Source organism: Erythranthe guttata, chromosome 5 (genome assembly GCF_056151865.1).
Source record: "Erythranthe guttata isolate IM_541 chromosome 5, IM_541, whole genome shotgun sequence".
NCBI classification, from domain to species: Eukaryota; Viridiplantae; Streptophyta; class Magnoliopsida; order Lamiales; family Phrymaceae; genus Erythranthe; species Erythranthe guttata.
Window position 1 is genome coordinate 10372517 of NC_142537.1, and position 71833 is coordinate 10444349.

Genomic DNA, 71833 nt, shown 5'->3' on the forward strand with positions numbered 1-71833 from the left:
AAACCGGGCGTTCGAGTAATATTTTTTTTAAATCAATTATATTAATTTAATTAATTTCAAATATGTTTTATGTTTGTAGGATGTCTAATTGAATGAAAAAATTGGGAATGGAAAAAGGGAAGGGGCCCCTGATTCGTCCTCCTGCAGATCCAGTGAAGGAGAGTACTGCGGAACGGGACGGCAGAACGCACAACCGTAATGTTACCAATTCTTAACGTCGTGGGGAACGGAGTGGTGCTTTTGTACAACCACGTATGACAATGGAGGAGGAGGAGGAGACAAAGGCAGAGCCCGAGCAGGAGATGGATACATATATACGGATCCGCACGAGGACGAGTACGATCCAAGACTACGTTTTCAGTAGAAGTATCAGTTCCCGGTGCCTGATTTGCCATCCGATGATGATGACGGGGACGGTTTGACTCCGCCTCCGCCTCCGGCTTATACAATGGCTGGTACTTCCGGTGGTTCTACTCCTGCCCCAAACCCAAGGTCTCGGCCCGGTCCGAAAAAAACTCTTCCTACTCGACCGTGGAAGTTGATTGGTGAGACACCCGGTGGACCAAAATACCCTCATTTGATTCCGAGTTTTGGAGCCCATATTGCCTACGACATATGGGAGGGAAAGGTAATACTTATTAATTTTAATAAATTTTGTTTAAAATGTTTATACTTGATTTTCCTATTCTTAAATATGAATATATCTTCAACAGGGCCGACATATGCTGAAGTTGTGGTCTCATGCGAAGTCTACTTGGCCGGGCCCCGATGACTATTATAGTGTTTCACTACTGGAGAGTACGAGGTTGTATCACTTGCGTTATTGTTCGCTCCCTGAGCACAATAAACCCATTGATAGAGGCTTTTATCGAGAGGTGGCAGCTAGACACCAACAGCTTTCATATGCCGTTTGGAGAGATGACAATTACTCTGCACGATGTGCATTATATCATGCATTTGCGAGTTAGTGGACAGTGCCCTAACGTTTGGATGGATAAGGCAGATGCGATTTATGCAGGTGCGAGAGCGTTCGGTGTCGAGCCCCGAAACATGGAGAAGTGCTATGGTGGCGGATCCTGGTAAGATGATTTGGATAGGATGTATGGCGACAATTCTTCATTTGCTTCCGAGTTTCGGATACGAGCATATATTGCGTACTTGCTCGGAAAGCTGTTGTTTGTCGATAAGAGTGGATCGAAGGTGAAAGCAGATTTTTTCCCACTTTTAGAGCAGATCGATATGATTTCCGACTATTCCTGGGGTTCGGATACATTGGCCTATCTGTATCGACAATTGCGCATGGCTACGCGAGCTGAGGCGGCGCAGATGGGTGGTTGTCTGACACTGTTAGAGGTATTTTTTTATTTGTAGTAACCCCTCAATTTTTTTTTTTATTAATATCACCAAACTATTATGTTTAATATGCCGTATCATTATTTTTGTAGTGTTGGATATATGAGTATTTTTCGTGTTTCCGGCCTCCGATGGTTAACGCACATGTAAATGGAGAGCCCTGGTGTAAGAGGTGGCATGTGATACATCATATCCCTAAGGACGAGGATATACTTGTTGATTATCGTCGACGTCTTGATTCTATGCGTGCGTCAGATGTAAGTATCAAGTTTAAATAAATTAAGATTTCTATATTTACTATGTTTATTAATACATTTCTATTATTAATACATACGCACAGGTGAATTGGACGCCATTTGGAGTGAATGTGTCACGTGAAGTTGAAAAGACGGTTTATCACGGGACTATTCGACGGATGGATACGATCGAGCCTTACATGCCCGATAGAGTTTTGCATCAGTTCGGATTTCGGCAGATTAAACCGGCGGACCCTATTCGTCCGCTAAAAGGTGCTAAGAGGGAGAGAAAATTAGCATCGTACAAAATTAGCTACGAGCCTGGCGATCAGATGTGGAATATCCCCCACATGCACATGCTTAGTGAAGATTATTACGGTCATTGGGCGCGTCCGGCTTGGGAGTCGTCACCGGAGTATTTGCCGTGGTATCTCGACCACACCCACGTCCGTATACATCCTAGTACCGAGCCGGTTGAGAGAGCAGAGCCATCTGCAGTTTCGTTTGTGTACGACATCACACGAGTGTTGCATCCCTACTTCTACGATAACTTACCTCCGCCGACTATTCCAGGATATCGACAGATTCCCGATGACGTTTCAGGACGATCCAGGACATGTGCGCCCCATTCGCCGAGTATCTACAGTTGGATCGTCCTAATGCTTCTGACGAACATGACGCAGGATACTCGCATATGCGACATTCTCAGCGCAGGCGTCGGACGAGAGATACGTATGTGTTTTTTTTTTTTTATTTTTTATTTTATTATTCGAACTTCTTTGGTGTTGATGTTTTCGGGTAATTTGGACATGTTGATGTTTTTTGTTTTGATTTGGACTTGTTGATGTTTTGTGTTTTTGATTTGGACTTGTTGATGTTTTGTGTTTTTGATTTGGACTTGTTGATGTTTTGTGTTTTTGGTTTGGACTTGATGTTTTGTGTTTTTGATTTGATTTTGTGTTTTAATTTGAACTTGTTCATGGTTTTTGTTTTTCGTTTAATAATAATAATAACAACAACAACAACAACAACAACAACAACAACAACAACAACAACAACAACAACAACAACAACAACAACAACAACAAACAACAACAACAACAACAACAACAACAACAACAACAACAACAACAACAACAACAACAACAAAACTAAATCAACCACTAGTTAGAATATCCCACGCTTCACGTCGATCCCGCAACGCCTCTGGCAAATATGCAACAATATAATTGATGTATCTCGCCCACTACAGATTAAACGGAGGAAGCGGACAGTTGTCATTCAACTTCAGATACACAAAGTGGCTTCCTGCTTCAAGAAATAGTATAGTCATCTGGTACGATAACTGTGAAACACCTTCGGGAGCCCAAAGTGGCAAATAAGTCGGATTTCCCGAAATGCTAGCCGACAAGACCAACGCGTTGTAATATGTTGCTACAACCACGCCCACGTCCGTGATCGTCATCCACTTTTGCAGAGGTGCTGGGGCGTTATCCCAATAGGCGACACTCGCCAACACCCGAGACACTGAATTACGACCACCGAAATAATCATTGAAGAACAGCTCGTGTCTTCTAATACAGTTATACACATCCAATCTAACCTCCATCCAATCATCCTCATTGTTCTTGACTGCACACGCCACGCTCCGATAACCACAATTACCATCCCCTTGAACGTCTGTCCACGTCACAACCTCTGGAACGAGGCAAAAATGTAGTTCTCGCAACCAACTAGGTCCGGGCATTCGTCCCATTTCGGGTCCACTCACAGTCGATGAACGACCACGGCCACAGCTAGATCTCTCAGAAGATGAACCACGGCCTCTGTTGCCTCTTGATCGTCCTCGTCCTCGTCCTCGTCTAGAATTTTCTTCGCCCGGGTATAATGGCAACTCATGCCCTGACTCATCCCTCTGTGTGGAGTTGTTCCGCGGTCTACCTCTCGGGCGGTCTAGTACTGGTGGCTCATTAATTTCCGTTGCCCAGGATGCATTCGTTCAAAAACGACATCTTCCACGTCCGTGATCTCAATTTCTGAACGTTGACGCAACTCATCAATTAACCTGTCTAGCTTGCCAATAGCCTGTGACCTGTGATCGGGAACAGAACCAACACTTTCTTCTTGGCCAGCCCTGAATCCCGAAACCCATGTCCTCCAAAAAATGTGGACATCCTCCGCATAAAACACACCACACGTGCATTCACCTTTGCGTCAATTTCATGTTAGCATGGGAGGCCAAGACATTTCCTCATGTAACAGACGCAACTGTCTATATCTTCATCCTTCTCATCGTCCAACATCTTCAGTGCAGAATGTGTTACAATTCCACTGGACAATATTTTAAATACAGGCACATTAATCGTCTGGGCCCGAATCCTCTTTGACTTCGCAAATTCGGTCAGAATCTCGTTAAGTTGATCTTCAATCTGTGTGTGATACTGTGCCCAAAATGTGTCAAAGCCACCTGTGGACGCATCCAACCATCTCTTCAATGCTCTATGGCTGCTCTCCACCGTAATATGATTAAAGTAGGTTACGTTTCAGTAAACAACATGACAGACAGTAAGTTAAGTATATGTACTTAACCACTTATAAATAAATACCTGCTTGTCGATGTATTGCCCAGATGAAAAACTAGATCCGTCCATGCTTTTACAAATTTCTCTTTGTATATCAGCCAAGTTTCTTGGAGGTGCTCAATCAACTATGGATGATTCACGTAATCGTCCACTAAAACTCTGTAATTCCGGCCGAAATCTTCTTCACACACTGATGTTATCAAATTTTGCCACGGACCGAGTACAAAAGCAAATCCTTGACGCCTACTATTGCCGAAATACTTTGAAGCACGACGCCCCACATTCATGTTAATGTGCCAAAGACATAATAGATGAGCCACAGTCGGAAATACATTCTCTATCGCCTTTAAGAGCCCTAACTCGCGATCAGTCACGAGTGCACTAGGTAGAGTATGTGGGGGGAAAAGTCTCTTCAGCCTTTGCAACACCCATGTATAATAGTCTTCATTTTCATGACGCAAAAATGCAACTCCAACAGTAAAAACAATTCCGACAGGAGTAACACCAACAATCTCCAACAAAGGCAATTTGTACTGATTGGTTTTGTAAGTACTGTCAAGTAGTATAACGTACGGAAACGTACTTAACAATTCGACAGATAGAGGGTGAGCCCACATCAAATCAATAACTTCACGTGTGGTTTCATCAGGACGGAACCACTTGTAATAGTTATACTCCTCAAGCAACCCAATCAAATGTTGCATCACTGTACGGTCACCCCTAGCTAATCTTCTCATTTTCGCCTTTTCATTGTATATTTGTTTCGAATAAGCATCGAGACCCAAGCCATTTTGTCTCAAGTTAGCCAAAATCTTCTTGGGCGGCACATGACTTTGTGAAAGATCCCTGATAATCTTCACCTCCGCTTCATTCAATGCACTAATCCCATGCCCAGACATGTATATCGGAAAATGACTATGCTTCCCATATACTATTCTGAGCCTCCATCTATCGTCCAACTGCCGCTCTCCGACAATTTGAAAACCACAGTTTATTTTTTTGCTACCAGATCTTTTCGAGGCCGCCTCTACGTTAGTTGATTGTGTTTCTCGGGGCCCCCCGAACAGGTCACAAGTCAGACACACTTTCTTTGTTTTGGGGGCACTTTTTTTAATTAATCTCACGAAAAGACCTCTTGCAACGGACCTCGCCCAAGCCACTAACTCATCCCACGAGTCAAACAATTGAGTTGTTGTAAAATAATCGGTATGATCAACTTCAATTGTAGACGTATTGTCCTGAAAAAAACAATAAAAATTAATTTAAAAAAATAAAAATAAAAAAATTGAACCGGACGCCCAACTCGGGCGCCCATTTAAGCAGTGCACGCCCAAGTTAGGCGTGCCGTTGGCTTCCGGGCGCCCGCATTGGGCGTGGAGTAGCAAACTGCACACCCAACTTGGGCGTGCACCGCATGAATGGGCGCCCAAGTTGGGCGTTTGCACGATTTGCCCAGTTTTTTCGATCGAGAAGACGGAATTTTTACCTCGTTATATCCGCTATCACGATCTTCATCCGATGAGCTCATTTGTGTTCGTATATCACACCAACAATAATGATTTTTAAGCAAATTCCCTTCAAAATATTCTTTTTTCTAGAGATAGAGAATATTTTAATAATAAACCGCAAATAGCAATTTTACAACCGCAAAAAGCAAGTCCCTAAGGAAAACATCAAACACTATTAAATAATGGGGTTTTTGTGTATAAGTCCCCAACCAATCATCTTTATTATTCTAGGTTTAGGGGCTATATCTCTTTCACAAATAACAGTCCATCCCTTTAATATTTATTTATAAATAAATGAAACATTCATGTATTTGACAATATTACCCCCAACCCTTTATACCCAATTCTTAAGTGTAACCCCAATTTAGTCAATTTTGTAAACAAAAATTCAATTTTGGCCACAAAAATCCAATTTTGACTTTTTTTTTTCAAAAACTTTTTTTTTTCAAATTTTTTTTTTGCTGCCGGATTCCGGCGTTGACTTCTTTTAGTGTTTTTTTAAGGTTTTTTTTTTTTTTACGTCCGCCGCTAAACGTTGACCGATATGTGCTGTCACTGACAGTAAATTAACGTAATTATACTGTGAATGACAGTTAATTAACGTAATTGTACTGCCGTTGAAAATACATTTATGTAATTGTTCTGCCGTTGACAGTAAATTAACGTAATATTATTATTTTAAATTTTTTGTTATATTTTTTTATTTTGTTTGATTTGTTGACAAGTCAACATAATTATACTACTGTCGTTGACAGTAAAATAACTGTAAACACAATAATATTACTGTCAACAATCTCAATATTATTATTTTTTTGGGTTTTTTGTTTTGTTTGAGTTATTCACGGAGTAATGTAATAATATTATCGTCTATTATTATAATATTACTGTAAACACAATAATATTACTGTGGTTGACGGTAATATTACTGTTGTTATAGTAATATTGTTGTCAACCACATCAATATTATTATTTTGTTTGGATTTTTTTGTTTGTTTGAGTTATTCACGGAGCAACGCAATAATATTACTGTCTATTATTGTAATATTACTGTGGTTGACGGTAATATTACTGTTGTTATAGTAATATTATTGTCACTCGCAGTAATATTAATTCTTTTTCCTTTTTATTATGTTTACATTTATTGAACGGTCAACATAGTAATATTACTCTATTACACAATAATAATGAGTTTTGTTGTGCTAATATTACTGTGCTAGAGATTAATATAACAATATTACTTTGTTAAACTATAGATTAGTTAATTTTACTGTGTTTAACAGTAATATAGTTAATATTACTGTCAATCAAAGCAATATTGTTGTTTAGACGAAAAAAAATGTTACATAAAGAAAAAAAACAATAAATAAATAAAAAAATTGAAAAAGTCAACGCCGGAAACCGGCGAAAAAATCCGGAAGAAAAAAAAATAATAAATAAATTAATAAAATTTTGAAAAGTCAACGCCGGAATCCGGCCGCAAAAAAAACAATTTTGAAAAAAAAAAGTTTTGGGTCAAAATTGAATAATTTGTGAAATTTGGGGTCAAACTGAGGTTCAATTAAATTAAGGATGAATTAGAGCATATTAAAGTATGAGGGGCTATTTTAGTCTTTTACAAAAATATGGACCATGTGTGGACTTATTTGTAAATGAGTTTTTTGTCTGGATCTCTTTATGAAGAAGTACCCATTGATGGGCTTATTTGTAATGACCCCTTAAATAATGGGGAGGTAAAAAAATCAAAATTTCATAACAAACATCTTATAAAATAATACGCATATTATTTTATAGGGATAATTATCTTATCTTGACAACCAAACAAGGCCTTAATATACTATTCTATAATTGCACTATTTGTTTCTAAAGAAATATGTTTTCCATCACTTTCAACAAATTTTACACCAAATAATAAAATAATAATATTTCACCACTTTGTTATTTATAGAGAATAGGGGTTTGTTTGGTCTCCCATGGCATCTCACCAAATATATCACGTAGTTATATATTTAATGCATTGATAATTTTAGTATTTTCAAAATATTGATTATAAGTAATAATATTATTGAATATATAATTTTAAAATTGTGATACATTTCAAAAGAAAAATTGAAACATGAACGAAAATCAACTTAAATTATGAATTCTAGGACTACATTTCATAGGGGGTCCTTGCCAAATGTTTTAACACGGGGGATTTTACGGCAATTAGAGATTACACAAGGTTGGTTATTGCAAAAACCCGAAATTAAAGTCCAGGTAGCTCAGCTGGTTAGAGCAAGCAAACGACCAAATGAAAGTCCTTGTTGTTGGGAATCATGCACGTGTACACAGCAAAAAAAAAATTATATGGAAAACATATTTTACATATAATCACGTGCACAATTTAACAATTAATTGCGTACCTTATTGCTTCCGGCGCAAATTAAAATACATACATATACAATATATAATTTGCTCATAATCAAAACAATTAGCATGCTCGTATTAAATCAATAAACATGCGTTTAAATAATTTCACAAATCATTCAAGTAAAAACCATATAGCAAATATCAACATATAATTAATCATATTAATTAATATATCTAAGTGCAAATGGATCCGATTTAACCTCTTGAAGCGTGAGACAATCTTTCGAAGTGGAAGCAAATTGCCATGGAAACCAATCCTTTCAGTCAGGAAAAGCGGCAGTGGCGTCGGACGCGCGGGGCAGCGGCGGCGTGTGCAGTTCACGCGCTGTCTTCAGGCGACGCGTGCGGCGGCGGGGTCGCGGCAATCTGACTCATTTGTCTTGCTCCTCTCGGATTTCACCTTGTATATTGAATGCTACAGTCATATGGCACTAGACACGTAAAAATTAGAACAAACGGAAGAAAAAAAAACAAAGAAAAGAGCTACCGAATAACCGAGGCGGCGCATGGGGCCGATGACCGGAGGTGGCAGTGGCAGACCGACGATGGAGCAGCGGTCGTGCATCTGTTTGAGTGAGAGCGACTAGGGTTTTGTGTTTTTGTGTATGACCTATAAATCTTGCATTTGTAGTGTCTTGTGTACAAACCCTAACAGGCTTAAGTTGGATCGGGCCCAACAGCTTAAGCCCCTTAGTCTTTTCTCTGCTCGGTTCTCACAAACCAATGATCGGAAAATTATAACAATTATATTTTCGGAATCATTGAAACGTCCTCGTCGATATGAGTGCCCATGCTCGATTTCCAATTTCTTAAACTGGAAACCCTAATTTAGTAAACCTACTAAATCGGGAAACTTCCCAATTCAGAAAGTTCACTAAGATTATCTCCTAGTTCTTTCCTTTTCCTATTCTCATTCATAGTTCACAATTATGAATGTTGGACTCAATCGTATTGACTTCCAGTTAATCAAAGACTAAACGTTTTAATTTTTGACCGTTTATTCAATAAATTCAAGTACACAAGCAGTTTGACCCTCGATGGTTCAAGTGTAAGCTAGCCGTGGGCCCACAACCCATTGTGGTTTAAACTCATCCCTAGAGTTATAATTAAGATGAAGCTCGTTTCAACTTAACCACCCAACGAATCAAGATTGGCGTCTAGCAACTACGCATCATGATTCCCTAGATACAAATGAAGTGCCTCCAAGAACCGTGTGATATAGTTAACGTACAGTACGATCCCTTCCATTCATATGTTCTGATTGAACAAGAGACATTGGTTCATCGAGACCTCATTTATAGTTCAGTAACTGTGCGGTCGTTCTAAGTGTTGCAATCGGTTCGTGCATGACTTAGAGAATCACATTCCCTACTCATCACTTAGTCAGCTCTCGCCAGAGACTTAATGAATATAAACTAGAAGATCACACAGGACATCCAAGACTATTCTAGCGATCGAATCCCCTACTATAATGCACAAACCTCCCACTATATTTCGGACTGCACGAACACTGGCCCTTGGGGCAGTCCTCAGTGGAACTCAGGGACAGGTCACGATACAGCTGGTCTTCTAGTGAAGTCACGGTGATGTCTAGGTCATAAGGACTAATGGTGTACAACTATACCATACATATCTCTACTCGATTATTTAGAACCACTTAGAGATTTCTAGGGTGAGGGAGTTCAGTGAAATCGTCAACTTACGAGTACCCACTTATGCATGCCGATATCACAATACCGTTTACTGATGAGATGCAGTACAGATACATTAAGTGCTAGTCTCTTAATGGGCAATGCCGACATCCTCGTTGGTGGCGTAACCCGTCAACTAGGAACATGTTTAACAGTTATAATACTAAAGTAAATATCTCATGATCCTACTAGAGGCATATTTTTTTTTGGAAAAATGTTATTTGGGAAAAGAATGTGACATGTTAACATATATTGGGGTGAATATTTTGTTGATTAATGACGGATTATTGATACCAAATATTGTCTGTGACGAAATCCGTCACATATTTGAGCGACAAATTATTGACAGAAAATATTGTTTTGTGACGGAATCTGTCACAAAGTTAATGGGAATATTAAGTTGATTAGTGGCGAACTATTGACAAACAAAAATTGTTTGTGACATAATCCGCCATAGATTTTAGGGACCTTAGATATGGAATTGTGACGGAAATATTTTTGTTTGTGACAAACCATTCTGTGATAAAATATGTGACATAATTAAAATATCTGCCACACTTTCAGTTTGTGACGAGGGTTTTTCTGACAAACGTATTTTGTCATGACTTCGTCACTAAACCTTATTTGTGATAGATTTATCCAATTTTTTTGACAAAATTGGCTGTCACTGAAGCCCTGTTTTTTGGTAATGGTTTTTGTTTGCATGTGAAATGTTTCTGCATCGTAGTGTGATTGCGCGCACATTCCATGACTTATTTATACTCCATTCTTTCCATTTTATTTTCTCATTTTGGATCAATGCACGTGTATTAAGAAAACTAATAAATGTACATGAAATTTAGAGAAACCCGAATAAAATGACTAAAAAAACCTCCTATCATTAATGATTTCACTATTAATTTTCTGAAGAGTAGTAAGGGCAAAATTGAGAAAAATACAATAAATGTTTCATTGGAATTCTAAAGTGACAACTATTTTGAAAAAAAAAAAAGTTTCTCCAAAACAGTAAGTAAATGGGAAGGAGGGAGCACATATAAGGGTAAACTACAAAGACCCATAAGGTAAGGCATAATTACAAAAAAACTTCCTTATTGATAATTACGACCACACCCCTCAAATTAAGGGTGGTTCAAAATCCTTAAAGAACACAAGAATTGTATGAATTACCCTTTAATTTAAAAAATAAAATAATTAAGGAAAATTATAAAATTGACCGTCAACCCCCTTTTCACCTTTGTCTTCTCCACACTTCGGCAACAACCACCAACAACTATCGCGGAAGAAGGCGACCTGCATGATTCTCACGCCAAGTAAAGATAGGTCGCCAACTACCAGGGCCGGTCCGGCGTAATCGGGGGCCCAGGGCGAGAGTATAAATATTCAGTAGTTCGGGGGTAAAAGAGAGTAAAAGAGTAAAAAAAATTCACATTTATTTTTAAAATAAATTTATAAAAAAGAAAAAAGAATAAAAGAGTAAATTTTTTTTTTGATAAAAGTAGAAAAATAATTTTTTTAAAACCATAAAATAATTTTTACACATAAAAATACATAATACATATATTAAAAATTTAAAATTTTGGGCCCCCTATGAAATTGGGCCCTGGGCGTGGGCCCTGCTCGCCCCACCCCAGGGCCGGACCTGCCAACTACGACAAGAGTTTTGCCTTTTGAAGGCCATTCGCGTAGGGTGATCGGACCCAAGGTTCATATTAGGGAAATGAGAGTGAGGGGAAGACGGGCAACCCTCGGCCCGACCATCCAATTCGTTCAATAAACATTCAATCCGGGCTATGAGCATGTATCCGGGGGCGGACCCAAGGTATGCCTTGGGGGGGCCTCCGCCCCTGCAGAAATATTTTTTTTACCTCCTTTTTAATATCTTATATTATTTATATATTAATTTATATCATTTAGCCCCCCAAAGTTTAAATTTAGTACCATTTTAGTCCAAAAAAAAAATTCTAGCCCCCCTCCCAATACTCTCTGGGTCCGCCCTTGTATCATGAACAATCTCAATACATATGGTGGAACAAGGCTATTCCACATATCGAGGTTGGAATGAGATCGCGTGTTTTCACGTCCCACCATAGTGCCCGTTTTGTCTTGATTTTCAATTGATGAACCAAGAACTTTTTTTTTTTGAATCGCTACGCTTTCTTTTGACCTTTCTATTAGCCTAAGTTTGATAACAATTGTCCATGTGGGGAGGTCCGGGTATGGGCTGCCCACAATCGAATGATGTGGGCACTTGTGTGTGTCGAATGGGTGCATGTTGTCATATAATGTGATGATTTGGGCATATTGTTTCTTTAGCGTGTGGCGGCGCATAACATTCTCCCTACCAGATCAAATCAGTCTTTTATTTTTCCTGTTAATGATACTTCATGCCCTTTGTGTGACCGTTTGGATTCTAAAATGCTCTTTCATTTCTCAGTTCTGGTTCATTTCTAAATGATGTCTCCTTTTATAAATAAACCTCTTATTATCTGGATTATTCTTTTATTGAAAAGAAATGGAGGTTTGGAATTTCTTTTTCTTTGAGCTTGTTTGGTCTAATCATAACCTCATTCCTAATAGGTTACTCTCAAGAAGGCTAGCTCGTCTGCCCTTGCTCATAGGAATTGTCAAATCTCTCAAGGCCGGAGCTTCCCAAACTTGGACTCGACCTCCAAAAGATTGGCTGGAAATTAAATTTGTTGCTTCAAAAAGATGGCCCCGCTTCGTCAGTCTTTGTGGTGAGATTTTTTTACTAAATCAGTTATGCTCTTTCTTGCCAATGATCACATCTGTTTGGACCCTCTTGTTGCTGAAACTTGTGCAATTTTGGAAGCTTGAGAATGTTATTTTTGAAACGAATTGCCTCAATGCGATTCTTTTCATAACGGATCGTCCTTCACAATCCATTGGTCTGCAAAAAATATTATTAGGGTGATCCGAAAGTTTTGGTTCCTACGGCTAAAATGGAGGCTCAAATTATGATCAAATGCAAATTTCGCTACTCATCACCTTGCCAATTGGGCGTTTTCGTGCAAATGGAGTGCAAATGTTGATGCTAATCTCATTCACGTTTCTTGTTTTTTGTGAATGGGGTTTCCCGATTGTGTACTTTTTTTTTTTTTTTTTTTTTCGTTTGTCGATTTGTTAATGCAATGTTTAGTTTATCAAAAACAAAAAAAAAAAACACATAAATTTCACACAAACGCACACAGAAATGAACACATGTTTTTCACATAGACACAAGTACAAACGTTTTCACAAAGAGACAAATAAAAACACACACATGCACTAAAGTGTTTTGTTTTGATTTTCTTTTCTTTCTTTTTTCGGTTGGATTTTCAAGCACAAACGAAAAAGACGGATTCTTTGTAACACAGAATGATTGAGAATAATATCGCGAGTTTTAACTTCTAAAATAGTGATTTTAAGAGGATGAATCTTGGTCTTAAAAAAAATAAACAAACAAATAATTAAAAAAAAAACTACTATAGACGATCCTTGTTATATAAAGAGCATAAGAAGAACCTGTGAATTTAGTTCCAAGATGCTGAGAGTAGCAGAACACATGAACGAATCTTCAGGGGTTTCATTTGCTATTATCTATTTGCCCTCAAGTAAAGATTAAGCTGCTCGATCTCGACTTCGATATTTTAACCCTAAAAGAAACATCTTATTCAACACAAGCAAACCAAACCCGGTGCTCGCCAAAATTAGTGTCATTGCATAACAACTCTCAGTATTTCCCTCTCCAAGAACACCACTTGAGCTTCAACTGAAACCACAAAGGCGGAACCCCCAAAATACCCCTCGTCAACCTCGAATCAAACACGTCAAACTGCACGCGGCTCAACGTGTCCAGCGTAACCTGCGCAGCGACAGCTGGCAGCAGCACCGCACGTGCCTCAGCAGGCACTTTCAACTCACGGGCCTTCTTCAAATGCGCGTTCGCAACAGACGCAATCTCGAAAACAGCATTACACAAACCCTCACGAGAATCAACATGTATTCCATACTTCCCACCCTCATTCACCAAAAGCCCGTGTTTTTCCGCCACCTTTAGAGGTATGTAAGGCAAACAGGAGTTCCTATTTGCATGGTAAGGCAGCGACTTAAGCAGCAACAAAAGCCCGCTCGCTTTGCCGATGTGCGAGGCTGCATGATCCGCTACGGTGGAACTTATACCACCTGATTGAAGGGTCGAGTACAAAATGGTGGAAACTGTGTCCTCTGCATAACGCTCCAAATCCTCCACAGTTTCTTGAATATCGGTGACTTCTCTTTGTGCGTCTTTTATTCGAGCTTCGACGGATCTTTTTAGCCAGATTTTACTGACCTTGTGCTCGGATATTACTGAAGAGAGAGCTTGAGCGACTGGGTGTTCGATTAACTTGTTGGAGAAGATTTTGTCGATGGACTCTTGCCACCAAAGGAGGCGCATTAGACCGATTCTTGGATCGGAAGCAACGTCCATTGCTCTTGATGTTTCGACGTTGAATGCTCGGATTGCGAAAGCCGATTTTCGCATGTTTTGTGGGAGTTCGAGAAGGCATAGGTAGTTGTGGTAGTCATAGTTCCGTACTTGTTGGACGCAATATGAGAAAGCTGATCGTGCACCATTCGATGTTGAAACACTACTCATTTGATCGTATGCAGTATTTGTCAATCTATCTGCAAACGGTTAAAACTTACAATTTAATGGTGTAACTAACAGAATTATAAGAACCGACAAACATACTGTATCCATAAAAGGTGCCTCTTTAGAGACGGAAATATCATCCCATTGAATCAACGTATAGATGTATACATAAGTGGTATTACGAATTCCAAAACTGACACTACACAACTTCTTGTCTGAAAAATACAATTGCTTAGGCTTAGGAAATCCCGGGAAATTTTCCCCGATAGAGATACAATTATGTTATTATATTTGACCCTCTGATTGATGAACAGAACTGAAGATCAGACTTCTCGTTTGCATCGTATTTCACAACTAGAGGTGTTGGGATTCATTTTATTCAATTACACAAGATATTTAGTAGCTATTTTTATGATATAACAAGAAAAAATAAATTAATTAGCAAATATACGAGTATGGTAGAGTGATAGAAAGGTTAAATATTTGGCTGGAAGATGGAGACTTTCAGTACAGAACGGATCACATATTTATGATGTAGACAACAATAATTATTTACCCTTTGGCCTCGTTTGGTTGCCAAGATAAGATTAACCAGGATAAGATTGAATAATCTAATGAAACCCAATTTTATTGTTGGACCTTCGATGATCCAATAAAAAACATGCCTAGAAGGCAAGATAAACAATGATAACATAGTATTTGCGGGTCGACCCGGCAAGTTATTAGGGATACCAAACATCAAATAAAGTCCAATTATTTAGTTAATCATGGCTAATCTCCCCAACCAAACGAGGCCTTTATTTATTATCATCACAAGCTTCTATGTGTTCATTGCTAAAGAATGCTAGAGGATAAAATGTAATGAACACAATCAATCTCTTTTACACTGACGCTGTAAGTCTTCAGATATATATCTACCACTCGACTAAGTTCTCAACCAAAAGAAATAGTTATTACAAATAATATCATATCTCGATAAGATAGTATAAATCTTCCGATAAAATTGTCCTAAAAAACAACTGGAGCTTGGAAATGTACCCAACACACCGTAGTCTGTGAACATTTTCTAATTACCATGAACTGAAAACATGTAATCACGAGGTATAACGATCCGTAATAGCATCCCATTTAGCTAACAATCAACAAAATAACTCAATATAACGATGCATAGATTTTTCTCGCTACTCAACAGTTGTAAAAGACGACAAAGTAAGGTTTTACTAATACAAAGAAAACAACATCAAATTTATCAAATTTTGAAAGCTTGAGATTTTCTTCACAGAGCAGATGATTTAAACTAAAGGGAACACTGACACTATCTTCGTACACTTTAACTCTCTGCAAAATCGCAAAAATAGAAAGGAAAGAAATTTAATTCAATTGATAGAATCAGAAACAAGAACCACAAAACAGATTAAATTTTTCAATGCCCATTCTCTCTCTTACACCATGTGACCCGACCCAACCCAAAACAGAGATTTCCTTTTTTTTTTTCCATTTTCATTTCCTCATAATCCTTTATACAATTCAAGATAATTCTTACAGAATCAGGCTACATCAGCGGACAATTAGCAAAACCCAAAATGAAAACAAGTCAAAATCATGAACAGCAACAAGTAGTGCAAAAAGGGGTAACTATTTGATAAGAAATGAAAAAAGAGAAGGAAAAACCTGATTGAGTGTCGCGGAAGAAGAGAAATGGGCGGATAATCGAACTGAGAAATTGTAAACTAATAGTTGAAGATCGAAGTGGAAGGCCAAAGGGTTAAAAGGGTTTCTGGGTTGTGGCCTTGACAACAAGGCGGAGGAGGGGGGCCAATACGTTCATTTGTCTCGCATGCGATGTGGTACTTTAATTAAGGGATTGTGGCGTTTTTAGTACTTTTTTGTTTTTTTTTTTCTTTTTTTTTTTTTCATTTTATTGTGCTAATTTTATTAGCTCTTTAAAAAAAATACCAAATTTATAAGCTGAAGCCTAAAAAGACATTGGATGTTAATTTTCCATAATTACTCTTGTATTTCTATTAGCTAAAAAGTATTGGGAAAAAATGATGGTCATTTCTTAATTTTTTAGGACGACGGTGGGTAGATCTTTATCATTTTATACACACAATCACAATACATTGATGTGTGTGGATCAGTGGTAAAACTTTACCCAGTGTAGTTTTTGTTAGAATTTATTTCGTGCAGATATTAAATTATTTGTGTCAGATTCAGTTTTTCGTTACTGTTGCGTGAAGTGTTGCAACAGTTCGTGAAGCAGTTCGTAAAAACAGTAATAAACGAGACACAAATTTTAATGTGGTTCGGATACAACTGTACCCTACATCTACGGGGACCTGCAAATAAAATTTACTAATTTTTAGTTTTACGAATACAATAATAGGACTTAATCAAAATACAAAGACTCCCTCTTTGTTGACGCCGTTCTTGTATACTACGCTGAATTATAAATCTTCAATTTGCATCACGTCCCTTGCTCCGCACGGTTGAACTCCCTTCAACGCTGAATCCCTCAGTCGGCGGATCGATCTCCTCCCGAGATTTGTTTAAGCCCCTCTCCCGAAGAACCGATCTTCTTTTTGTATAGAAGAAGCAAACTTGTGATACTCGTTGAATCTTGGTGTCTTCACCACAAAGCCTTGAAGCCGATATATTTTCGATGAAAATCACGTATCACGATGGAGCAATAAAAACGAGAGGAAAAAAATATTTCTCTGAAATCTACTCTCGATAGAAAAACTCCGGAAGAGCAACAAAGAAAAGAGAATTATTTTTCTCTCCAAAAAGACGCACGAATAATAACACCAGAAGCTGCTTATATATTGCATCTTATGAGAAACCTGATTCACGTGAAAGACAAGAATTTCATCAGGAAAGGACTTCTCATATTACGTATAATAAAATATCTTCTTGACTTATCACCACACCAATTAATATAATATTAATAAAAACACCAAGGAAACAAATCTTCTTGATACGTCTTGCACAAGTCCAAGATTTGTTGGACTATTTCATATTAATAGGCTTCCATAATAAATAAAAAACAATTAATGACAAATTAAAGAATTCAAGTAAACAAGGAGACTTTCCTTTTGGTTTCACGGTAAATTAGGACTTGTTGCACAAGTCTTTACCCATCCTTTGTTTATTAGAATCCAAATAGATTCTAACAATCTCCCCCTTTGTCATTTATTGATTTTTGTCTTTTTCTCCCCTGAATAAAATACCTGAAAATAAAACAATCAGATGATAGACGGAAACAATAAAACCAAAGATCATCCTCAGCATTAAATGAACAGCTCATTATAATCATCTTTTTCAGCAACAAGAGTGGCATCAACTGCTGCAATAGTAAGTGCCACAGTTTCAGCAACTGTTCCCACAGTAGTGGCTTCGACAGGTGGTTCACAATGGAATCAGCTCTCCCTGCATGTGTTTCTCCCCCTGTAAATGATCCTTAGGCAGCTTCTCTTGTAAAATACTTCACTCTTCCCGTTGCTTACTTGGCTTGGTAGACTTGGAAGGCGACGTGGTATATCATCCACGTGATAAAAGACTCAGCAAATAACGTCAGCATTAGCTCCTCCTTTTATATTTTTGTGAAGAACTAAACCAATTAATGACAATAAACACAATATTAGAAAAAGTGAAATTCCTTCTATTTTGGATAAACACGTTCAGGTGTTAATATGGAGAGATAAACATCTCCATAGAATTCCACTTCGTGTTGTGGACTTAGAATCCCACGGAGATTCTACCAGTTTTCACCAAGTTTAGCATAGAAATAACCATCTTAGGACACATGGGAGCAAAGTTTAATGTCCCAAATTTCATGTAAATAATATTGATTTTTAAGTACAATTTGGCCTTCAAAATATGTTTAATCTCATTCTGCACCCTTAAAATGTAGTATTTTGGCACTTTGTATCCTTGAAATAATTTATTTTGCACCTTCAAAACACAATACACCCTGAATTGAACCTTTAAACCTTGATGAGGGCAACTTCAGTTTTTATTGGATTTTTTATCACAAAAAATATATTATATAAACCAAAAAAAGGGGGGGGGAATTCTTCAGTTGTTCTATTATCAAGTTATTTGAAAATAAATATTCTTACAAAAAATCAAATATTTTCAAATAATAAAACATCCCAATTAAATAATTTAGTGAGAAAATATAGTTTTTAAGTAACTCAATGTGTTTTTTTATACTTTATATTCTCAAAATTAGATTGGTGGGTAGAAGTAAATCACATTTTAATTTATTATTTGCACCTTGAAGAAGGAAGACTCAATAAAAAATGAAGTTATCACCATTAATTTTAAAAAATCGATTCAGTGTGCATTGTAAATGGTTTATTGTGTTTCGAAGTTGCAAAATACCATTAATATCTTTTAAGGGTGCAGAGTGTCAAAATGCTACATTTAAAGGGTATAAATTAAACTGGGACTAAGCCAACTCAAATTAGAAAATAAATGGTAGGCTATGTTTGATAAAATTAAGCACTGAAAATTGAATGTTGAATATCCATATGAACAATTAAAAGCGGTGTCTTAATACTGAATGTTGAATGCTGAATGTTTATGTTTTTTTGATAATTGTATCACTTTTATAACTAAATGATGTAATTTTACTATATCGTCCTTCAAAACTGTTCAATTCCATTTTACGAATTTGAATTCAATAATATTTAACTAAATATTTTTTTATCTTGTAAATATTAGATCATATTCTTAGTATGACATAAATATATAAACAATATAAATCTCGATTTTCACCAAAATATCTCGTTCCCAAAATATCCAGAAAGAACAATTTTGTAATCTTCTTTCACTCTTATGATTACAATTTTCTCAATTATAGAAGTTTTTTACTCATATTTGGGTTTGATGAAAATTCATTAATGAGGGCATGGGTTCTATATTTGATAAGAAAAGAAAAATAGAAAGATGAGTTAAACATGAAACAGTTAAATCTCAACAGGGATAAAATAGTTTAAAATCCCTTCAGTGTAGTGCTGAATGAATAAGTCTAATTTTTTGGACTTAATCGGTCAGCAATGAATTACTTCATTCGAAGAATTGTATCAAATATACTCTGAACAATATTGTGCTGACCGAATAAGTAAATTTTCCTATTCAGAGGCCATTAAGCACTAATCAAACATAGCCTAAGATGAGAGTCGTCATTCTATTTGTTAGTATTCTATATATATATATATATATATATATATATATATATATATATATATATATATATATATATATATATATATATATATATATATATTACTTTTAATTCAACATAATATTAATAAAATATTAAATAAGCTACGGGAAATATAACTTTATTACTTAATGTATTTCTTAAGTATATTCGTGATGCATATCATTCCAGTCGATTGTAGTGGATATTACTTTTTAATCATCATTTTGTTTCCTTGAACATCAATTTTTGTGAAATGTCTTATTTCATTTTGTATTATTTTACTTAAAAGTTTTGCATTCTTCTCCATGTTTTTGTGAGGGGTATTGAAAAGTTATTGGCTCCCACATTATTTAACATCACCGTAATTTAAATGGTAAATGGTTACCTGTGGGTATCTGGTTCTGGTATTTCGATATGATTTTTTAATCGTTTTGGTATGGTTCGAGGTTGAACTATATTAAATGATAATGGTTCTGGTATTACATTTTTTCGAATGTATCCGCTCCGCTGCCATCCCTAGGTAGATCTTTACCATTCCATACACCTAAACAAACACACATCCACATTTGTGTATGTAGATCCGGTAAAACTTCACCCAGTGTAGTCTTCAACGGGTGTAGCAAAGACATTACCGTATTAGGACATATAGGAACAAAGTTTGATGTCCCAAATTTCATATAAATAATACTGATTTTAAAGTACAATTTGGACTTTGATGCAATTCAAAATATGTTTAATCTCATTATGCACTCTTAAAATGTAGTATTTTGGCATTTTGCACCGTAGAAAAAAAATAATTTTGCACCTGAAAATACAATCAACTATTCACGATGCACCTTGGCAGTGTGCATTGTAAATAGTTTATTGTGTTTCCAATGTGTAAAATGCCATTAATATTTTTTTGAGGGTGTAAATTGCCAAAATACTACATTTCAAGGATGTAAAGTGGAATTAAGCCAACTCAAATTAGAAAAAATGTTAGATGAAAGTCGTAATTCTATTTGTTGGCTTTCAAACCAAAACTTAAATCAGTGCGATTGGAGTTTAGAAAAAAAAAAAAAAAAAAAAAAGGGCTTGATCAAAATGTAATGTTGTTGTTTTGAAATTAGAAAGCTATTGCATTTTGGTTATGATATAACCGGAATTTCGTGACATGACGAATACAAAAGTTGTAGATTTTTTTTTTTGGTTGCCTTTTCAACACAACTTGAATCCATTAAAATCGGATTTCAGATGACAACACTATGATCAAAATGGTACACTACATATATTTAATTTTTCATAAGTTAACTATTGGTTTCTCAGAGGTTCTGTCAAATTTTTGAATTTATGATATAAATCAAATTAACACACGTGACAAACGAAAAGCTTCTCGATCAATTTCATGTCTTTCTAATTCACCCAAATCGGAATTTTAATGAAGTTATGATGAAAATAGTACACACCAACTCTATCAAGTTCTCCATAAGTTCACTGTCGAATTGTGGCTATAATCTAATTCAATTGTTTTTTAAATGCAAAACATAAAAACTTGTTGATCTATTTGTTAAATTTCTAAAGCAACTTGAAACATTGAAATTTATATTTGGATGAAGTACTTATGATGAAAATGTTACACTCTCTTCAACTTTTTTCATAATTTCACTATATATTGAAAAATGTTCACTGCGAATTTCGACAATAAAAAACATTTTGATAAATTCACTATCGATTTCAAAATGTTCTGTTTACTATCAAATTTTGACATTTAAAGGGACAAAAAAGGTAACCGCGACCAGAAGTTTATGGTAAGTTTACAGTTAAACTTAAAAGAAGGGGACGGCTAAAATAAACACCCTTTATTTCTCACTTCAATACCACCAACATAAAGAATAGAAAATAAATAAATAACGACATTAATACCCTTAATAAAATTAATACCACACAAATTTTGTATGTGGTATTAATTTTTATTAAGGGTACTAATGTCATTATCTATTTATTTTTTATTTTTTATGTTGGTGGTATTGAAGTGAGAAATAAACGGTATTTGTTTTAGCCGCTCCCTTAAAAGAAACCAACAAACATGGAAGTTTCAGAAATCATTCTACAAGAACTAGTTACCTTTCATTCAAGCGCTACAAAGTAGAGTAATACGTACCAGGCTTAGGGGGAAAAAAATGTACTGTATATATAAGTCGCCAGAAATCGGCACATAACATTATTAACCAGAGAAGTAACACGACACCCCCCGGGAAGTGATTCTATGTACTTGCTATTCGAGTGCATGTATATTTTCATTATGACTACATAAGTGTATGCAATGCAATATATCATCAAGCAATGTCCAATGCAAACAATTGGTTAATTTACAACAATTCAATAAAGTATATAAAATCCACTTAATTTCAGAACGAAGGCTTTAATCTCTCCAACAACATCCCTGCTTCAACAAATCCACCAAGTGGCCCTAAAGACGAGTATTTTAACTCTTTCCATCTGTTTTAATAAGATTATATATACCATCACATTTTCCTCGAAAAAATTAAATTTGGAAGTCGAGATAAAATATTATATTGTTACCTGGGAATAAACGGAAGTGCCAAACAGTGAAGATGCAGGTGATCGATACTATTGAATGGAGGCTGGTGGAACCCAAATCTGATCAAATCGAAATTTGTGAACCTTAATTCATTTTTTCCCAATCTTAAATACGAGTTCGTAAAATATCAAATTGCTTGCAAACGTTTGGCGATTTTTGCTTGATTAATTGTGAGATTTTTGCATTCACATTTAGTACTGCATAATTGTGAGAAATTCGTAAATATTACTAATCAAGGACTTCATATCTTAATCACTTTTATTAATTTAAATTGTTTTAATTATGCATTTAAAATCATAATAAAAGAAAAATCAATTATTTATAAAAGGAAATGAAGATTGAATTGTGCGAAATATAGAAGAAGCATACCTATACTCCTTTGCCTGAGGTGCATCTCTTTGCAATAGGGTTTGACCAACATTTAACATGTGACTGACTACAAGTACAACAATGCGAAATCAAACATATGAAATAATTTATCCTAAACAAAAAAAAAAAAAAAAACGCACAAGTCCCAAAACAAGAAGCACGACCCGATTCTTGTTACCTAACGTGTAGTCTTCAGATCTCTTGTGAAGGTCGTTCACTGTTGGAATGTGCTCAATCGGAATCACCAAGTAATGCCTAATTCCCAAATAACGGTTGTTTGTAAGAAAATAGCAGTTATTGATAAACGACCAATGTCCTTAATAATGTTTCCCATAATATAAAAAAGATAAAATATTGCGTTAAAGAACTTAGTCGATGCTAACCTAAATAGCATGTTCATATCTTGAAAGACAATTCACGAAAAGAGTTTTTAATAATTTGAATTTTTTTGTAAAAATGGATCTACGTAACAAGCTTAATGGACTTGTTCCGAATTTGAAATCTTTAGTTTCGAATTCATCAATCTAAATGAAGTTCTAGTGTAGGAAATCATTTAATTGCTGTATTTTATAAAAATCCAACATCACCACCATTTTGTCTGTACTAATAATCAATCGGGAACTCGTGAAAAAGAACAAGATAAACACCTTCACAGTTCACAGTATATTCCTTCGACAGTCAATTGAATTAATCAAACACGTAACGATTTGCATAACAGATAATAAAAATGATAAAAATGAAACAAACAAAAAACAAGGGTATAAATAATTGACCTGAACGCAGATGGATTAATATCTTGAAAAGCAATAACTTTATGATCCTGCTTAACTCAATAAAGAATATTATTACTTTTCAAGAATATATACACACATGTATATTTATTTATCAATAAATACGTACAATGTAGAGAGAGAGAAAAAACCCGAGACCTGGTGAAGGAGGATGGTGGATGTTGAAGAGCGGGCGATTTGGCAGAAGATACACGACGATGCCGCCATTGCCACACTCGTACCAACTGCTTTACTTATTCCACTATTCGATGTTTTTTTTTATAAATTAAAAAAAAAAATGGCTGTACAATACTAGCAATAATCTAAGTTAGAGGGTGTTCAAAATATATCACATGATAATTTAAAAGCTTATAAATTATCAAGAAAGGTAGTTGTTAAGATAATTGCTGTGCCCGGAAATCTAACAAATTTAATAAAATATTCATCCTAAAATACTTATTGTTCGTTCATTTTCAGTAGTCTGAAGACTCGACTGAACCAATCCCATCATTATTACAAATAATTGTCTGAAAATAAGGTGCAACTGAGTTAGGTCAATTTTAACATAATATAATCGGATCGATAATCTCATCCCATAATCCAATTTAGTTGGCAATCTACAAAATAACTTAATGCAGTAGAACCTGGATAAATTAATACTCGATAAAATAATAACAATAATTTATTACGGTCCCGACTTGGTAAAAATGTACTAAATTATTAACTCGATAATTTAATATTTCGCTAAATTAATAGAATTTTGCCAGTCGCAACTGCATTAATTTGTAATGGCTTCTCATTTCCCAAAAATTGTAAAAAAAAACAATTTAAGTTTCACAACAGAAAATTAAAATTACAATAAAAATTATCAAATTTTGAATTCTTAAAAGTTTTCTTCACAAAGCAAAGCAGATGATTTAAAACAGACTATACCCAATTTTTTGAAGAAAGACCGATAATTATTTACACAAATATGATACATTAGCAAAACCCAAAGGCAATAACAAGTCAAAAATCATAATCAGCTATAACTAGTGAAATTAAAGTAAATAAATTATAAAAAAAAACATGTGGAGTTGGGAAAATGGTGGAATAAGATGAGAAACGAAAATGAGAGGGAAAAACCTGGAGAATCAAAAGAAGGAACTTTGGGCAAAGCTGCCGGTCAGCCGCCGAATGCTTCCGATGCCGGACGGGAGCGGAGTAACGGCAGTCAACGACGGCGGAGAGAAGTTCTGAGAAGGCCGCCAATTCGATCTCTATTCATCGGCGACAATTTCTTCGTTACTTATTCTCGGGTAGTTGCTTTGTAATTGATATAGTCAACTTTTTAAAATTTTTTTTTTTTAGGAAATTGATATAGTCAAGTCAACTAATGTTACTGAGTCAATGGATTTTACCGATTCATCTACTCTTTAACTCTTAAGTCATGTTAGAGCATGTACATTGGGCTAGCTAAAAATCCCTCTCCAAACAGTGGGGTCCACGTGCCACACACTCAATTTCATTCACTTTATCATCTCTTTAAAAATGGGTCCCACATTTATCACTTTCCAAATTAAAATTGCTCCAATGGGTATATTTTGTTGCTCTCCAAAATACTCTCTAAATATTAAACTATAATAAAATATTCACTATCAATATAAAAAAAATACATATTAAAATTTCAAGATTTTATATTTAATAATAAAATTGATATAATTAACTTGACTTTGAAATTAGGCTAATTTACGGAAAAGAATTTATCATTTAATCATGTTGTGATTTACGTTAGTTTATTTTTTTTTTTTAATTTTCTATAATATATAAAAACTAATTAATAATATGAAAATTTAACAACTAACATAAATTGACATAAACATTAATAACACAAATGATTACAGAAGAGTTGAATAACATTGTTGGAACATCTCTCCAACTAATAGAAGACATCGATAAAAAATTAAGTTTAATTAGTATTTAAAATTTATAATATTTCAGTTATCATTTAAATATATAAATAAATTTTAGTTCAAAAATAAAAATAAAAGAATTGATAAATGATATAAAAAAATATTGGTAAAAAATGAACAAATGATACATAAATAAAAATAAGTTGCAAATTTTAAAAAATGGACCTATACATTTTACAGAATAAACAAGAATAAAAAATGTATGGGGCCCCACCTTTTATTGCTACAGGACTCAATAACTGTGGCCAGCCATTTAAAGGCTGGCCAAATGTAGCTAGGCCTATTGAGGGCTATTGAGTGCCATTGCACCATTATTTACTCTCCAAATTTAGAGAGCCTAAAAAATCTGACACTAATGGGCTTTTAAGGAGTCCAATGTACATGCTCTTAGAGCATCTTCCATCCATCTTTATATCCTATATTTTTCAACTAATTGTGATGTTTTTAACCTCCCAACTTAAATTCCTAAATCAGTATTATACCTAAAATTATGATAATATAGTTTTAGTCTCCCATTGTCGTCAAACCACATATCACCATATTACCAAATCCTATATTTTCACCAAATTTTTTTGTTAAGAAATTTGCAACTCCCACCCTACCACTAATTTACCATTTTTTTCACCAAATCATATTTTTTAATCAAATATAGAAATTAAAATAGGATTTGGTGTAATTAACACCATTTTATAATTATCATATAAAATTATTATATTAACTAATTTAATGTAATTACCAATTTATACATATTTATAGAAAATATATTAGTGTTAATTAATGAATTAGTGTTCAAAAGATAAATACATTATTTATTATTATTATTATTATTATTAAATAAATATAAATATGTTTGGCTCTAATAAGTTATATATTTAAACAATAAATATGTTTATTATCAAAAACCAACAAAAACCAACAAAAACATAACATTATAACGTAACATAATAAATTACAAGACAAATTATATAAATGAAATACATATAAACTACTTAGCACGTTTTTTTTTTCTATTCTAGCCAAAATAAAATTTTATTGATTCAAAGGGGCCTCGTTAAAACTTTGTTTGGCTTAACAAGGAAAGAGTACCCCTTATTCTCTAAGATTAATAGTTTTGACTATCATAGTTCGAATTAGAGAAATGTCCATCGCCAGTAGGTTTGCCATAGTTGCATTCTCTGTTGTTGTTTGGAGATTCCGGGACGTAAACATCTTCATCACTTGGTCCACTTCCCTCTCCACTAAGATTCAAATTCCTAGCAGCTCCTGACCTGCTTCCCCTATCAATGATGCCTTATTTCTTATCACTCCAGAATTGTTTACTAAAGGGTATGAGAGTACTCAAATCTACTCTCATAACCTCCATATCTTGTTCAAAAGCCTTTAATTTTAGTTTTTTCCCTAGTGTCTATTTTTTTCTGCTTAAGGCTCGCCAATAAATGTGAACGCACGCTTCTCTTTTTCTCTGCATATCTAAGTACTCTTCATGCTGTTTTTGCATAAGATATTGGCTCTTTCCAACACTGTTCATCATCTCCTGCCACATGGGATCCTTTTCCTTTGTGAGTCTTTTTTTTGTTTTCGCTCCTTTCATTCCCCTTGGTCAGTCCTGTGAGTCACTATGTCCAAGAGAAGATGATGAACTATCTCCAAGAGGAGATAAAATACCGTGTTCAATGGGAGATGATGTACTCGGCTGAATAGGTTCAACCCATTTCACATGAAATTTTAATATTTTCCAAGCATGATCAAACTTAAATGGTTGAATTTTCATGGGTTCTTTAATGATATATAGTTCTTTGGCATCCGCAAACTGTAAAAGGTTAGTAATAAAAATGTTTATTGGGAATAAATTATAATGAACTATTTTTAAGTATTAATAAGACATATACTTACAATGCTTTCAGCATTGCCACCACTCTGGTTCCGAGCTGTAACTTGAATAAGTGCTGCCCGGAACAATGTGCACGAAGAAGCTATTTTGTCGAACCGAGAACTTAACGACCTAAAGTTTTTGTGCTCAAAATTGTTTACATCAACAGCTTCGTGGTTGTAGTAGTTCTGTATTTTCGCCCACAAATCGTCTTTGCTCTGATATGTTCCGACCGCACTATCAGTTGAATGATGTATATATGCATTACAAAGAATCTCGTCCTCAATTACCTTGAATCCAAGACCCCTTTCACTCATATTCTTTTTTAGAAATACTAATATTATTTGTCTTAAGGAAAATATGGTGAGAGTATGATTTTGAGTGGCTAAGAACATAATAATTGTATAGTACATATAGTAAATAATATTATGAAAGTTCACCGAAATGACGACACGATTTTGTGACAACAAATTAATAGTTTCTGCCAACTGAAATCCAATACACATTAAAAGTTAAGGCAACACAGTTTTTGCTAAATGCCAAAACATGAATGACAACACATTAAAAGCTACACAAATTCTATAGAGCCACAAGTTTCCTGCAACATATAGATGTTAGCAAGTGCTATGGATCCCACTAAATTAAATTGCATTATTTTATTAGTTTCTACTTTTAAAACCATCTATATGCTAATAAGTTTACCAATTTATCCGAATATTTTATGTGGTACATATAAATTTTGAAAATAAAGTTATTATTTTCTACTTTTGAAACGAATTGAATAAAGTAAAATCTATTAAAGAACCTCACAATAAATTGTCTATTTTTTTTCTCTCTTCTTGTTAGTAAATCTTTATGAGAAAGAGCTAAAAAAAATACGTCAAAATTGCAAGAATACGAAGATGCAAAAAACAAAAAACTATAAATAAAAAGTAACATATGAAGAGACAAAGACATGAAGCCCATATCTGAGATAGGGCCTATATATTGATTTGAGATAAAAATCATTGAGAAGAGTATGTCTTGCAATGATTTAAGTGGTAACTTGCAACTAGTATTCTATAAGTTAATGATGGTGAAGGTACTACACATCAAACCAGTACACATCAAACAATGAATCACAAAGTAGGACCATCTCACCATATTTCAAGCCAATCATCTTCATCCACCAATGAATCTGATCCTGAAGATTCTTCAAACGAGTTGATATTCAAACTCGAAACTCTAATCAGCTTTGTTAAAAAAAATTGCCGTCATATCGTCAAGGTATTTGGTGAAATTTATCGGAGAAATCCAAATGCAGAAGACATTGAAAAGTTGTTACAAGTTGTAGAATCTCGTGGTTTTCCTAGGATGCTGGGGAGCCTAGATTTCATGCACTGGGAGTGGAAAAATTACCCAACAGCTCATGCGGGGGCATACCGTCGACGCAACAAAAAATGCACTATCATACTTGAAGTAGTGGCATCGCATGATACTTGGATATGTCATGCATTCTTCGGCCTCCCAAGTACAAATAACGATGTTAATATCCTACAAAAATCAACTCTATTTCAAGCATTAACCAATGGTACATCTATACCAGTTAATTATTCAATCAAAGGTAGGAATTATGATGTCGGTTATTATCTAGTTGATGGTATTTATCCTAAATGGTCAACTTTTGTACAAGCCATTCGTGTACCCAAATGTGCGAAATAAACTTATTTCGTACATAAACATCAATCATATCGCAAATATGTAGAACAAGCATTTGGAGTTCTTCAAGCTCGGTTCGCAATTATTAGAGGATCAGCTCGATTCTGGAAGAAAAAAGACTTACATGATGTCATGTTTGCATGGATTATTATGCACAATATGATAGTTGAGGAGGAACGTAGTGGATATCTAAACGCCATTCTTGACTATGAAAGTTCACCCACTGTCCCTATAGCTGAACTTTCAAGAGATATAAATAATACGAAATATGTTAGTTATTTTAATCGACATCGAAATCTGATAAATCAAGGAGAACATAATGAACTAAGAAGAAGGCTCGTAGCACATTTGTGGGATAACGTGACCAACTAGATGATGTTGAAGATGATGATGGTCATGATGATGATGGTGAATGAGACCCTATGCCAATAATGGGTACTCTTTCCTTGTTAGGCCAAACAAGGATCTGCCCCTTTGACCTTCAAAATTATCGATGTAATAATTTGTTTTGGCCAAAAAAATGTTATAATATTTTTTATTTTTTAAATCGTGTTGTAATATTTTTATGCATTTAGTTATGAAATTATTGTTTATGTGTGGTTTTATGATATGTATAATAATTTACGTCGATTTTCATTCATGTTTCAATAGTTTTTTAAAATTTAATATAATTCTAAGATTATATAATCAATAAAATTATTACTTATAATCGGATCTATAATCAATATTTTTTAAATTAAAATAAACTAAAATTATGATTAACATTAAATTTATAATTTTGTGATTTATTTTATGAAATACCATGGGAGACCAAACCAAATGTTATTCTCTATAACATAGGAAAATGGGGAAATATTATTATTTTATTGTTTAGTGTAAAATTTGATGGAATTGGTGGGAGACCAAATACACTATTTCATCACCAAAAGTAGTGAAATCGGACGGAATGTATAGGAAATAGTTTTTTTTGGAAAGTTTTCAATTTTTTTTAAAGTAAAAAATGGGTTCTAATTTCCGTTCCAAAAAAATCGGAGATAAAAAATTCATTCTGATTTCGGAATGCCTCAGAAACGGCGGAATTTTGAAAATTTTGGAAATTACATTAGGTTATAATATCTTGTTCCAAATTCGGAAATAGCGCAAATTTTCACAATATTTTTTATTTTTTTTTGAAATTTTGCAGGAAAATGTACGAAAATTCAAAAGAGAGTTCGACAAAACGCAATAAACAAAAACACATGTAGGCACACCAAATTGAAATATAGATTTTTTTATAAGGAAAAATGCACATAAAGTTGTTGATAGCAATTAATAAATTTTAAGGTTTTAATTTACTTGATCCTTCGGTATTTATATTTTTCATATAATATATACCATATGTAATATTATGGGATTAAAAAATATATCATAAAATTATATTATATATTTCAAAAAACCATAGAAACATTCGGAACTAAAATCGGATCGGAAATTGGAATATCCAATAATTTTATCTACAATTCCAATTTCGTTCCAAATAAATTCAGAAGAAACGAAAATTGGAACTTCGGAAATTGGAATGAAAAATACGGTTCCAAATTCGGATATTTTCGAAACGGAATTGGCGGATTTCGGAAATTCCATTCCGATTTCCACCCCTATTTAAGGGGTTTTTATGCATAAGTCTCTAGCCAATCATCTTTCTTATTCTAGGTTTAGCGGTTATATCTCTTTTGCCAATAAGCCCATTCATTTAATATGTATTATAAACTATGCTGCACGGACACTTCTAAAAGGTGAAGAGTCCCCGTATCTGACACCTGGACACCTGGACACACCCAGACACTTCTCGGACACCCGTGTCGGGCCGTGTCGTAATTTCGCTAAAAGTAGGACACCCGTGTCGGGCAGTGTCCACAATTTAAAAAAAGTTAGGACACTTCTCTGACGTTTTAAGAGATAACTCTAATAAAAAAAAATGCGCATTTTCTTTTCTCTGTAATACACATTTCCTCTATTTTCTTTGTAAGTTCACCCAAAACTCCAAAAGTCTAGCATGCGACGGCGACCAAGAACACGAGCATCAAGGGCGAGCGGTTCTCTTATGCGATGACGACTTATACATATTTTCTACAATTTATAAATGTACACCTATATTTTATTTATTTATAACTATACCCCTATATTTTTTATATTTACGCGTATCCCCCGCGTGTCCGTATCCTAATTTTTTGGAAATGCCGTATCACCGTGTCCGTATCCGCGTATCGCCGTGTCCACGTATCCGTGTCCGTGTAGCATAGATTATAAATAAAGGAAAATTTGCTAGACACCCCTTATTTTGGACTTATAATGGTAGAGATCATAGTTGCTAGATGAATATAGGTATAGGTCATTTGACCCAAAAAATAATATAAATAAAATAAAATAATTAATATATATATTGACACAAACACCCTCAATTAATAAGAAAACAAATCTCATATATCCCCTCTCTCCAATCTCACGTTTCTCTCACCCTATATTTAATCCATCATCTCTCTCCATCTCTCTCTCTCTCTCTCTCTCTCTCTCTCTCTCTCTCTCTCTCTCTCTCTCTCTCTCTCTCTCTCTCTCTCTCTCTCTCTCTCTCTCTCTCTCTCTCTCTCTCTCTCTCTCTCTCGTTCTTTTCCGTTCTTTTTTTCTTTTCTTTTTCTTTATTTTTTATGAAGAAATATTGTAGAGAAGGAAAAAACATGGATGTTTTTAGATTATGAGATGATTTCTTGGTGCAATAATTAAAGAGGACAACAAACATCCCCTCCCCTCTCCTAAAAAAAATTCAAAAATCCAAAATTCTAGCCAAAATTCGCATTGTGTCTCCCGTATGTAGAACATTCCTATCGTTTGTTGTTAGCAATTTCCGTTTGCAGGTTAGTTCAACTTCGTTTGTTGTTTGAAGAATTGCGTTTGTTGTGAGATTCGATTTCTCTGGTTTACAATTTGCAAGGTATGTCTTAAGTTACATTTTACAAACACTTTGTTTAATGTGTTTGATGTTTGCAACGTGTTCCATAAAAAAAAAATTGTTGATGTTTTTAATGATGATGTTTATTTTTTTCAGTTTAATGTTTGCATTTGGCGAAGTATAAGAGTTTATTGCTTGCAATTCAATAATGCAGGTTATGCTGAATTTTTTTCTTCAGTTTGCTGTTTGCATTTAGAGAACTCATAGGTAATTTTTTGTTTGCAATTTAATAATGCAAATTTTGGATTTTTTTTTTTCAGTTTGGTGTTTGCATTTAACGAAATCATAGGTATTTCGTTGTTTGTAATTCAATAATACAAAATCTAATTTTCACTTTGCTATTTGAAGTGCACAGCGTCGTCATAGGCGTCGTAGGAGTTCCCGGAGTCATTAGTATCATTTTTAGAGTATGAGCTTGTAAAATAAATTGTATATTTTTTTTATGAATTAATTTAATTTTTAGTTAATATTTTGAAAAGAGATTTTTGGGAATTTATTTTGATAGAGAGGTTTTTTGGGATTTGATTTGATTTTAACCAAGTGTATTTTTGCACAATAAATATTATTAATTTATTAGAACATGAAAATTTTGACTTGGATCTAGACACATAAATTATAATATAGGGGACCTATAGCAAATTGCCCTTATAAATAAAGGTAAAATTAATGTATATGACAAAATTACCCCTAACCCTTTAAACCCTAGTAATTGTACATTCGTCGATAGTTATTGTTGCCGATAGTTATTGAACTGTTGTTGACAGTACAATTACTGTAAACACAATAATATTACCATCAACCACATCAATATTATTCTTTTTTCCCTTTTTATTGTCAACTACATCAATATTTGTTTTTATTGCTTTTTTTTTTTTGATTTGTTGACCGATTAACGTAGTAATATTATTGTCTACTATTGTTTATTGTAAAAACAATAATATTACTGCGGGTGACGGTAATATTACTCTCTTTGCATTAATATTACTGTGGTTGACATCAGTATTACTGTCAACCACATCAACATTAATTATTTTGGATTTTTATTATGTTTGCCTTTGTTGAACGGTTTGAAAGACTTTTATTTAACTTTATGCGGAAAACCTTAATCACAGAATCTTGAAATCAAATTCATCTCAAGAACACAATCACATAATAGGGATTATCGACATACCGTTCACCATGGATTTCGATAGAGATGATGAACAAGGATGATAGCAATCTACAAGGCGAGCCTAGCCAGGCCTCCTCTGAGTCTCCTTGTGAGAACCTTATTCGTAGCACACCTTATTCTCTATATCTCTCTAATATCACAACTCACTAAGTATTTCTGTAATTGATGGAATTCTCAAATTGCGTTTTATGGTTGAGGAGAAGAGCTGTGGAATTCTTTTATAGACGAGAGAAGAGGGCCACGATTGATTTGTAACGGCAGAAGACAAATCCCACCCATCATGGTCTTTTATTGCCATCAACGTTACAAATCGATTACCATAAAATCACCTTAATACCATAATGAATTACCCACAATTTAATTAATTAAAATAAAAGATTAGTGGACCAAAAAATAAAACTTTAAAAAACGTAAAGCTAACATTCTCCCACTTGGTCCACTGAATCGATTAAGAAAAATAGTTAAAAAAAAATTATTTGACTCGGTGGGTTCTTCATACAAAACATTTGACACGTGATCACGATTTTAAAAGAAAATTAAGGTGATTACCATAATAGGTAAATAGAGTACTTTAATATTAGAACTAGTTTGAGTTATTAATGTGAATCATAGCGGTTATATGATTCATTCATCATATTCCCTTCTATGTATCACGTCACTAATAACCCTTACTATTCTAATCCATAATAGCCCCTTTAATTTTGTCTTGTTAGGACAAACCCTGTTAAATCCAAATATAATATGTGCACACATAATTGGAAACAGGAAAACATAAACATTTGATTAAATAAATTAAGTGTCAATTACAATCATAACTCACAAAATCATGGATTGCTAAAAAGACCCATTCTAATAACATGTTCCTCATATGTCTTTATAGGCAATCCCTTGGTTAATGGATCAGCAACCCTAAGAGTTGTACTTAAATTTTCTATTGACACTTGTTGTTTCTGGACTCTTTAACAACCAAGTACTTAAGATCCATGTGCGTGGATCCACTTGAATACTTTCCATTCTTAGAGAAGAAAACGGCTGCGGTGTTATCACAATATATCTTCAGAGGCTTAGCAATAGAGTCAACAGCCTTAAGCCCTAAGATAAAATTTCGCAACCATAGTGCATGACTCGAGCCCTCAAAACATGCTACAAAGTAAGCGTCAATTGTGGAAGAAGCAATAATACTTTGCTTTACACTCTTCCACGAGATTGCTCCACCAGCTAGTAGAAATACAAAGCCCGATGTGGACATTTTACTATCTAAACAACCAGCAAAATCGGAGTCTGAATAACCAATAACCTCTAATTGGTCCGATCTCCTATAAGTAAGCATGTAATCCTTTGTTCCTTGAAGATACCTCATAACCTTCTTTGCTGATTTTCAATGTTCTATCCCCGGGTTACTTTGATATCTTCCAAGTACTCCCACTGCATAACTAATATCTGGTCTAGTACACGTTTGTGCATACATCAAACTTCCAACTGCTGATGCATATGGAATCAATTTCATTTTCTACTTTTCCAAATCATTCTTTGGACATTGCTTTTCATTTAATTTATCACCTTTCATGATAGGAGCATTAATGGCTGAACAAAACTGCATATTAAATCTTTCAAGAACTCGATTGATATATCCTTTCTGAGACAAGCCTAACAATCCTCGAGATCGATCTCTAAAGATCTCTATCCCAATAACATAATTTTCCTCACCCACATCAACCATCTTAAAAGTCTTGGAAATATAATTCTTGGTTTCGTGAAGTAAACCAAGATCACTACTTGCTAGTAAAATATCATCCACATACAAGACTAAAAAGATAAACTTGCTCCCACTGACCTTTAGATATATACACTGATCAACAGTGTTTTCCTTAAATCCAAAGGAAGTAATGGTATCATTGAATTTTATATACCATTGTCTAGAAGCTTGTTTAAGTCCATATATGGATTTCTTAAATTTACAAGCCAAGTGTTCCTTTCCTTGTTTCGCAAATCCTTCAGGCTGGTCCATATAGATATCTTCATCTAAATCACCATTCAGAAAAGCTGTTTTCACGTCCATTTGGCGCAACTCCAAATCATAATGAGCTACAAGAGCCATAACGATTCTAAGAGAGTCTTTCTTAGATACTGGAGAGAAAGTTTCTCTAAAATCAATGCCTTTTTTTTTTAGTGAAACCTTTGTCCACTAGTCTAGCATTAAATCTTTCGATATTGCCCTTAGAGTCACGTTTGGTCTTGAAGACCCATCTGTTAGAGTAGGTGACCAACAAGCCAACATGTGGTTGTGGTCTTTCGTATTTATTATGGTAAAAAACGAACCTTTTTCGTATTAATGATAAAACACCTTGGCATTCTATATCTTTGTCCCTTTGTCACAAGCATAGATATAGTCCTTACAGTTATTACAAGTACTAGTAATTGATCGTTAGGATCGTGAGATATTTACTTAAGTATTATAACTGTTAAACGTGTTCCTAGTCGAAGGGTTACGCCACCAATGAGGATATCGGCCTTTCCCATTAAGAGACTAGCACTTAGTGTATGTGTACTGCATCTCATCAGTAAACGGTATTGTGATATCGGCATACATAAGCTAAGTGGGTGCTCGTAACTTGACGAGTTCACTGAACTCCCTCACCCTAGAAATCTCTAAGTGGTTCCCCATAATCGAGTAGAGATATCAATTGTTAAGTTGTACACCATTAGTCCTTATGACCTAGACATCACCGTGACTTCACTAGAGGACCAGCTATAACGTGACCTGTCCCTGAGTTCCACCGAGGACCATCCCAAGGGCCAGTGTTCGTGCAGTCCGAAATCTAGTGGGAGGTCTGTGCATTGTAGTAGGGGATTCGATCGCTAGAAAATTCTTGGATGTCCTGTGTGTTCTCATAGTTTGTAATCTCTCCAAGTCTCTGGCCAGAGCTCACTAAGTGATGATTAGAGAATTGGAATATCTAAGTCATGCATGTAACGATTACAACACTTAGAACGATCGCACGATCATTGAACAAATAAAGAGGTGTCGATGAACCAATGCCTCTAGTTCAATCGGGACATATGAATCAAAGGGATCGTACTGTACGTTAACTATATCTGAAGGTTCTTGCAGGCACTTCATTTGTATCTAGGGAATCATGACGCGTAGTTGCTAGACGCCAATCTTGATTCGTTGGGTGATTAAGGTTAAACGAGTTTCATCTTAATCGTAACTCTAAGGGACGAGTTTTGACCATAAAGGGTTGTGGTCCCACGGCTAGCTTACACCTGAACCATCGAGGGTCACACTGCTCGTGCACATGAGATCTTTGAATAAACGGTCAAAGGTAAAAATGGTTTATCTTTGCATGATTGGAAGTCAATATGATTGGGTCCAACATTCGTAATTTGGAATTATGAATGAGAATAAGAAAATAAAAAGAATTGGGTTTCCACATTAGTGGACTTTCTAAATCGGGAAGTTTCCAAATTTAGAAAGTGCACTGAATTAGGGTTTCCACTTTTGGAAAGTTGGAAATCGAGAGTTGGCACTCGTAATGACGAGGACATTATAATGATTCTGAAAATGTGATCGTTACAATTTTCCGATCATCGAATTGAGAGAGACGAGCAAGTAAAAGAACTAACGAACTTAAGCTGTTGGGCCCGGTCCAACTTAAGCCCGTTAGGGTTTTTATGCAAGTCGCTATAAATACTTGATTTATAGGTCTTGCACAAACACAACACACGAACTAAACCCTAGCCGCTCTCACCTCTCTCGGCCGATCTCAACCCGCGGCCACCACCGCCGCCGTCGCCACCATCTCGCCGGAATCGGCCATCCATTGGCCGATCCTTTTGGTATTTCTTTCCTTATTTATGTTATTCCGTTTTTCTAACTATTAAGTGTCTAGTGCCATGTATTTAGTAGATCGAAGTATACGAGGTGAAATCCGAGAGTAGGAAGATCGATGATCGAAGAATCGAGGAGCAGCTACCGAGCTGACGACGCACGTGCCTCCACGCGCCGCCCGAAGTCAGCGCGTGAACCACACGCGCCGCCGTAGCTCGGATCTTCGCCGCTGCTGCATTGCCGTTGCTGCCCTGGATTGCACAGATTGGTTTCCGTGGCAATCTAGCTTTGCTTAGTGCGCCTACCTCACGCTTCAAGAGGTAAATTTTCGAATCCATTGTCGTTAGATTTGATTATGTTTAAATTGAATATATATGCTCGTTCTAGTATGAAACTTGTATGATTTTATGTGACTACATGAAATTGGTTTTATTATTGCGAGCATGATTATTTGATTTAAACATGAGCATGCTAATTGATTTAATTTCAATTAAGTAATTAAGCATGTATGTTGTTTTTAATTTTGCTGGAAGCGCAAAGGTACGCAATTAATTGTTTTCAATTATCGGGCATGTGTTTATGTGTTTTAAAATTTTGTTTTCCGCTGCGTACACGTGTCTGATTCCCATCAGTGGTATCAGAGGTTGTTGCGCAATTAATTGCGTTCGTTTTAATATGCTATGATTTTATGCATGTTCGATTTATTAAAGTAGCGATTGTTGTATTATGTAATTGGGAGTTTTCGTAAGTTTAAAATATTTTTGAAATATTTTTTAGAATTTTTCCAGCTTTAAAATTGTTTAAAATTGGAAAATCGGATCTGAAATTATTTTTAAAACATCGGTTTTTAATTGTTCGGATCGAACCGGTCGAACCGGCCGGTTCGATGGTTATGCGCGATCCAATTGACCGAATCCACGTGGATTCGGGTCGGTCAGACCGGTTCTCGGTCCGACTGACCCGACCCACTGATTTGGGTCAACTGGACTTGGCAGAACCGGACCGTTTCGGTCCGAACCGGTCAGACCGGTCGGGCGAACTGGTTCACTGAAAACAAAAAAAAAATATTTTAAATTTCTAAAATTAAACTTAAAACAAATTGATTTTAATTTTCGGAAAATTATTTTCAATTAATCCCAATTAGATAATCGAGTCAACAATCATCTATTTTAGTAAATATGTGTTAGATTAATTAATTAATTTAAATGGTTAAATTGATTTCAATTAATAGAACACACATATAATATTGATTATAGTTCAACTTAATTAATAGTACCTCAACATTATTTGATTGATTTATGCTAGTTGAGGTTCTATAATTATTTTGAAAACCCGATAATTAATTAATGTAATTAATTATGTAGTTAGGTCGTATGTTCCTCTTAGGACAATATGCGTTTCCATATACCTTTAGAGAACATAGATGTAGGAATCACATAGACCAATCCGGACCTTCGAATGAGATAAAACTTTTTAATAAAAAATCCTTCATTCTTAATCTAATTAAGAATCATTTCAAGCTATAAAGAAAACCCAATCTGTTGAATTTTTCTTTCCTTCTACCAACGGTTGAATTATGTGTAGCCCTTTACCGTAGTGCAGTAAGCCGTGTTAGCGGGGAGTGCTATGGTAAAGTTAGCTGTAATTCAATTGACAATGCGATGAAGGTAGCCATAGAAAAGGGTTATGCTAGATTAACGTGGTCGGCTAGATTAACTAGGGGCTGCATTAGTTTGTCATAATCAAGTTCTATGAGCATCTTTGATTGGTAGGTTAGACTTGACACACGACGATTTTGAATTCGCGAGATTAACTTAGGTCATTGTCAAGTTTGAGGAAAATTAATTTAGGGTCATATTGTGGATATGATTGATTGTGATCTACCTTTGGGCAAATATAATCGGCCTAGAATAACTACGGGTTATATTTGTCTATTGGACCTAAAACCCATTAAGAAAAATCAATTTTCTCGTTTGTCTGCTAGAGGGAAGTGGAACTCGATAAAGCTAGTGGGAGAACAATTAAATAACATAAGGCCAAACAATTTATTATAACAATCATTTAACGCGAACCTCTAATAATCCTCTTCTCTATACCTCTCAGATAATCATGTCTAAGTATCCCATAATGTCAATCCTCGACAATAAACTCAATGGCCCTAATTACCTAGATTGGTTGCGTAGTCTTAAGCTTGTGCTAACCGTTGAGGGGTGTCTCTATGTTCTTAACGAGAGACTTCCTGCCACTATACCTGCCACAGCGACTGATGCTGAAAAGGAAACTTATGACGCATGGAAGAAAGATGACACTCATGCAAGGTGTTATATGATAGCCTCCATGGAGCCCGCGCTTGCGAGGAAAGATGAGTCTCACATGCATGCTTTCGATATAAAGGCTCATCTCGATAGCATGTTTAGTGAGAATATTAGGGCATCGAGGTACGCTGCTACAAAGGAGTTGATCACGGCGAGACTGCGCGAAGGGACTTCGGTTTACGAGCACTGTCTCAAAATGATCAATCTCTTTGAAAAGCCAGTGAATCTCGATGTCACCCTTCCGGCCGAGCTCTCGTTGGATTTGATCCTGTTGTCTCTTCCTAGTTCCTAAGAATCGTTCATAGTGAACTTCAACATGAACAAACTAGATCCTCACTTGGATGAGTTAATGAACATGTTGGTCAGTTTCGAGTCCACCATTAAGAAAGAGAAGTCTGTTCTCATTGTTGCTACTTCTGGAAAGAAGAGTTCTTCCCAAAAGAAGAGAAATGAAAGAGTTCCCTTTCCAAACAGCAAGTTCGAAGTGGATGAAGGTAGTGGGGGCACTAAGCCAAAGGTCAGCAAGCAAGTTGATGATGCTTGCCATCATTGTGGAAAGAAAGGACATTGGCGCCGCAACTGCAAGGCTTACCTAAAGCAGAAAAGTTCTGAAAAGGGTACGTATTTCATTGACGTAAATTTGTCTGTCAATTCTTCTTCTTGGGTATTGGATACGTGCTGTGGCTCACATTTATGCCATGATTTGCAGCTAATGACAAGAAGTAGAAAGCTTAGAGTGGGTAAGACCTACCTAAGGATGGGGAATGGAGCAAGAGTTGTTGCTGAAGCCATTGGCACGATTTACTTAAATGTTTTGGATTCTAGTTTTCCTATTGTTTTGAACGATTGTTTATTTGTTCCGTTTCTCATTAGAAACCTTATTTCTATTCCTGTATTAGATATTGAAGGTTTTACTTTTGTTTTTGGAAATTCGATTTGCATTATACAAAAGAATGAGAATTTGATTTGCAAAGGACGACTATTAAACAACTTGTATGAACTAAATCCAAATGAAATACTTATTAATGTTATATCAGCAAAACGTAAGGAGATAGATCAAAACCCCGCACAACTTTGGCACGCTAGATTAGGTCATGTCTCTTTAAGAAGGATGAACGATTTTGTTAGTGAGGGATTGTTCTCTTTAGATGACGTGAAATCACTACAAACTTGTGAATCTTGCTTAAATGGAAAATGACCAAGTCACCCCCTACAAAGGGAAAATGGAACGAGCCGAGGGTCTTTTGGATTTGATCCATATAGACGTATGTGGTCCACTAAGTGTTAGTGCGAAGGGTGGATACAACTACGTCGCTACCTTTACCGACGATTATTCTAGATATGGGTACGTGTACTTGATGAAGTACAAGTCCGAAACATTTGAAAGGTTCAAAGATTTTAGACACGAAGTAGAGAAGCAACTCGGACGAAGTATTAAGAAGCCGCGGTCCGATCGTGGTGGAGAATACTTGAGCTTCGAGTTCATTGACTATCTAAAAGAAAATGGAATATAATCTCAATGGACTCCACCTGGAACTCCTCAACTTAATGGAGTTTCCGAACGTCGGAATAGAACCTTATTAGATATGGTTCGATCTATGATGGGGTTCACCCACTTACCGGCATACTTATGGGGTCATGCACTTCGCACTGCCGCGTATTTGCTGAATAGAGTTAACACCAAAGCAGTTAAATCCACAACTTATGAACTTTGGCATTTCCGGAAACCCAACTACAAACATATTAGGATATGGGGTTGTCCCGCTTATGTGAAGCGATTAATGGGAGACAAGTTGGATAGTAAATCCGACTTGTGCTATTTTGTGGGGTATCCCGAAGACTCAATGGGATACGAATTCTATTATGTCAAGGAAGCAAAGACGTTTGTTTCGAGAAATGCCACATTTTTGGAAAAAGGAGTTTCTATGCGAAAGAAAAGGCAGCATGATAGAACTTAAAGTAGTTCAAGAACCACAAAGTGAAGTTCAAGCGCAAGAACAAGTAACCGAACCAATACAACAATCCACAAATATACCTCCTGAACCTACGGTACGTAGATCCGAAAGAGTTCAGAAAATGCCGGATAGGTTATTCCTCCTCGAAAACGATGAAGATCATGTTGATCTTGGACAAGATCCAAGAGCATACAATGAGGCCGTGTCGGATGCGGACATGGGACATTCGCTAACTGCCATGAAATCCGAGATGGACTCCATGTACTCCAATAAGGTGTGGACCTTGGTAGATCCACCTAAGGCAATTGTTCCCATCGGCTGCAAGTGGATCTACAAGAAGAAAATTGGAGTGGATGGAAAGGTATCGACCTATAAAGCTAGATTGGTAGCGAAATGATACACTCAAAGGCAAGGTGCTGACTATGAGCAAACCTTTTCGAGTAGTGCATGCATAAGTGGGTGCTCGTAAGTTGACGAGTTCACTGAACTCCCTCACCCTAGAAATCTCTAAGTGGTTCCCAATAATCGAGTAGAGATATCTATGGTATAGTTGTACACCATTAGTTCTTATGACCTAGACATCACCGTGACTTCACTAGAGGACCAGCTGTATCGTGACCTGTCCCTGAGTTCCACCGAGGACCAACCCAAGGGCCAGTGTTCGTGCAGTCCGAAATCTAGTGGGAGGTCTGTGCATTCTAGTCGGAGATTCGATCGCTAGAATAGTCTTGGATGTCCTGTGTGTTCTTATAGATTGTAATCTCTCTAAGTCTCTGGCCAGAGTTGACTAAGTGATGATTAGAGAATTCGATTCTCTAAGTCATGCACGTAACAATTACAACACTTAGAACGATCGCACCGTCATTGAACAAATAAAGAGGTCTCGATGAACCAATGCCTCTAGTTCAATCGGGACATATGAATCGAAGGGATCGTACTATACGCTAACTATATCAGAAGGTTCTTGCAGGCACTTCATTTGTATCTAGGGAATCATGACGCGTAGTTGCTAGACGCCAATCTTGATTCATTGGGTGATTAAGGTGAAACGAGTTTCATCTTAATCGTAACTCTAAGGGACGAGTTTTGACCACAAAGGGTTGTGGGCCCACGGCTAGCTTACACCTGAACCATCGAGGGACACACTGTTCGTGCACATGAAATTTTTGAATAAACGGTCAAAGATAAAATTAGTTTATCTTTGCATGATTGGAAGTCAATATGATTGGGTCCAACATTCCTAATTTGGAATTATGAATGAGAATAAGATAAGGAAAAAAATAGGCGAACATCTTAGTGGACTTTCTAAATCGGGAAGTTTCCAAATTTGGAAAGTGCACTGAATTAGGGTTTCCACTTTTAGAAAGTTGGAAATTGAGAATTGGCGCTCGTAATGACGAGGACATTATAATGATTCCGAAAATGTAATTGTTACAATTTTCCGATCATCGAATTGAGAGAGACGAGCAATAGTAATTTATTCAAAACAAAATTAAGATTGAAACATAAAATAGAAAACTATAATGAATGTAAAATATATAAAATAAAACTCCAAATTGCACTAATGAATCAAAAGTACAGAAATTGTTTGTTTTTATTATTTAAAAAAAAAAAAAAATAACATTCAAAAGATGATACATGTCAATTGTGGTGAAACTTGTACATACAACAATACTGTCAATCCTCTTTTCAAAACCAAAGAAAAGTAAAAAAATCTTTGATTTCCACGTTTCCACATGCAATACATGATTCATTGTCAATTATTCTCTCATTTCTGTTTGACAAAACAATAATCGATTTTTGGATAATGATAAATATATAAGTAAATTAAATTAAAAAACTAAATACAAACTTTTACATAAAAAAAATAATTAAATGAAATTACAAAGATTATATGCAAACCGTAACAATGCAGCACATATGACATAAGTTGGATTCGTAAACAACATCTGCAAGAAATACATAACGAAAAAGTATTAGCATAGTTCTTCAATTAAATAAAAATATAAAACGGATTTAAACCATCTAAATTAAATTATAATACGATAAATGCATGAAATCAATTGAAAAAAGTTACAAAAAAAAAAACCAAAAAGAAAAAATGAAAAACGAAAAACCAAAAACCAAAAACCAAAAACGAAAAGCAAAAACAACTCGAATGAAATGGGTGAAGAAGAGTATTGTAGGGTGAAATAAATAGATGGGGGCTTATATAGTTTTGATAAGTATATAGTAATTAGAAAAAAATTTGAATTCAAAATTCAAATGATATGATATAGGTGGAAACCGAAAAAGGAAAAGGTAAGAAATCAAATCAATTCAATTCGTATGATTTGATTTCTATTTGATTAGGAATTGATTTTAAAATATTAAACAATATTTATAGTTATTAATATTTTCCTTAAACTAACTATATCAATTAAATATAATCATCTTAAATAGGTAAGAAATCAAATTCCATATCATAAAATGTATATTCTGATTTTAGAAAATTCTAAAATACATAAAACATACACGTTTTTTTTTGTTTGTCTTTTTTTATATTTTAATAATAAAATTATAAATTTCATAATATATTATTAATACGTTAATTTGAAATCGAATTTTAATGCATTATTAAACAATATTAATATATTTTTTTTAATAATTTTTTTTATTGAATGGATATTCGAATATTCCAAAATATTGAAAAAAAAAATTGTATTCCTTTATTTTAATATTTGACTATTAAAAAAATATTTTTTTTTCTGAAAATTATTTGAATATTCGTAAAAAAATTGAGTATACTGAATTTTTTTAAAAAAACTACCAATAAATATATTTTGAAATACAGGAAATGTATATAAGATTTTTTTATTACGAATTTATAAAATATTAAATTTGGAAATAATATATATACACGTGGTAATTGTTTAAATGAGTGTATAATTGTTAAATAGGAAATAACTTAAATACATACCAAAATAAAATTGACAACTCACCAATTGAAGAATCCACCTCATCAATTGAAATCCAACTAAGCAATTTTGATAAATGACATCATCATTTGCCACATGTCAATCATTGAGGGCATAGATCCTCTTTTTATATTATATATAGATAGATACTATTATGAATTCTTTGAGGTTTTGGATGACCACCATTACACTTTCTATTAAACCCACATTACCTCCACCATTATTCATCATTAAGGTCTTATAACCCTTCACCTTTGACTATTTTTTCTACACCTACAAATTAGGTGAAATGCATTGTATTTTGGACACTTGAAGATATGGAATAACATATTACATATTCTCCCTACTTTGTTCTCTACTTTTTGTATAATATTTCCTAATTTTATAACACATTATCAGCACGATTGTTTTATTTTCATTTTCGATAAAAGATGATCCAAAGAAGATAATTACTTCTCAAACATAGAAGATGAAAAGGGAGTTCATTTTAAATATTTTATTGTTGTTTTAAATTGATTAAATATTAACCTTCTTAATTTTGTTGTAGGTGATTTTTTGTACAATTCACGAGTTCGTACTTTGAGCCCAGTTTTTTACATGATAATTTATGAATATCAGAAAATGCAAAATAAAAAACTTGTAGAATTTTCTGTTGGCTATTCGGAACACTTTGAATAATCAAAATGGGATCTCGATCGAGAGAGATATGCTTAAAATACTCAACTTTGCCAGAGCTGTCTCTTGTGCGAATTTTTTTAGATGAACATGATGTTCTAAAAACAAAAGGGGCGATTATAGGCCTAAAGCCTAGATTACATACGAGATTAGAAATCTTGATTGAATATATTAGACTTTAAGTCTAAATGATAATGCTCTTAAGCATTTGAGTTAGTGGGTCTTCCCCATTTATAGTACTATTCTTTCATAATCAAGGTACTGTAAAGATTTTTATTATATATTGAGGCTTGAAGTCCAAATCGAGCACGTGCAATCAAGTGATTCGAAGATTTGAGTGATATATTAAAAAATAAAAAACCACTTGCTCTGTAGTTTATGCAACTTGAAAAGCTCCATCAATCGAAAAAGAACTCGAAGTTCATAAATTTTAGGCTCCAGGCCTAGTTTACATGTAAAGGCTTTAATATGTGGAGGAGGCATATCAAATATAAAGGCTTGATGTCTGGATTAAATTTGAAGACTAGAAGTCACGATTGAATATATTAGACTCAAGGTCTAAGTGATGATACTCAAAATTGAATATTTGAGTTAATGGGTATTTCCCACTCAATGTACTATTATTTTTCGATTAAGGACCAATTATAGGGCTTGAGACCCCAAATCAAGTACATAAATTCAAGGTATATAACTCAAACCATGAGATTTGAATAGTATATATGTACTCAAATTCAGTATCCATTTGTGATACAATAATATCAAAAATATCATGTAAGCTTGAAGTTATATATGATTGTTCAAGAATACACTATGAGATTTGAGTTATTGAAATTAAGATCCATTGCATGTCTTGAAGACACAAAATATTTTATATTGTTAAAATGTGTCTTGAAAAGGCAAACCAAATATTTCATATTGCAACGATGGCTAAAATGCACGAACAAAGTATCTCTGTATCTTAAAGATACAAGTAAAAGAATTGGTGGCATATATATCTTGAATATATAAGTGAAAGTAACATATGATATAGTTACTTTTGAATATATTCAAGAGAAAATATTCTATAATTTATGGATATATATTATGATCATGAAGTGGCAACATAAAAAATCAAGTTGCACTCGTAATATATAGCAAAATAAAGATTTTTAATAGCATATCGTACTATAATACGAGTTGTGAGCTTATACAAACCTCGTTCAATTGTTGTTATTCTTTGAAAGTGAAAACAACAATATTAAAAAATTCAAAGAGATATGCTGACATGAATAGCTGTCATGGTGCTCAAGCTTAGTCACTACAAATTTTATCTCATCATTAGAAATGGAAGAGAGATGAGAAATATGAAAAATGATTGGTCATATATACATTTTACGATAAAGCATGTTGATAAGCTTTATCAAGCACCAATAGAAAAACAAAAGAAATTGCGTTATTTTGGAATCACGATATTGACCAATTCAATTAAAGTTGCAAATTCCATTCCAAATCTATATCTATGGAGGTATGTATATAATTGTTTTTTTATAAGGGAAAATGAGGGATAACCCCGTCATTAGGTAAAATAATATAGTACGGACCCAATTTATAATTGACTCTTTGTAGACAAACCCATTTAATATTTTCTGAATTGTGTGACCCCCCTAAGCTCATGTTAATGCACATTATGCCCTTTTATGTCCATATTTTTCTCCAACTTTCTCTCTCTTCTCCTTATTTCTCTCATATCCGTCCATTTTATATTTTCCATTAATTTCTCCCTCTTCCTTATTTTCCTCAATATTTGACGTGTTCTTTTATTCTTCTTATTTTTCTCTCTCCTCTCTCCTATCTTCTCCCTCTTCTCTCCATTCTCTCTCTTCTCTCTTCTCCCCAATTTCCTCTTTTCTCGTATCTTTTTCTTTTCTTCTTCTTCTTTTCCTCTCTCTCTCTCTCTCTCTCTCTCTCTCTCTCTCTCTCTCTCTCTCTCTCTCTCTCTCTCTCTCTCTCTCTCTCTCTCTCTCTCTCTCTCTCTCTCTCTTCTTTGTCTTCCCTCAATTCCTATCTTCTTGTTTCTGTTTCATTTTTTTTCTCTATTTCTTCTCACTACTGTACCTTTTCTTCTATATCTCAATTTTTTGTCGTTGAAATCAATTTATTTTCTACTCTATGAAATTCATGTTTTCATGAAGATGAGATTTTTATCATGAGTATTCAATTTTATAACACCATAGTATCTTAAATTGAAAAATAATATGGTGAATTAATGGAAAAATTATAGTTGACTACCAATTTTTTTATAGTTGACATTTGAACTATTATAGTTGACTATCTAATTTTTGTAGTTGACTCTGGCAACAATATAGTTAACTACCATTTTTTTATAGTTGACATCGTAAAAATTATAGTTGACTATCTAATTTTTATAGTTGATTTTGGAAAAAATACAGTGAACTACCCGATTTTATAGTTGCCTATGAGTGTAGATGACTACAATATTTTATGTTTTCGACAACAATGATCTTTTCTTTGTTTTGGACTCTGATAAAACAAATTTCATAGGAAACAAATATTTATGAGTCAACAAATAGTGCGACCATAGACCAGTAGATCTAAAAAACAATATGTGTTTACAAACTCCATTTTTGAGTAATCAACCATGGAAGAATTCCGAACCGTCGCATATGGTCGTCGCGTACCGTTGCATACCGTTTCTGAAGGAGACCTCAATTTTATCCTTCGGAGTCGCTGAAGAGGGTGTCAAAAATAGAAATTATGTGGTAAATGTACATAAATTAGGTTAATAGACGTTGAGGGGAGCGATGAGTATATAGGAAACTACCTGTCTTCTTCTTGCTACCTTTCACCATTGTTGTTGACCTGTATTTTTCAACGATTCTCACACAAATGTTATTTGTTGTTTTTTTTAAGAAATATAGCAAACTAGGGCATTGTTGCGACTGGGATATGATCCGATATATTTGCAGATTTTTTTTGGCGATTTTCTTGGCACAAATATAGCACCGTAGCGGAAATTGAGGAGAAATTATTTTGATGAAACGGATGAAGATATGCAGCTTTGGGAAAAATAGTTGGGGGGGGGGGGGGGGTTCATTGCTGTTAGAAATTATGGGGGTAGTTCAGTAATTGCTAATTGTGAGGGGGTTTGACCCATTAAAAATAATGTAAGGTGGTTCGTCCTAATATTTTTCCTAATGAGGGGGTTATATCTCATTAACCCTTTTTATAATTGGTCTAGATGAGATGAGATGAAATTTCAAACCAAACAAAAAAAAGGGGATCTGATTTTCTTGTTAAAAATTCCAAACCCCCTGCATTTTCTGATTTCAAAATTTACAGTTTACTCCTTCAATAATTTCAAAAATTTCATTTTAGTCCCCAGATTTGAAAATTTTACGATTCTGTCTAAATATTTTTGAGAATATGCAGCTCGCTCCTTTCATCATCTGCAATTATGAATCTATTCCAGCATTTTCAGTTTTCACTAAAGTTTTTAAAATTGCATTCTTGTCCCTAAATTTTCAAAATATTACAGTTTGGTCCCTGAATTTTCAAAATTTACAGTTTGGTCCCTGAATTTTCAAAATTTTGAAATTTGATCATGTATCTACCAAACCTGTTAGATTCTCAAACGTAGTTACTTTCATTTAGATAACAGTTATATCACATGGTTTATTTATTATTTATGCTATGCAATATTTTGCACCCCTAATGGGAGATTTTGTGGCATACATTGTCAATTGCTATTTCAATGATACAATTTTCCTGCCGTAAAGGCGGAGATAAGAAGGTGGTTCTTGTGTAACGGCGTGAATTATATGAAATGATCTGTGTCTCAACTAGATTTGTGCATAGAAATATTTAAGCACAAATGAAAAAATAATTCATTTGCAACAATTTTAATGTGTAAAATGCTAGATGCATTTATCGACAAAATGGCAACATAAAATTATTACATATAATACAAATGAGTGCAAGAGAAAATGTCCAGGAATGACACATTGCAAATTAGATTTTGCCATGAACGACTTATAAACGAATGTCCTCGAAGGACAAATTTCACACAGTGATTGCATCGTGAATCCCTCAATGAGTGAAAAATGATTATGGTACACAACTAACCAATTATACTTTATACATATAAGAGGGGGAGATATATATGTTGGTTCGAATGATTAACACCCTTATAAGTGGTGTGAATACCATTCAATTAAAGTCTACTTAGTAGCATCATACTCTCATCCTATTACTTATCTCATTCAGTGAAAGGATTCGTCTTAAAAACGAAGTAGGGGGACGCCTCAACACCAATATCCATTACTACGATTTCCGAATTTTTTGCCAGCTATGGTGGCATAAAGGAAATTCATATTTGGATGGGAAAATCATTGATGATTACACGGTAGCTACCGAGATCATTTAAATCGAACCATTATGTGTCAATAAAGAGTTGATTGGCAAATAAATCATGGTTAGCTTGCTCTCTAAGTGAATAGAGAGGCATTTGAGACCATTAGTTCTCAATTTTGTTGTTGTACCAATTTAATATCTTAAAGAATTGAAAATTCTTTTCGAATGAATATTCATGTACCAAATTGAATTTGTTTATATTGAGTTTGAAAGTGGACAAGTAGTCCTCAATACTCCCTCCACATTGTAAAACTCAAAAGTGCGCGTTTGTCCATGTAGGACATTTTATTGAAATAAATAATGAGCTCAGGCACATAAAGTATTATGAAAAACTTTATTGATGCAATATAGAAAATTTACTATAGAGAAAAATACATGGTACATGAAAAGATATTGATCTCTACAAGAGATCGTACCCACAAAGGCTACAATCCCCATTTATATGAATATAATTCTCTAAGGAGAATCCGGTACACAAAAGTGAAATAGTGAGCTCTTGATTGATTATAAAGAAATATGGGGAGTACTAAAGATGTTATCGAATAACTATATGTAAAATTATTTTTAATGTGAAGAGCTTGAAGCTCATACATTTTAATAGATGTCGACATCTAATTGGTCATTAGTATATGCATTCACAAATGCAGTTGACCATGATTACTTGGAATTAGTGATGAAATCAATTGTACATTCACTTGCGGTCATCACGCATAAAGTTGTGAAAGCCTTTAGAGCAAAAGTGGGAAAAATTATTGCGGTACATTTGAATACCTTTTGAAAAATATATTTTTGATGCAATCAATTTATGGTATTCAAAATTATTTGACATGCACCATATGGATGAAATTACCGCGTATTTATATGGATCTTAACTTTTTATTTCAAAGAATTGAAAATGCTTGAAGCATATAATAAGAGGTCTCATGAGTTAGACTACGAATGATCCATTTACATATTCAAGAATATGGTATTGTCACCTTAAATACCTTGTTTACAAAATGAATAGTCAAATAAATTGATTTCCATTATCATTTGGGGCGAATTAAATCTTGTGAAGACTCACGAAGAGCTCACAAAGATCATCAATTATTTGATGAAATAATTCGAATTGAAAATATATTGGGAGGATATATTTTGCCTTGATCTGCAGATCGAGCATTAGTCGAATGAAATATTTATCCATTATTTATGTATATATGATAAAGCTCATTCATTGAGTAAACATATGATTATCCGATCTTTGGACATAAGAAATATATTCTTGTCCTCGAGAAGATAATGAAGACCTTGGTCCTAATATATGAGGATAATGTTGTCTAAGTGCACCAACGAGATTTTGGCTATATCAAGGGAGGTGGCCGAAGAATTATTGAAGTTTTCTAAAATATTCGAGAGTTAAAGAAGAAAGATGACATTGACAGTTATTGATGACAATCAAATAACGAGTTTGCAAATCCATACGTCGGCGATCTTACTCCAATGTCTCATGGTGAAATCAGGGGAGCGTGATCTCAACAATTTTAACACTGTAGTCTTTTTCCTTCGTCTAAGTTTTTGTCCCATTGGGTTTTTCTTGGCAAGGTTTTAACGAGGCAGTGTGACGCTGACAAGCTTCAGATGGTTATGTACACTTTTTCTTTCGTTTAGGTTTTGTCCCATCGAGTTTTCCTAACAAGGTTTTAACGAGGCATATTCCATAAATGGTGGACATCCAAGGGGGAGTATTGTGAATTCTTGGAGGTTATGGATGACCACCATTACACTCTCCATTAAACCCATATTACCTCCACCATTATTCATCATTAAGGTCTTGTAACTCTTGAACTTTGACTACCTTTTCTACACCTATAAATTAGGTGCAATGCATTGTATTTTGTACACTTGAAGATATGGAATAACATATTACATATTCTCCCTACTTTGTTCTCTACTTCTTGTGTATATTTTCTAATTTTACGACAAATACATATTAAAGGGATGGACTTATTAGCGAAATAAATATAAGTCCTGAACCTAGAATAATAAAGATGGTTGGTCAGGGACTAATGGACAAAAACTCCAAAACTAAAAAATAAACTTGATCAATAAAATAAGGGGATCCGATTATGTTAAACAATCTTAAGAGATAATAAAAGGTTTGCCATAGAATAGACTATTTAAACCTTAAAATGGGAGGGAAAAGATACCCTTGGTTTCTCCCAGTGTTCTAAAAATCGGCCGAGATGGCCAATTAATCGGTCTCTGAGGCGGAGGCGGTCCCAAACCTTTACGATTTTAGTGTAAAGATTTGAAAAATTGATTTTTTTGCATGTGAGACGGTTTTAGGCAGTCTGAGGCGATTCGAGGCGGTTTGAGGCGGTCAAACCTTTAAGGCGGGTCAAACTCGGTGGCAAAAATCGGCCAAAAATCGGTCAAAAATCGTTTTTTAATTGAAAATAAAAGTTGGAATTTTAATAAAAAAAAATATGAGTTTATGCTTTATTTTGTTTATATTAACTGTTATTGTTAAAGAACTAATGATGTATGCCAGGAATGTTCAAGAATAAATGTAAATTCGAAAAATTTGCCTTTTTATTTATATTTTATAAGGATATTTATGTATTATGATCTTATTATTATTAAACTTTTATTATGTTATTAGGATATATACATGATGGAGATATAACTATGTTTAAATATCTTTTTATATATGTTTTGAGTATTTATAAATAATATCTAGAAATATATTATATTAAATTTTAAAAACCGATTTATTTTCGATTTATCACCGATTAATCACCGCCGCACCGATTAATCGTGAGTTAGTGCCTGACCGCCTCCGACCCGATTACCGCTTTTTACAAACTTGGTTTCTCCAAACAAATTTTTATTTATTTATTAATAAGATACTTTGTTAAAAAAAAAGGGATGTGATAAATGTCGTTCGATCTTTAATAATACCGTTACGACTTCAAACGTGATTTTGATCATTTTTAATTCCAAATTTTGCAAAACCCAAAAAAGAGAATTTGTAGTATTATGAGTTAGTTTTCTAATTCAACTTGAACCACCAAAATTGGATGTCGGAATTATGTTAAGAAATATGGTGAATTTGAGCTAGGCCTGTGGAATGAAGTTTAACTAGAAATCAACCTATTCTTAAACTTTCATTTTAAATAAACCCACACAAATATGAATTCTCAAAATAGCCCTACATATTTCTATTAGAGATAAGCCCAACCCCCCATCCCATACCACCCGCCAACCAGACCCGTCCGATCCGGCCTGACCCGGCCCGATTTTTTTTCTTTTATTTTTGTTTTTCTGTTTTTTTTTCTTTTATTTTTGTTTTTCTGTTTTTTTTTGTTTTTTTTTTTTTTTTTTTTTTTTTTTTTTTGCGGCGTTGGCCTAGGTCATCGGAACTCCAGTTAGGTGATTCTGCATTAGTTAACTTCAACATTAGTTGACATTTAACATTCTATTTTGTTTCTTTTATTTTTTTCTGGTGATAGGTCGTTAGAGTTCCGGTTAGCTGATGCAACATTAGTTTAACTTTAACATTAGATATTTTTTTTTTTTCGGCAGCGGGTCGTCAAATCTCGGGTTAATTAGCTCACTCAGCATCAGTTAACTTCAACATTAGTTAACTTAAATAATAGTTGACATCCGACCTTTTTTTTCCCTTCGATGTTGGATCGTCGAAGCTACGGTTAGCAGACTTCAACACTAAAAATTCAGGTGGCAGTTAATGATGCTTAGTCAGCTAATTCTAGCCCTAAATACCCGCCGCTCCGAAAAAAAAGAGTCAAAAGAAAGAAAAAATATGGTCGGATGTCAGCTAATGCAAAATAATTTAATGCGAACTCAACTAATGGATAGTCTGCTAATCAGAGCTCCGACTTCCCGTTGCCGAATAAAAAAAGAGTTGAAAGAAAAAAAGTAGGAGGTCAGCTAATGCAAGTCAACTAATCAGAGCTCCGACGACCCGCCGCCGGAAAACAAAATTAAAAATAAGTGAATAAAAAGATCAAGGAAAACCAATAGTATGTCAACTAATATCGAAGTTAACTAATGTTGAGCCAGCTAACCTGAGCTTTGACAGCCCGCTGCCGGAAAAAAAATAAATAAATAAAAATAAATGTCGACTAATGTTGAAGTTAACTAATATCGAGTCAGTTAATCAGAGCTCCGAGACCCACCACCAGAATTTAAAAAAAAAACAATTAAAAAAATGGAATGTCAAATGTCAGCTAATTTTGAAGTTAACTAATGCTGAGTCATCTAATCGGAGCTCCGACGACCCGCCACTGGAAAACAAGAATTAAAAGAAAAGAAAAAATGAATATCAACTATTGTTGAAGTTAACTATTGTTGAGTTAGCTAACCGAAACTTCGACCACCCATACTTGAAACTATGGCTTGGACAAGTGTCTTTACATATTTAGCTATTTAGAGCAACGAGCAACTAAGTGTTGACAAGTGATGGGTGCTTATAAAAAAAAAAAAAAAAAGACAAGTGATGGAGGACTAAGCCTTGGAAATCTCTATAAATACATGTAATCGTGAAGACCAAAACTATACGAATGAAATTGCTTTTCCTTTAACTTTCTCTCTCTATAATTAGTGTCTCTCTCTTATTTATCTTTTTATTACTTTTGTTAATTTATTTGAGTGGTGCTATTTCCATCTCTAAATTATCTCAATTCACCATCAAAGATTATAAAATGTCATAAATACCCTTTAAATTTATTATCCACCACCCTTCTTTACATTCACTTAATTCTCATGTATTTTAAGTTATTTTTAATTTTTTTAATTTTTTCTTTTTATTTTTATTTTTTGCACAAAATTTTATTACAAAATGTTTTAACTTCAATATCAGATGACCTACCTATAGATTATGTAAATTTTTTTCGGAAACGAAATTATATTAAGCCAAACTTGCCAATTCTGGAGGAAGTTCAGGACCTTCTATACAAGCACCTCTTAATTTATTTATCAAAAAACTTGAATTTCTGCTCTTCTTGACCTTCAGAAATTATTTTCTCTAACGAAAGTATTATTCACTTTAGGTAGAGAGGGTGAGATTTCCAGTGAAAATGGTGAGTTTTTTTTTCTTTTCTTTTTTTTTTTTTTTTTTTGTAACTATTTTAATTAGTTAAGTGGTAGATGGTTTATAAATTTGTAAAAAATAGAGGTAAAAGAAAAAGAGATGCGAAAAATAGAAAATATATTTAATTTGATGGTGAAATAAGATATTTTGAGGGTGGAGATAGCATGTCTCTTTTAGTTTTCATTATACATGAGCCCCATTTTTCTTTTTCAAACAAATGACGCTAATGCTTCTACAAACTTAAGGCATACATTTATAAGAGCTAATGGAACCCATATTATAACAATTTAGGTCCTATTTCGTTGCCAAAATAAGCCATAATTAATTAAATTGTTGGACTTAATTTGATGTTTGGTATCCCAATAAATTGTTGGGTCGACCCGCAAAAATTATATAATCATGGCTTATGTTGTCTTATCTTGCCTTCTAATGAGTTTTTTTTTGGACGTCGCTAGCTACAATAAAATAATTATGTTTCATTAGATTATTTAATCTTATATTGGTAAATCTTATCTTGCCAACCAAATGGGGCCTTATTGTTTAAGTAGGCTTCAATAATTTGTTGGGTTAATCTAAAAAAGCCCCTGACAAGGGTACTGAATTAAAAAAGGGACATCCAACTTTTTTGTCTTTTAAATATTTCCAGTTCATTCAATCTTATTTGCAAATAAGGAAAACACTTTTATATATATACCACAATTACCCTCAATTTCTTGAAACCCAATTCAACTCCAATTTCATGATTTACACCCCCAATTTAGCCCAATTTCACCAATTAACCTATTTTGACCATCATTTCAATTTGACCCGCCACCACCGGAGACCTCCAGTCTCCAGCATTGACTTTTTTTTTTTGAAAACTTTTTTTTTCTGATTTTTTTTTCTGGTATAGGCAACCGCCGTTGACTTTTTTTTTTTTTTTTTCTTCCAAAAATATTTTAATTAATATTATTGTCTTGGCTGCTAAATTACTGTCTCCAGCAGTTATTTAACTGTCAGAGACAGTTATTTAAATGTTAATTCACTTATTTTTTTCATAAAAAAATATTCTAATTTATATTACTGTCTTGGCTGCTTAATTACTGTCTCCAGTAGTCATTTAACTGTTAATTGACTTGTTTTTTTCTTAAAAAAATATTTTGATTAATATTACTATCTTGACTGCTAAATCACTGTCTCCAACAGAAATTTAACTATCAAAGACAATAATATTACTGTATTAATTAATTTTATCGTCTTGCCCTGCATTTTTGCTGTCCTCGACTGTAATATTACAGTCTCCGACCGTAATATTACTGTCTCATGCAATAATATTACTGTTTGGGACATTAATATTTGTAATATTACTGTTCGGGAAAATAATTTTCATAATATTACTGTCCCAAACAATAATATTACTGCTAAGACATTAATTTAGCAGCCAAGACAGTAATATTAATTAAAATATTTTTTTCTAAGAAAAAACAAAATAAAAAAAAAAAGATCAACGCCGGAGAACCGGCGGTCAACGCTAGAATCTGGGCGGAAAAAAAAAATTCAGAAAAAATATTTTTTTCAAAAAATTATTAAAATGGGGGTTAATGTGATATGTTTGTTTAAATCCGGGTCAATGTGTAATATTAAGGAAGTTATAGTATAATGGATGTAATTGATAAAAAATATATTATGGAGGATATTTTTGATTAAAGACATGGAGATGGGTTTATTTGAAAGACTGTTTTTTTTTTTTTTTACCAATGCGCATTTAAGTACACTGTCATTTGCCCTAATTTAATTTGTTGTGACCCAATAGTAAGTATACTTGCATATTTTAAAGATCACATTAAGTATATAATTCACTTACACCAACTTAGTAATAGATAGATATAAATTTTATAAAAATATAAAAGGGTACAAAAACATTTCGCATAAGATTTACTATTTCTATTTTTTAATGTTAAATTTGAATAATAAGAGCATCTAGGAGGGAAAATTACATTTTTCGTCCTCATACTTTACCCACTTTTTCAAAACTGTCCCTAAACATTTTGGAGTTACAATAGTAGTCCTTAATCATGCCATTTTTTGACAGAATTGGTCCGCCGTTAACTTTTGCAGTTAAGTTGGATGGAAAATGGCATGTGCCTCTCACATGCCTTCAATTTACAACACTACATGAAAATGGACTTTCAACAACATGTACTGCGTCTTGTTAAAACATGTTTTTTATAATTATTATTTTTAATTAAAATTTAATATAAAATCGAAATCACGTAAATTCCAAAAAAATCAACTCTTTCGGAAATATTGTTTAAAAAATCAAAATATAGTTTAAACATTGAAAATATTTTGAGAAATATTCTTTAAACAATTGAAACATTGTTTTAAAAAAAATGAAATATTGCTTTCAAAATTAAGATTTTCGGAATTTAAATGAAAACATTGTTTCAAAATAAAATAAAAATTCGATCCGAATAGGCGGGATAAGAAACCTCCATTTCAATCTTCACCCTAATTTAATAATGTAAAAAACTCGATAAATTGTTTCAAAATATTGTTAGAAGTATTGTCTAAAATAATAATATAATATTTTAAAATTGGAATTTCTTGAATCCAAATGTAAATTATTGTTTTAAATAAAATAAGAATCTGATCGTAATAGGCGGAGTAAGAAAACTCCGTTCCAATTTTCACCTTTATTTAATAATCTAAAAATCGATATTTTTTTCAAAATAAATTCAGAAATATTGTTTAAAAAATCATAATATTGTCTAAAAAAGTAATATTGTGTCTTAAAATCGGAATTTTTGGAAATTGAATGAAAATATTATTTTCAAATAAAATAAAAACTCGATCAAACTAGGCAGCATAAGAACACTCCTTTCCAATTTTCACCTATATTGAATGATTTAAAACTCGACCTATTGTCTCACAATTGATATTTTTGGAATTGACTAGAGGTGAAAATTTGAATGGAGATTTTTAATTCTCCAATTCCTATCGGGTTTTTTATTTTGGTTTGAAACGATATATTTTAATTGAATTCCAAAAATGCCGATTTTGGAACAAATTATTTTAATTTTTAAACTATATTTTGATTTTTTAAACAATATTTCCGAAAGAGTTGATTTTTTTTGGAATTGACGTGATTTCGATTTTATATTAAATTTTAATTAAAAATAATAATTATAAAAATATGTTTTAACAAGACGCGATGCGTGTTGTTGAAACTCCATTTTCATGTAGTGTTGTAAATTGAAGGCATGTGAGAGGCACATGCCATTTTCCATCCAACTTAACTGCAAAAGTTAACGGTGGACCAATTCTGTCAAAAAATGGCATGATTAAGGACTACTATTGTAACTCCAAAATGTTTAGGGACAGTTTTGAAAAAGTGGGTAAAGTATGAGGACGAAAAATGTAATTTTCCCCATTTAGGACTTGCATAAATTAGTTAAAATTCATGTATTTTTTGGAGACATGTGTTGCAATTTCAGACCCCCAGCTCACATGAGTTGTGATTTTACTATCTCACCCTTGAAGCTCCCAAGCAACCAATTAGGTTAAAAAAAGGACGTCGAGGGAATTATTATGAGATATGGAACTCTTATGTAGTGCATGCCTTATCATAAATATTCCAATCCTATTATAGATAACCCAATGGTGGTTACTTATTCCCAATCTTAGTTAAACCCCCAAATCTCTTTTACAAAAAAAGTTCACACAAAGTTTAGAGGTTGTAAATGACTATCCTATCTTATTTTAATATACTTCATTTCATTCTTTTAACAGCAATTTGAACTTGACTCTCGCCGCTATTGAGTAAACTTTTTTTCCGCCACCGCCACGGATGGTGGTCAACGCCAATTCCAGGTGGCGTTGACCTTTATTTTTTTTCCCAACACATTTTTTGCCTTCCGGTAATAATATTAATATTAATGTGGTTGATAATAGTAATGGTACTGTTGTTGACAATAAAAATCTGTATTACTGTTTAACACAATAATATAGACATTAATATTGTTATATTACTATATAGAATAGTAGTATTCACACAACTGAATCATTATGTTACATACTAAATTATCGTGTACATATTTTGATCTGTCAACAAACGCAAACAAAATAAAAAAGCTAAAAAAAGGATATTGTTGTAGTTGACAATAATAATACTGTCAAGCACAATAATATTAGTGAGGTTGACAGTAATATGAATGTGAACCACAATTATAATATTATAATACTAGACAGTAATATTATTACGTTGACTGGTACAAAGCAAACAAAATAAAAGGCTAAAAAAAATAATATTGTTGTGGTTGACAGTATTATTACTGTCACGATAAGATTAGTGAGGTTGACATTAATATGATCCTGTCAACCACAGTAATATTCCAATATTAGTTAGACTGTATTTGATACGTTGACCGATCTACAAACCAAGCAAAATAAAAAGTCCAAAAACAAAATTAATGTTGATGTGGCTGACAATAATATTAATGTGTTTAGAATAATTTTACTGTCACCTCATCAAATGGGGTTGTGGAAATTAATGTTGATGTGGTTGAAAATAATCCGTAGTGCTTACCACCTTGCGATTAAAATTAACTATGAGGTGGATGGAGGGCCAGGTAATAGTTCGTCCGCTCATCAAAGGGGGGTGTGGAAGTGGGTATGGGATCTAAATATCCCAAACAAGATCAAGATTTTTCTCTCGACAACATGCAAAAAATTGCTACCTACTCGAAATAATCTATTGAAAAGGAGAGTATTGGAGGAAGATAGCTGCGCTTTTTTGGAAAGTCGACGGGGAGACATTATGCATTGTTTGTTCTATTGCTCGTTATCTCGACAAATATGGGCTTTGAGTGATGTTCCGCGGTCAAATTATTTAACAACGAAAACAGACATGAATGGATGGATGGGAAAAATCAGAACCAAATTCGAGACCATTAAGGTCGAAAAATGTGTTCTACTTTGTTGGCAAATATGGAATGCCAGAAACAAGAAGATTTTCGAAGGGGAGGTCCCAAATGCCATGGATATTGCTAATCTATCGAAGAAGTTGTGGAGCGAAATATATGCAACCACAATAGATGTTTTACGTCTGAGGATTCAAAGAAATAACGAAGATGGACGATGGCTACCCTCTGACCCATGAAGTGAAACTAAATTTTGACGCGACAGTGAATAATGTTGACGGTGTATGCGACCTAGTTGTGATTGCATGATCGAGTACAGACGCATGCTTGGTATGGCTATCTAGAAGTATAAAACAACATTTGGATCCGACATCGACGGAAGCTAAAGCACGATTAATGCATTGGAGATAGCTAAAATTCATAATTGGGGAAATATAATATTAGAAGGCGATTCCTTAGCGGTAATATCAGCCACTAAAGATGCCTCGAGTTCTCGAGCGGAATATGGTAACATTATAGCAATATACAGAGGTTGGGAGCAAGTTTACCGAAGTTTAGAGCTCAACACGTTCGGCCAAATGGAAATAAAACAGCCCGCGAAATAGCGGCTTTGTCAAGGAAAAAACCAAACTTTGTTCAAGAATTACCTGATGTGGTTTTGGATATTGAATCATCTGATAGGTCTTAAATGAAAAGCTCTATTTTTTTTTCAAGAAAAAAAAGAATAATTTTACTGTCAACCACAATAAAATTATTGTTAACACAGCTGCAGCGGAAAAAAAATCAGCATAAAGAAAAAGAAAATAAAATAAAAAAAGACAACGCTAGTTTCGAGTGGCGGAACTAAAAAATAATTAAGAAAAAAATCAGAATATAATTTTTATGGTCAAAATTGATCAAACTAAAGTTCAATAGAGTTACAATTAGAAATTGAGTTTCAATGGTTGATGGTATTTTTGTGATAAATATTAAATTTGTCTTTCCTTATAATACATCTTAACATAATGGGTTTATTGGCAAAAGAGATAAATTACGTAAACCTAAATTAATAAGGGTTTATTTGAGATAGCCCCTCACTAAATTACTTTATGTGCAATAAGCCCAAGCATTTTTATGTTTTTTTATTAAAACCCATTTATTGTAAATTTCATTTATAAATCTAAATAATTAGTTTACTCTTTTCAAACTCTAATTATGGTTGTTTTATCTTCTTTATTTTGATTCTTATTATTTTGACTTTTTTATAATTAAAAAAGTATTTTTTCAATATTTTTTTGGCGGTGACCGGGTGGTTGGAGCTCCGGTTACTTGACTCAACATTAGTTAAATTCAACTTAAGTTGACATTCCATTTTGTTTTCTTTTATCTTTTATTTTTTATTTGATTTTTTTTCGGCGTCGTGTCATCAGAGCTCCGGTTAGCTGATTCAACATTAGTTGATATTTCAGTTTTTTTTTTTGCTATCTTCCTTTTTTTTTTGGCGGCGGGTCGTCGGAGGTCCGTAGTTGACTTGCATTAGCTGACTAAGTATTAACTTATTTCATTATTAGCTGACGTCCAACTTTTTTCTTTTCCGGCAACGAGGCGTTTGAGCTCTGATTAGCTGATTATGCATTAGTTGAGTTCGCATTAGCTAACTTTGCATTAGTCGAAATCCGACCTTTTTTCCCTCTTTTCTTTTAAGACTTTTTTCGGCGGTGAGTATTTAGGGCTACGATTAGCTGACATCCTACTGTTTTAGTGTTGAAGTCAGATCGTCGCACCGATGATCCGCCACAAAAAAAAAAGTTTGAATGTCAACTAATATTAAAGTTAACTAATCAACGCATAGCATATAATTGTAGAGGAGAACAATAATTGCAGGTAATAGAGATTCATGGGTGCAAGTGGATTTTGTCGAGAGGGTAAGGAGGTCTGCGGACTACGTGTACTGTGTAGTGACGGGAGTCGGGAGAAATGAAGTTGGAGACATGAGAGAGGAGCAAAAGTTGGAAAGTTAGAATCAACTGAAACTTGAAAATCCTGAAGAATTTGATTGATCCAAACCAATTCACTTGACAAGGATGCTAAGGCTCGGTATTCAGATTCAGCAGAGGATCTGGATACTGTGGATTGTTTCTTGGCTTTCCAAGAAACCAGAGAATCACCCAAAAAAACACAAAATCCTGAAGTAGACTTTCTGGTATCTGTACAGCTGCCCCAATCAGCATCAGAGAATGCTTTGACCTTGGTTGAAGGGTCAGAAGAATAGAAAAGTCCTTGTCCATGAGCAGCTTTGAGGTATCTGAGCAAATGGTGAGCAGCCTGAAGATGAGTGGACCTTGGCTTAGACACAAATTGACTTAACTTGTGAGTGGCAAAAGCAATGTCTGGTCTGGTGATAGTTAAGTAGAGAAATTTTCCAATGAGTCTTCTATAAACTGTAGAATCTGGAAGAAGATCACCATCATCTTGATTAAGAGTTGCCTTAGGATCCATGGGAAGAAGTACTGGTTTAGAACCTAAAAAACCTGTCTCTTCAAGCAACTTTAGTGTGTATTGTCTTTGAGAAACAATAATACCAGAATTGTTTCTAGCAATTTCCAAGCCAAGAAAATATTTCATCTTACCAAGATCTTTAAGTTTGAAAACCAGATGCAGCTGTGCTTTAACAGACTCAATCTCAGCAGGATTAGGACCAACAATTATCATATCATCAACATATAAAATGAGGGCTAAGAAAGAAGTACCTGACCCTCGAGTGAAGAGAGAATAATCAGATTGAGATTGAGTGAAACCAAGGGCAGTGATAGCATCTGTAAATTTTTGATTCCATTGTCTGGAAGCTTGCTTGAGGCCATACAAAGATTTTTGTAGCCTACACACTAGTTTAGTGCCAGAAGTGTGAGGAAGTTCTGAGACATAACCCTGAGGTAGGTCCATATAAACCTCCTCCAGTAAATCTCCATTAAGAAAAGCATTGTTCACATCCAACTGATGGAGTTCCCACTGAAATTTGGCAGCTAAAGCTAAAAGAATCTTGACAGAAACAAGTTTAGCAACAGGGGAAAAAGTTTCAGTGTAATCTACCCCTTGTTGTTGGGTAAAACCCCTTGCTACTAGCCTAGCTTTATACCTATCAATAGTGCCATCTTGCTTTCTTTTCAACTTGTATACCCATTTACAGCTAATGGAATGCTTATCAGAGGGCAAAGCAACCACTTGCCAGGTATTGTTTGTCTCAAGAGCCTGAAGCTCCTCAGACATAGCCTGAATCCAAGAAGGATTTTGAATGGCTTGCTTGTATGAAGAAGGTTCTGTTTCAGCAGAAATATTGGCAGTATAGGCAAAGAAGGAATCAGAAAGACTTGAATAATCAAGCACATTAGAAATGGGATGTTTGGAAGTAGAAGGAAGCTTGGAATTAATTTGAAAATCAGAAAGGTAGGTAGGCAATTTTGTATGCCTGGAAGACTTCCTAACACAAGGAGGAGAAGAACCAGAAACTGGAAGAGAGGAAGAAACAGAAACTGGAAGGGAAGAAGAGTCATTAGCTGGAGGAAATGATTCATAAGACATAGAAGTAGAGGATTGATCAAAAGAAGGCAATACAACATCACTGTTGTCTAAATGAAACTGAGCTGAGTCAAAAGGAAAAATATGTTCATGAAAAATAACATCTCTGGAAATAAAAATCTCTTGAGACTGTATATCTAACAACTTATAACCTTTAATACCTGGGGGATATCCAAGAAAAACACAGAGCCTTGCTCTGGGATCAAACTTAGTCCTACCAGCAGCTAAAGTCCCTGCAACAGCTAAACAGCCAAACACCTTAAAAGCATCATAAGGCACATAAGAATTGGGATATAATAGAGAAAAAGGAGTACAATTACTCAGATTCTGAGCTGGAGTTCTATTGATTAGAAAAACAGCAGTTAAAACACACTCAGACCAAAATTTAATGGGCACCTTAGATTGAAAAAACAAGGCTCGAGCAACATTTAAAATATGTTGGTGTTTCCTTTCAACCACTGAATTCTGTTGAGGTGTTTGAACACAAGAAAATTGGTGCATGACACCATGTTGAGCAAAAACAGATTTAAAAGACAATTCATGAGCATTATCAGATCTGAAAACTTTAATATTTTTGCCAAACTGAGTTTGGACCCAAGCAAAAAACTGAGGAATAATAGTAAGAACATCAGACTTGTTCCTCAATAAGTGAATCCAAGTGAACTTGGAAAAATCATCCACAATAGTCACAAAGTATTTAAAACCATCATAAGAAGCAACTTTATAAGGACCCCATATATCACAATGTATCAAATCAAAAGAAGCAATAGACTGAGAAGAACTTACAGGGAATGGCAATCTTTTAAACTTGGCCAAAGAACAAACATGACAACATGATGAACTTAATACAGGTGGTAAAGAAATACAGTCTTTCAAACTAGAAAGTTTGGAAAATGGAAGATGACCAAGCCTATTATGCCAAGTTTGAGAAGAAACTGAGACTTTATTACAAGAAATTTGAGTAGAAGAACAAGAAGCAGACAAAACAGGCTCCAAGACATACAAGCCTTGTAATCTTTTACCCATACCAATCACTTGCATCAGCTTGTCCTGAATCACAAATGATTGAAATCCAAAAGTGACCAATTCATGAGGCTCAGACAAAAGAGCACTAACAGAAAGCAAATTGAATTGAAACTCAGGGACATAAAAAACATTATGCAAAAAAAGTTTAGGAGCTAGCTGAACATCACCTACAAAAGCCACATGCAATGATGATTTATCCGGCAAAATGACCTTAGTATTATGAGCAGGAATAAGATGCATAAACAAGGATCTATTATTGCATATGTGCTTAGAAGCACCTGAATCAACAACCCAATGAAAAGACATAAGCATGGGATTCAAGAGAGCATTAGCATAAATTGTACCTGTGACACAGGAAATATGAGAAGAATCATCCTGTGCTGGAACTGCAGAAGAAGAGGATGGAACTAAACCAGACTGTTGAGCCATCTGTTGAGAGACATAGGCTAAAATCTGCTGACACTGAGCTGCTGTCATGGCAGAATTCTCCAAAGAAGATGATGCTTCACCCTGAACATCAAGAGGAGAGTTAGAAGAGGAAACTTGATTAATACCAAATCTACCTGAAGGAGCAGCCATCCTTGGTCTCGGCTTGAATCCAGAGGACTGATAGCCCGGTGGGAAACCATGAATCTTGTAGCACTTCTCCATTGTATGACCATACTTATTACAGTGAGTGCAGAAACCACGGGTATGTTTCTTGTCCCCAGCAGGGTAATACTGATTATTCTGAGAAACTGGTGCAGCAGGTGCAGAAGGTCTAGGATTGTATGAACCCGGAGCACCTCTGACAGCAAAAGATAGAGAACTATGCCCTTCAAAACTCTGCCCAACAGATCTTTGTCGCTCTTCTTGAGAAACTAATGCAAAGACTTTGTTAATGTGTGGTAGAGGATCCATAAGAAGTATCTGCCCGCGTGTCTGAGAGAACGACTCATTTAAGCCCATAAGAAACGCCATAACCTGCTCTTGATTATAGTAATCAACCAGCAAACCACAAGTACAATTTGGGCGAAAATTAACCAACTCATCCCAAATTGCCTTCAATTTCGTAAAATAAACATTGACACAGAACTGCTCTTGCCGGAGATTAGCCAATTCACGGCGTAATTGAAAAATTCGGGGACCATTAGTTTGAGAAAATCGCACACTCAAATCAGTCCAAATGTCACGAGCAGTTTTAGAGTACATCACACTCGCTTGAATATCTTTAGAAATGGCATTTAAAATCCAGGACATAACCATACCATTGTTGCGAACCCAGGCATGATGAAGAATTGGATCATCTTCAGGAGGTTCAACAATGGAACCATCCACAAAACCTAGCTTGTTCTTCACAGTAAGAGACAAAATCATCGCACGACTCCAGGAGGCAAAGTTATCTTCAGAGAGAGCTTGCGAGACAAGAACAAGACCGGGACCGTCAGAAGGATGCAAAAAATATGAACTCGAAACATCGTCGATTTGGGCGCGAGTTGTACGATTCGCCATTGAAACGAAATTGCGGAAAAATTAACAGAAATTGACGGACAAAATCGCACAGAACAGAACGGAAGCGAAGAAGAAACGAAAAAATTCAAACTGATACCATGTTGATTGAAGGAATTCACATGGAGGTGGAAAACTCCATGGTTGCAGAAGGAAGAGAGAGGGAAAGTTTGTTAGAGAGAGAGAAGAGAAGAAAACTAATTTTTATTAAAAAATGAATTAATTACAACGGTAACATAGAGTTGGTATATATATACAAGACTTTACATGTGTAAAATGTAAAAACGCTATTAGCTAAACTAATAACAAAAGTGCTAATATCATATAACACTTTTATCTGTGTTATAGTAAATTTAAGACTGCAAATATAAAATAATCCAACAGTCGGGAGAAATGAAGTTGGAGACATGAGAGAGGAGCAAAATGAGTATTAAAAAAAAAAGAAAAAATGAGGGTGGTGAATAATGAAGAGAATAGTGTATAAACAAAATGAACAATAAATGGAAAAACTGTGTGAAATGTAAAAAAATATGTAGATAATAGTAAGTTTATAATATTAAACTAATAAAATAATTATAAACTAAATAAAAAAATTCTCGCCGGCAAATATGAGAAAACTAAAAAACGCGCATGGTTTATAGAAAAATCATAATAAAATGATTAAACAACCATTTTTTTTAATTGTGTCACCTAATTTTATTAATAGTAGTAAGGGCAAATATGAGAAGAATACAAATAAATGCGTCATTGGTAATCCAAAGTGACAATTATTTCGGAATAAAAAATTTCTCTGGAGAGACAAATAAAATGAGAAAGAGAAAGTAATAATTACATCATTATTAAGACGGAGGAAGTTTAAGAGGTTGATGGATCAATGACTTCACATCCTCCATAATTTGTTGAGGGGAAGTAAATTCATCACCACCACCAGATGAGTACAAATAATAACCCATTTTGCATATCTCTGCGAACAAATCTTTGCATTTTCTTGGAACAATGGTTTCTCTCTTATAAACCATTCTCAGCAGTTTTCTCCGATTATACTCTATCAATTTTTCAATCTTCGAAACAGCCCTCTCTTCGTCTTCATCGTCAGATTCTTTTAGAATGCTCACCGTATTTACCCTCCTTTCTTCCTTCTCCTTCTGTCAACACATATCATTAAGGGTAAATTACATTTACATCCCTGAGGTATGCTAAAATACTTTTAAGGTCTCTGTAGTGTCTTACAATCACTCCTGAAAACATTGGTAGGAACTCTAACAAAATAATATATTAGACAAGTTATTCCGCTAGGGTTGTAACTGACTATTAGTTTCAGACAGTAGTTGAGACAACATAGAGCTAGGGGGGTGACATGACTCTCCTAACATTTCTTAAATCTTATTACTTAATATAAGATTTATAAATTTTCGTCTATGGTAGCATTAACGCCCCCGCGGGTAACAAATATAGTGCATATTGGACTTCATGACAGGAAATATTGGCTCCATTAATTGTTTAAGGGATTTGACTGTAATTACCAATACTACAAGAACCTTAAAGTTATTTTAGCATATCCTCATGAGTATAGGTGTAGTTTACCCTTAATTTAGAGTACCATGCATACATAACACATGCATGTTTACGTACTAATTAATTATATATTGAAACATTTTACTCCATCAGTTCCTCAATATTTGTCACTTTTGAGAAATCTTTATGTTCCATAATAGCAGTCACTTTAAATTTTCAACACTACATTCATTACTTAATTTCCAGTCTTTATTAACTATTTCCATCACACTTTTTTAACTCAGTTTTCTCTCTTATTAATTACTCCCTCCGTTCCATAATATTTGTTGCTTTGGAGAATTTTTTTTGTTCTATATTATCTGTCACTTTAAATTAATCATTGTGAAAAGCTAAAAAACGACAATTAAAATGGAACTGAGGGAGTATAAGATAAGGTTATATGAGTCTAAAAACATACATTTTCCTAAAATCAAGGCACAATTAATAAAATCCTTAATCCTTATGCAAAGCTAAAACGACGATTAAAAGGGAACGAAGGGAGTACCCGAGAAGATTGAAGATCGTTGAGCAGGCGGTTGACCGTGCCAACATGCATGCACAAGCTAATACATTCCTCACTCAAAATCGTTTCTTCAGATAATTTTATACCAAGGAAATATATGGAAGTGAGTATGCATATATCGGTACCGACCGATATCCGAGCAAAAGACAAGTACTCATCCAAGTTTATTGCATCATCTTCGCACCATGTATCGAATTCCTTGACGAAACTCGTTAGAATTTCAACCCACTGCAAAGAAACATTAATATATTAGTTACTCCAAAAATTAAATTATATAACACAATATAATGTAGTACTAGCTAGCTAGCTTACGAGGCTAATCAGATGATGTTTAACACAACGGCCTTGCGCCACGTAAGCCCTTTCCGCTAACTCGTTTACAGTGCGGTACACCGCTGTAAAGAGTATCTCAACTTCTTGGAAACCGTATTCTACGGTTGGCTTCTCATTCCACCTATTATTAATCCATGATTTTTTTTTTACATAAATAATTGCGTATACACAACATATATAGTATATAATTAGCTCATTAAATCAATAACATAAGGAATGAACAACATACTCTTTTACTAAATCTAGGATCTTGTATGATTCTTCTCTAGAACCATGTTGATCGAAAAAATCATCGATACGTGCTATAAGCACAACGTTTTTGGCAAATGACATGCGAGCATCGACCAATTGACGATCGCCAAAAATTGCTGAAGCCATAAAATGGGCCATACGTAATGCATCTCGTCCGAAGTTCAAGCGGTCCAACCCGCAATCGCTGTACCACCTGTATGTATATGTACATAGTTATGTTCAAATTTTTAACAATAAAATCTTGTAAATGTATCGCTTAATATAATATATATGTTGCGGAGATAATATATATATATATATATATATATATATATACCTCTCTAATCGTTGAAACTCTTTCTGATGCAAAGCTTGGCATATGTTAAAATCTTGCCTTGAATATATAAGAAACTCTTCGTTGTATATCGTGGGGCACCTATTCCACGCGGAGAAGAAACATGCAGAAACAATACGTTCTTGACCATTTAATTTTAGTTTTATTTGTGACATGATCAATTACTACTATATGTAAGTATTGGAATGTTTATTACCTATATGCAGCTTTCATAACATGGTAATTCTCCACGTCGTATAGATCAAGGCTTCGTCTATTTCCAATTCGTCCTAGTATGCCGTGGAAGTTCTTCAACTCGTATTCCACCTTATAATTTTGATAGCACACAACCATTTTATTTTTGAGAAAGTTAAACTCAGATGATCACTAATATAATCAAGCAAAAGATTAATTAATACTAATTGCGGTGAGTACACGCTATCGTAGCTATTACCTTTTCTCGCAATTTCTTGTCAGGAATGGTTTCACTCAGCAACTGCTGCTTCAGAAATGTGGTGGTCCATTCGTTTATAGCGTCGAGATTTGTTTCGTCTTCATGTATTCGTATTTGTGATGCTCTATATAGCTCGAGAATCGTACTCACGCTAGTCGTTTGTAGGCTAATGTGATCTCGCTCCGCATACGGAACCAGAAAATCTGAACCAATCAATCAACTTTATTGTTCGATGCACATGAATATTTGCTGAAATATATATATATATATATATATATATATATATATATATATATATATATATATATATATATATATATATATATATATATATATATGCGACATGCAAAATTAAAGTACCTGATGAGACTTCGAATCCTTTGATGCGCAATAGTCTAAATGCGACAGCACAACAAGTAATGTCTTTGAAAATCTCTTCTTCTTTATGTAGCCATAGCCTGATGATCAGCCAATCACCAGTTTTAATATATAATCACATATGCATGGGAGCATTTATTGTTGTTTTAGTAAGCATTGCGTATCTACATGTATGTATAATGTATGATAAGATACATGAACAGTTAGACACATGTATATCTAGTATTTACAATGAATCTTATTCAATATGATGCCTGTACGACTTTTAATTACCTAGACTGGTATAAATAGGTGTGGAGATTGTATTTGTAATTCAACATGTTTTAGGAAGAGTAAAATATGAAGTAGGAGATGTGCTCCTTAACTATTTCTTTGTTTATGTTGTTCACATATTTTCGCAAAATATCCAACGTGGTATCAGTGCCCGGTTGATCATAATCAACTAGGGAGGTAAAAAACCCTTCCAGATAAAGAATTAATCGATTGACCACACATTCAATTTGATTGAAGAAAAAAAATCAAAGGGAACATTATCCCGTGAATCAAAGAAGAAAATTTAATGGCAAGTTCTAGAATTCTTCAGCAACCTCTTCCCATCTTTGCCGATAAAAAAAAGAACTATGAGCAAAAATTGAGTAGAAATGGTAAAGAAACTTCCATAAGGAGTAGTGAAGAAATATAACCCCATGTAGTATTTGCAAAACAGCAAAACACTTGGAGAAGGATTGAGTTCACGGCATACTTCAAGGCACAAACTGTAAAAGGTTTGGTCATTTCGAAAGGTTTTGTCGGTTCAAAAGAAAAAAAGGAAAGAACAACATCAAGTAAAATTACTCTCAAGAAAATGAAGAGTATTTGCTATTTGCTAGTCCAATTCCTAAAGAAGCCTTATAGTATGACAATACAACGCAAACACCCGATACATGCACCCAAAGGGATTTGAACCCCTGACCTCTCGCAAAGCACCACTATGGAAGAGGCTCTTGATACCACTAGACTAAAGTGGTGTTTGCAAATGATTATTTAAAAGCAGAAGTTAGTGATTGTGAATTAAGTCAGCTTTCAGCGCTTATTTCTAAAAGTTGAGGGTGTTTGCAAATATTTCGGAAAATGAACTTAAATGGAAAAAGCAGGGCTAGGGGTGCTTTTAAAAAAATAGCTTAAAACAGATTATTTTAAGAGAAGTAAAAGCAAAAGTTGATTTTGCAAACACCTGAAAACAGATTATGAGCAAAAAAAAAGCTCATAATCACTTTTCAAAAATCATTTGCAAACACCACCTAAAGCTTAGTTGATATTAATGCACTTTCTAGAAGTGTATCCACATGCATGTATAATGTATGATATCCAACACATACACCCAATACTTTGGTATTTAATTCCTCAAAAATATTACCTGTATGTTTCTTCAAGGATACTATCGATTTCAGGTTCAAAGTATCGATCTATTCCCAACTCTTGGATGGTTTCAACCAGGCAGAGACGAGTGTATATTTCCAACGGATAATTAGTCGGCGCTATAAGAGATTTCAAATAAAAATATTATGTATTAGGGTTATTACGGTTATACATCCATAAAATGACCCAAGCGCCCTTCAATTGGATGGATTTAAGGCAATTCCGGCGAACATCGCCGGAGGTTTTAATTTGAGACGCAAGTGCACCTAGAATAAAATTTTGAAGGGGAAGATTCTCTTTTTTGAATTTGTACGGGAAAATTGCAAAAAAATGAAATTTTCTTGGGAAACCTTAGAATAATCAACCCATAGGCTAAGTTGAAAATTTTATAATTATCTACCTTATAGATACCCCTCAACCTTTCTTAATTGAAGTATACCATTATTTATTGTTAGGATTTACCCCAATTCTTGAATGTGTTGAGGAGCGATTGTAGATAATAGAAGCATTTATTGTTGCCTTGATGGTGAACTAGAGCAGCTGCAGTGGTGGCCGGCGAATTGTAAAGCGAACCATAATTTCTTTGTTGTGTCAATATTAATGTGCTCCAATTCAACCACTCTCCAATTCCTTCGGCCACATATCCCAAATTCATGTGATCTCTTTCACTACCATTATCATAAACACAATTTTTGATAAAATTAATACAATACAAACATCAAGGATTATATATATATATATATATATATATATATATATATATATATATATATAATTATGTACTAACCTCTTAATTTGTGAGTCATGACTTTGAAACATAGAATCAAGTAAATCCTGGTCAAAAGGCAGAGTGAGTTCCATTTCATTAGCATAGGTGATCATAGTCGGGAAAATAATATTGAAACCAATTGGAGAAATCTGATCCTTGTCGACAACTGCCCAGCTATTTTTTCTTATAAATTCCAATCATGGAAAACAGTTCATAAATAATATAATTAGTTTACATAATAAAAAAAGAGAAAATTACACCTACACCCCTGAGGTATGCTAAATTAAATTTAAGGTGTCTGTAGTATTGGTAATTACAACCACACCTCTAAAACAATTATTAGAGCCAAGATTTCATGTCCTGCGAACGATATGCACTATATTTATTTCCTGCGGGGCTGTTGGTTCTACCATAGACAAAAATTTATAAATCTTATATAAAATAACAAGGGTTTGTTAGGAGAGCACCCCTAGCTCTATGTTGTCTCTACCATTGCATGAAACAAACAGTCCGTTAGAACCCTAACAGAATAATGTTTCATTATTCCGTTAGGGTTATAATGGAATAACTTATTCAATGCATTATTCCGATAAGGTTTCTAACAATGTTACAGGGGTAATTGTAATTACAGA

The 71833-nt window shown here is 34.2% G+C and overlaps 8 protein-coding genes across 9 annotated transcripts; 1 reads left to right on the forward strand and 7 right to left on the reverse strand.

The window, feature by feature from the left end:
* Positions 1-2835: 2835 nt before the first annotated feature.
* On the reverse strand, positions 2836-3345 carry LOC105957185 (uncharacterized). Its single transcript, XM_088817920.1, has one exon. The coding sequence runs from the start codon at positions 3343-3345 to the stop codon at positions 2836-2838; it is 510 nt and encodes a 169-aa protein (XP_088674046.1).
* A 951-nt stretch (positions 3346-4296) lies between these two features.
* On the reverse strand, positions 4297-5699 carry LOC148770588 (protein FAR-RED ELONGATED HYPOCOTYL 3-like). The gene is made up of 2 exons (XM_088817921.1): positions 5517-5699; positions 4297-5409 (listed from the first exon to the last, which is right to left on the reverse strand). The coding sequence occupies exons 1-2, from the start codon at positions 5697-5699 to the stop codon at positions 4297-4299; spliced, it is 1296 nt and encodes a 431-aa protein (XP_088674047.1).
* A 7432-nt stretch (positions 5700-13131) lies between these two features.
* On the reverse strand, positions 13132-16354 carry LOC105972170 (Terpenoid synthases superfamily protein). Its single transcript, XM_012997108.2, has 2 exons — positions 16084-16354; positions 13132-14444 (listed from the first exon to the last, which is right to left on the reverse strand). Exon 2 carries the CDS (start codon positions 14413-14415, stop codon positions 13510-13512), a length of 906 nt encoding a protein of 301 aa, XP_012852562.2. The 5' UTR covers positions 14416-14444; positions 16084-16354; the 3' UTR covers positions 13132-13509.
* A 5486-nt stretch (positions 16355-21840) lies between these two features.
* Positions 21841-24590, reverse strand: HINT4 (histidine triad nucleotide-binding 4). 2 transcript variants are annotated; one of them, XM_088818790.1, is made up of 7 exons: positions 24470-24590; positions 23504-23646; positions 23348-23394; positions 22753-22829; positions 22575-22641; positions 22187-22264; positions 21841-22102 (listed from the first exon to the last, which is right to left on the reverse strand). In XM_088818790.1, exons 2-7 carry the CDS (start codon positions 23570-23572, stop codon positions 22012-22014), a joined length of 429 nt encoding a protein of 142 aa, XP_088674916.1. In that variant the 5' UTR covers positions 23573-23646; positions 24470-24590; the 3' UTR covers positions 21841-22011. The 2 variants fall into 2 exon arrangements, with proteins under 2 accessions (XP_088674916.1, XP_012852544.2); XM_012997090.2 differs by having other exon boundaries at positions 23504-23656; positions 24470-24588.
* Positions 24591-26896: 2306 nt separating this feature from the next.
* On the reverse strand, positions 26897-27483 carry LOC148770589 (uncharacterized). The gene is made up of 2 exons (XM_088817922.1): positions 27190-27483; positions 26897-27106 (listed from the first exon to the last, which is right to left on the reverse strand). The coding sequence occupies exons 1-2, from the start codon at positions 27481-27483 to the stop codon at positions 26897-26899; spliced, it is 504 nt and encodes a 167-aa protein (XP_088674048.1).
* A 796-nt stretch (positions 27484-28279) lies between these two features.
* On the forward strand, positions 28280-33062 carry LOC148770590 (uncharacterized). The gene is made up of 3 exons (XM_088817923.1): positions 28280-28805; positions 28911-28998; positions 32963-33062. The coding sequence occupies exons 1-3, from the start codon at positions 28280-28282 to the stop codon at positions 33060-33062; spliced, it is 714 nt and encodes a 237-aa protein (XP_088674049.1).
* A 30554-nt stretch (positions 33063-63616) lies between these two features.
* On the reverse strand, positions 63617-65434 carry LOC148770591 (uncharacterized). Its single transcript, XM_088818791.1, has 2 exons — positions 64084-65434; positions 63617-63763 (listed from the first exon to the last, which is right to left on the reverse strand). The coding sequence occupies exons 1-2, from the start codon at positions 65228-65230 to the stop codon at positions 63732-63734; spliced, it is 1179 nt and encodes a 392-aa protein (XP_088674917.1). The 5' UTR covers positions 65231-65434; the 3' UTR covers positions 63617-63731.
* Positions 65435-66045: 611 nt separating this feature from the next.
* Positions 66046-71394, reverse strand: LOC105961330 (class I diterpene synthase TPS6, chloroplastic-like). The gene is made up of 11 exons (XM_088818792.1): positions 71220-71394; positions 70895-71100; positions 70431-70551; positions 69017-69114; positions 68657-68859; positions 68420-68529; positions 68206-68304; positions 67867-68082; positions 67617-67758; positions 67287-67532; positions 66046-66372 (listed from the first exon to the last, which is right to left on the reverse strand). The coding sequence occupies exons 1-11, from the start codon at positions 71312-71314 to the stop codon at positions 66067-66069; spliced, it is 1842 nt and encodes a 613-aa protein (XP_088674918.1). The 5' UTR covers positions 71315-71394; the 3' UTR covers positions 66046-66066.
* Positions 71395-71833: the final 439 nt, after the last annotated feature.

What these genes read in the sequence shown, in the direction of transcription:
- HINT4 (XM_088818790.1), bottom strand. Translation starts at nt 23,572, where the DNA reads ATGGCGGCATCGTCGTGTATCTTCTGCCAAATCGCCCGCTCTTCAACA. An exon ending in ATTAATCCATCTGCGTTCAG is followed by an intron (nt 22,830 to 23,347) that starts GTCAATTATTTA and finishes TTTGGGAATTAG; the next exon opens with GCATTACTTGGTGATTCCGA. An exon ending in ATCTGAAGACTACACGTTAG is followed by an intron (nt 22,642 to 22,752) that starts GTAACAAGAATC and finishes TTGTACTTGTAG; the next exon opens with TCAGTCACATGTTAAATGTT.
- LOC105961330 (XM_088818792.1), bottom strand. Translation starts at nt 71,314, where the DNA reads ATGATCACCTATGCTAATGAAATGGAACTCACTCTGCCTTTTGACCAG. An exon ending in CAACACATTCAAGAATTGGG is followed by an intron (nt 70,552 to 70,894) that starts GTAAATCCTAAC and finishes AATCTCTTATAG; the next exon opens with CGCCGACTAATTATCCGTTG. An exon ending in AGGATTCGAAGTCTCATCAG is followed by an intron (nt 68,860 to 69,016) that starts GTACTTTAATTT and finishes TGATTGGTTCAG; the next exon opens with ATTTTCTGGTTCCGTATGCG.
- LOC148770588 (XM_088817921.1), bottom strand. Translation starts at nt 5,699, where the DNA reads ATGAGCTCATCGGATGAAGATCGTGATAGCGGATATAACGAGGTAAAA. An exon ending in CGGGCGCCCGGAAGCCAACG is followed by an intron (nt 5,410 to 5,516) that starts GCACGCCTAACT and finishes TGTTTTTTTCAG; the next exon opens with GACAATACGTCTACAATTGA.
- LOC148770591 (XM_088818791.1), bottom strand. Translation starts at nt 65,230, where the DNA reads ATGGCGAATCGTACAACTCGCGCCCAAATCGACGATGTTTCGAGTTCA. An exon ending in TCATATTTCCTGTGTCACAG is followed by an intron (nt 63,764 to 64,083) that starts GTACAATTTATG and finishes TTTGTGATTCAG; the next exon opens with GACAAGCTGATGCAAGTGAT.
- LOC105957185 (XM_088817920.1), bottom strand. Translation starts at nt 3,345, where the DNA reads ATGGGACGAATGCCCGGACCTAGTTGGTTGCGAGAACTACATTTTTGC.
- LOC148770589 (XM_088817922.1), bottom strand. Translation starts at nt 27,483, where the DNA reads ATGAGTGAAAGGGGTCTTGGATTCAAGGTAATTGAGGACGAGATTCTT. An exon ending in GTGGCAATGCTGAAAGCATT is followed by an intron (nt 27,107 to 27,189) that starts GTAAGTATATGT and finishes AACCTTTTACAG; the next exon opens with TTTGCGGATGCCAAAGAACT.
- LOC105972170 (XM_012997108.2), bottom strand. Translation starts at nt 14,415, where the DNA reads ATGAGTAGTGTTTCAACATCGAATGGTGCACGATCAGCTTTCTCATAT.
- LOC148770590 (XM_088817923.1), top strand. Translation starts at nt 28,280, where the DNA reads ATGAATCACAAAGTAGGACCATCTCACCATATTTCAAGCCAATCATCT. An exon ending in CGGTTATTATCTAGTTGATG is followed by an intron (nt 28,806 to 28,910) that starts GTATTTATCCTA and finishes GCAAATATGTAG; the next exon opens with AACAAGCATTTGGAGTTCTT. An exon ending in AAAGACTTACATGATGTCAT is followed by an intron (nt 28,999 to 32,962) that starts GTTTGCATGGAT and finishes CCTTAATCACAG; the next exon opens with AATCTTGAAATCAAATTCAT.